This window comes from Trematomus bernacchii, unplaced genomic scaffold, assembly GCF_902827165.1.
Source record: "Trematomus bernacchii unplaced genomic scaffold, fTreBer1.1, whole genome shotgun sequence".
In the NCBI taxonomy this organism is placed as follows: domain Eukaryota; kingdom Metazoa; phylum Chordata; class Actinopteri; order Perciformes; family Nototheniidae; genus Trematomus; species Trematomus bernacchii.
In genome coordinates this window covers 268,312-329,259 of record NW_022987531.1, presented here as the reverse complement: position 1 = coordinate 329,259, position 60,948 = coordinate 268,312, and the positions used below count along the sequence as shown (strand labels likewise).

The following is a 60,948-nucleotide window of genomic DNA, read 5'->3' as shown; positions in this document are numbered from 1 at the left end:
ATTTTTTTTATTGTATTACACGTTCGAAATAAATCAAATCAAATGTGTCTTTGAAGAGGTGCTAGATTACTCAAAAACAACTGTTAGTGTGTTTATGCACCAGGCTGCAAAAGATAAACATGCAATTTGACGAGAGGAATTTCAGTGCATACATTTTTATTTATTGGGCACTGTGGATTGTTCACTGGGGTGAGGCGGGGTCTGCTGTTCCCTCAACCACCAGACAACAGCTCCAGCTGCAGTACCCCGGGAAGCCCTCTTCTGAGTAAAAACCCTGCAACACTCCTCGCCGTCCACTTCCCCGGTAGCCTGTGCCAACGTCCTTATAAAGGTTGTCGCAGTAAAAGCACCTGGAAATTTGGTATTCCTTCCGAAATTCCCTTTTGTGTCCCTCTGAGAAGACATTCCAGTTGACGACACCTGAAGTAGAATGTCATAAGAAAATTACAATTCAGACAGAAAAACAACAAAACCTTCCTTAATTTAGCTGACCTTACTCTTAGTCAGTTAGTTAGTTTTGAAATACTTTCACAGACAGACATAAATTAGGCCTAATTGTTAGATTCTGACACGACAGATTCTAACCTACAGAATAGACCGACATAATAACTGACTAAAACACCTCATGCAATATTACAAAACATGTCAAAATGATGAGACTGTCTGATAAACAGTAAACAGGCAGTCAGCACAGTTAAGATTATTTACAATGAATTCAAATAGTAATACAATGACTATTAAAGAAGCATTTACACTGAAGACAGAACTTATATTAGGCTACTGCTGATTTAATGTAGCGGACAGACAGATCATATTGACATGCTTTTGTCATCCTTTGAAGTTTAATTAATTAGCTGACTATAATTAATGATCAGGGTTGGGAAGTTTACTTTTTTTAAATGTAGGTTACAGATGACTAATTACCCTGTTAAAAATGTAATAAGTAATGTAACTGACTGTGTAACTATTTGTATTGATAATCTAATGTTAATTATGGTTCTTTTATGTTTTTTGTGAGTCACTTTGGATAAAAGCCTCTGCTAAATAACATAACCATAACATACGTTTTCATTAAACAAATAAACAAAAAGGCTAACAGTTGGTTTTGCAGCGAGTCATCATAGGCTAACAGATGACATTTAGCTGTTAACTTTAAACAAACAACATGATTCACATTACTCACACTCTTACTGTAATTAGTGATTAAATCAACAATTAATGTAGGACACCTAGTTGGGCTTGCCAAAATCACACTACAGTTTCATTAAACAAATAATCAAATATGCTAATGAAGCTAATGCTATTAGCATTAGCTTTTGCCGAAAGCTATAGCTAACAAATAATTGTTTTTAGTGCCTTTAATACTGTTAGAAGCTATCATAAGCTAACAGATGTTTGTTTGTATTGCCTTAAGACTATCATAGTTAATGTTAGCTAATCACACTTCATTTCAAGACACCGGAATTGTTATTAATGTTAAACAAATAAAACTTTAAAAGCACTTCACACTACTCACACTCTCTGCGTTGTCGTTCATATTCATGTCTCCTGCTCACTAGGTGGCGATGTTGCAAAACAACTAGGGTCCTGAGAGTGTGGTCCTGAGAGTGTGGTCCTGAGAGTGCAGCCTCCGAGGCTGCAGCTTCATACTACTCCTCCTAGTGGGTCTCATCGTTGTTGCTGATGAGACCCACCACAGTTGTGGATTTGCTGTAGAATGTTTTGTATTGTTCAGAAACTGAGAGAGAATTTTAAAAAAAATGTACAAAAAAAAAAATCCTGAAAATTGAAAGAAAGGGAAATAAACAGGAAGAAGCTCACCTCTATATCCTGCTTATTTAATCTCTCAGACTGATGTTGTTGCTCTTAGCGCTCTGCTGATGTATTGGCCTGAGAAGGGATCTAGCCCATGGTTAAACCATAGTTCACTCCAGCACGTGCACTTTACTCTGCATCAGCCAATAAGCTTGCTGCTCCCTCACAGCGAGTTGGACCCAATTACCCCTCAATACAAACATGTTTGCAATCCTGGCTCCAAAATGGTGTAAAAGAGCCCCCCATTGATATCAGGACAGAAGAAAGTCTATAAATATTCCTTCTAAAACTGAACCCCCCCCCCCCCCCCCCCCCCCCCCCGTTTCACTTGTACCTTAGCCATTAAATTCAACAAAAAAACTGATAGATTGCACTGAAAGAGTTTAGCCCTTTCATATCAAATTGCTTCAAAATCTTCAAATTGCTGCTGATTGGTATAATTAAATGTAATGAGTCAATGACATCCTCCACTGATTTCACCTGCTATATGTTTCTCCGTTTCAAGGATTTGTGTGTATGAAACCTTACAGTCACTATACACAAGACGAGAACTCAGTAGCATCTTCCTAAGTAAAACTACCTGTGTCCAAGTGATCTATGTTCTTTGTATATGGAATTGGCTTACCACTAGGACAGGAGCATAGACGGTAGGCCTACAGGAGGTTGGACCAGGGCCGGTGCTAACCAATTTGCTGCCCTAGGCGAGATTTTTGCTAGCGCAATCTGGTGCACTTTGAGCACACAATTACTTGAGACCTGATCTAGGGGGTACAACTCTAAACACCCATATGAAAAAGATCGTTTTACATTTTAATAATCAAATAAGTATGTGAACATAACCAATAACCTACCATAGCCAATAACAAATAAATGTAACGTATTTTATTTTTCTTGTTCATTCATATCTTATTTTACCTAGTTAACATTTATTTATTTATTTGTGCATATTTTTTTATCTCTCCAGTTTTAAATGATATTTTTGGTTTACTGTCCTATAGTATTGGAATGATTGCAAACCTGTGTATCCCAATAATTATAAGGCGTGCCTTGGAAATATTTGTTTACATAAATTGTGATAAAAATGTTTGAGACCCACTGAGATAACTTAGACTAAAGTTAACTATCTAAACACTCAGAGTCCTTTACCTCCCTGAGCCTCTCAGTCTGACAGGACTCCGGAGAGCTCTCCTCCACCTTGTTGTAGAAACATCTTCTTATATCCGTTAGCGAAGCTAGCACCAGATGCTAATAACAACAAGCCCCGGTACCGGTGCGCCCTCTCTCTCCCTCTCTCTCCCTCTCTCTCCCTCGCTCGCTGGCACTTTGGCTGTGAGCTGCGGGCGCCTGATAAGCCAACATGACATCCCCCACTTTCATCACTTACAGCGCCCATCGTACAGGGCAAATGAAAAGTGTAACCGGGGTGAAAAGGGTGTTACATTTACTTAATTATGAATGTTGTTACATCAAGGACGAAAATTAGGATGAGCGCCAACGATCAAAATTATGTTTTCCCCCCCAGATCTGGCGCCAAAAACTATGCCAAAAACCGGCCCTGGGCTGGACTACTGTTTGGAAGCCTTGAGGTTGGTGTTTTGGCCGTCCCAATCTGTTTTTATGGAACCAGATGTGACACAAGAGGGTGATAACGGAAAGACATTTTCAGTGGACCGAAATGTTATAATTTTACCCAATCTGAAAGATTTATGAGGAAAACAGCGACGACACTGAGAACGGATGGTAAAGCACCGTAAAGCATACCCAGCTTTATCGTTGTAGGGGACAATCATTTACAAAATGAAAACCATTCTTTAGTGAAAGGGTCCAATGGTCCTTCCAGGTGAATGTTTTTTAGGGGTTTGGGATTGGGATTCATCAAAATTGCAACACACTTTAGAAGGGGCAGAAACTGCAAAGTTCTGCAGTGATTGGGCTTTAAAGTTTATGAAGAAGATTCAACTTATTGTCATTACGTAGTACAGGTACTATGTAACGAAACGGTTTCTCTGCATTTGACCCATCCTAGTGTTAGGAGCAGTGGGCTGCCATTATGTATGACGCCCGGGGAGTTATAAGTTGGTGCTATTGCTCTTATCTATAAGATCCCATTCAAACATTTAAAAAAAAAATTCGAATGGGATCCTCCATTACTGTTTGGAATCTTTCTAAACTCATAGAGTTTATTAACAGTGTATTTCAAATTTGGCCTTGAGCTTTCATGCTTTTTGTGGATTCTTGTTGTTGTGTGAAGGCTATGTGTATGTTTTACCATGACACAGGAAGCTTTACAAACAGGGAACTCTACATTGTCTACAATCTGCCCCAAATGTCACATTCGAGATAAAAGGTGTACATATGTTCATATTGAATCACAGCCGTAGCAACATGACCAAGATCATTTGATTTTCCTGATTGAAATGTTCCACAGTCGATAAACAGTACCAATCAAAAGTTTGGACACAACTTCTCATTCAAAGGTTTTTATTCATTTAAACTATTTTCTACATTGTAGATTAATACTGAAGACATCAAAACTATGAAAGACCACATGGAATTATGTAGTTGACAAAACAAATTTAAACAAACCAGAATATGAATTTTATTTTATATTCTTCAAAGTAGCCCCCTTTTGCCTTGATGACAGCTTTGCACTCTTGGCTTCTCTCAGTCAGCTTCATGAGGTCGTCACCTGGAATGGTTTTCCAACCGTCTTGAAGGACTTCCCAGAGTTGCTGAGCACTTGTCTGCTTTTCCTTCACTCTGAGGTCCAACTGATCCCAAACCATCTCAATTACATTACATTACATTTCATTTAGCTGACGCTTTTATCCAAAGCGACTTACAATTACCAATTACAGGGACATTCTCCCTGGAGTAACTAAGGACTAAGTGCCTTACTCAAGGGCACACTAGTGGTGGTGTTCCTGGCGGGATTTGAACTCAAAACCTTCCGATCTTCAGCCCACCTCACTATCCATTAGCCCACCACAATTGGGATGGAGTTGGTGATTGTGGAGGCCAGGTCATCTGACGCAGCACTCCATCACTTTCCTTTTTGTCAAATAGCCCTTACATAGCCTGGAGGTGTGGTTGGGGTCATTGTGTTGTTGAAAAACAAATGATGGTCCCAGTAAGAGCAAACCAGATGGGATGGCATGGCGCTGCAGAATGCTGTGGTAGCCATGCTGGTTAAGTGTGCCTTACATTTAGAATAAATCACCAACAATGACCACAACAGGAGAAGGGGGATGAATACTGGAAACAAATTGGATTGCTATAGACATCTACGATCTTAACAATGTCTTTATTTTCTTTGACCTGACTTTTGTACATTGTGGATTGTACAGTACTATATTATTATTTAGATATGCACTGACTGTGTTCGGCTGCCCCAATCCTCATCTGTAGTATGTTAAAAGTTAAAGTTACTCAAATTAAATGAATAAATCACCAACAGTGTCACCCCCCAACCCCCCCCACGCTTCACGGTGGGAACCACACCTGCAGAAACCATCCGCTCACCTTCTCTGCGTCTCACAAAGACACGGCGGTTGGAACCAAAAATCTCAACAGTGGACTCATCAGACCAAAGTACAGATTCCCACTGTCTAATGTCCATTCTTTGTGTTTCTTGGCCCAAACAATTCTCTTCTTCTTGTTCATCCTCAGTAGTGGACCTTTGCAGCAATTGGACCATGAAGGCCTGATTCACGCAGTCTCCTCTGAACAGTGGATGTTGAGATTGTCTGCTGCTTGAGCTCTGTGATCATTTATGTGGGCTCTAGGCTGAGGTGCTTTCATTTGTGCTTTCTGAGGCTGGTAACTCTGATGTATTTATCCTCTGAGCAGAGGTAACTCTTGCTCTTCCTTTCCCGGGGGGGGGGGGGGGTCCTCATGAGAGCCAGTTTCAGCATAGCGTTTGATGGTTTTTGCGGCTGCACTTGAGGATACATTCAAAGTTCTTAACATTTTCCGGATCGACTGACCTTCATTTCTTAAAGTGATGATGGACGGTCGCTTCTCTTTACTGAGGTGACTGGTTCTTGCCATAATATGGATTACAACAGTAGTCAAATAGGGCTTTCCACTGTGCACTAACCTTACCTCTGCACAACACAACTGATGCTCTCAAACACATTAAGAAGGCAAGTCATTCCACACATTGACTCACAACTGTTCATTGAAAACCACGCAGGACACTACCTCATGAAGCTGATTGAGAGAAGCAAAGGGGGGCTACTTTGAAGAATCGAAAGTATAAATCCTATTCTGGATTGTTCAACACTTTTTAGTTTACTACATCATTCCATATGTGTTCTTTCATAGTTGTGATGTCTTCAGTATTAATCTACAAAGTAGAAACATATTAGAATAAATAAAAACCTTTGAATGAGAAGGTGTCCAAACATTTGTTTGGTACTGTACAGCAACAGGGGAATTAGTGACTGCTCTCTAGCGCCCCATAGTGGACATCTCAGAAGTGACATTTACCTCATGACTTAACAGTTTTTAATGGGATGTTTGGGATGAATCTAACCTGTTACAGTATACACAACTGTTTAATATATTAGTGTGGCCAACTGCGCTTACTGTATATCATTTTAAAAACTCAGTCAGGAAATATCAGATTTTGAAGGAACAAATAACTTTTCATTTACTGTAATTATTGATCATGATTAGGTCTCTGTATTAAATGGGAACAGGGGTGAAAAAACAAGGCACCACATAGTGACCCACGTCAGCTGCTGAAATCCATAAATTAAGAAAACTGCTGCAGGTCTCCCTTGAAAAAGAGATCGATGATCTCAATGGGATTCACCTGGTTAAATAAAGGTTTGAAATGAAAACACGACCGTGAAAACTGAAAAGCATAAATGGAGTTTTCATTGTACATTACAGTGCATAGCAATGAAAAAGTTATGCAAAACCATCTCTTTTTGATACCATCCCATTCTTTTCTTCAATTCTTTTTTAAGCATGAATATATGCATTACAAAAATGTGGCATCAAATTCTTCATAGGGATGATGAATAAAAATGAAATAATGTAACTAATATATAACCCTGTAACTTCTTGCTGATGTTTTACGAGACGTCTGCATCCTGTTTAAGGGGTTAGGCTACGTTTAAGCTGTAAAAGCATACGCATTTTATTGACCAAAGACAAGGGACACCTATTTACAATTATATATATTTCCTACTCCCCACCTTCTACAATTTAACAGAGTTAAAAAAGAAATAAACAACTTTAAAAAGAAATCTCGTTCCATTGTTTTGAGCCATCCTCCCCCATGCTCCAGGGTCCATGTCCATGAAAATGTCCAAAAGTGAAACTCATCCAGTCACACACCAGTATATAATGATAGGAAGTAGATGTACAAAAGGAAAATGGGATATATGAGGAGGGGCTTCTTGGTTTTAAATTCATCTCCGACGAGCAGTGACGCCGCGCTGTACGCAGCCCAGAACACTCCGAACAGCTGAAAGACAGGAGCACACAATACCAGAAATATGACATGTATTCATCAATCTGAGATGTTCCACATAAGTCAGAAAGCAAGAGGTTGTTCAAATCTACATTGGGTTTAACTACAATTTCACATGTCCATTATTGTTAATCATTTATGTTGTTTTGAGTTTTCTCTTTTGAATTATTGTTCACTTTTGTCCTTTGCTGGAAAAAACAAAATACCAATAAAAGAAAATTCAATAATAAAAAAAGTGTTTTACAAACAATAATCATCTTCTTATACCAAAAACAGGTTTTCTTCGGTGCCATTTATCCTCACAGAATTCAGAAAGTACTCAGAACCTTCATTTTGCACGTTTGACTCACTTTGATTAGTGTAGAAACCATCTCAAACCCTCCAATCACCAAAAGTAGAGGAGCGATAACGATGAGAGGCAGAAGAGAATATCCGATCACTCCAAGAACCTGGCCGAAGGAAACCTGCGCAGAAGAACAAAGGGACTCCATGAGAACAGGTCCAGTGATGTCTGACTGAGGAGATGACTGTGTGTCCGCTGCTTACCTCCCCACCCAGAACACGAGCCAGCAGGAAGATAGTTAGTGAGCCAAATATCCAGATGGTGATGATCCAAGACACGACCTGCCAAATAAAAGCTTTGAGAGTTTAGCATCAGCACTGAAAACGTGTTGCTATAACAACTCACTGACATGCATATCATATTATATATATCAACAATAGGTACCAAGGAACAGCTCCACAAATATGACTTTCAATTCAGTATAATGTCTTCAATTTGAAGTTTTCGAAATGTAGTTTAAGAATGAAACAGATGAGCATTCATTAGCTTCTGCTGTATTTGATTCTGAACAGTGAGTGAGGAAATAGCTCTTTTCCACTGCAGGAACTAAACTACCACAGATTGTGTCTTTGTGTCCACTGTCCTCTGCACGCTTTAAGGACGCCTTCCTAAAGGATACATTCGGCACTTCTCAGGAGCTGACACAAATAGAAATGATATTTTCGGGGACTTTCAGATATTGGCTATATTATATTGGCTGATCAGATGTTTTGTTACATCGAAACAAGGATTGGTTGATTACATCTTAAAATAAAAGGTCACCATCATTGTACTACTGGGTTTGTATGGACCAAGAAGACATCACATCGAGAAAAAGTGTTTCACACCCCCACAGGGACAGAACATGGGGAAATGAAAAGATGAAACCGAAAACTGATAGGATCATTGTTCTAGCCTAAGCAGTGCCCTTGATTCAGAAAGAAACAATGTCCCCAATTCTGAAGTACTGTTCTCTTTTTCACATCCATTTTCTTTAACTGCCAAACCGCACATACAAATAGCCTCTTACAGTTCAACTCGCTGTGGGCTCATTATGTATTCCCAGTCGGTAAAATAAAGAGAAAAATATAAAAAGCAGAACATTCATATTATGGAAGGACCAAGGTTACAGGTGTGTCCTGCAGTGGAACAGTGTGGGAAACATACTGAATGTATGAATGGGGATGACACAGGTCTCATCCTTGTGTCCTTCTCACCCTGAACTGTCCGTAGATGGAGATCATGGAGAAGAGCAGCACCACGGCCAGAGGGCCCCAGAAGTCCGGGTTGTCCCTGACCACTTGCCGGTTGAATCCCAGGGACGGCATGGGCATCAGCACACAGCGGATCTTGTAGTAGATGTCCTTCAGGTCGATGTCCAGCTCCTCCCTTCACACAGACACAACAACATTCATCAACAGAGCTGACGTCCAGCTGTTTCTTAATGTAAGATATGTACCTGTCACTTGTCTCTGCGTCTAACATCAGACACTTTTTGGTGTTGATAATAATTGGGATGTGGCATAAAGTAAAACATGCTTTATAAGTGGTTCAGCAGCAGCACCTTTCCTCTGTGACTCACTGTTCAATGACTGTTTCATAGGGCTGGGAGACATCCCCTAAAATCAGTATCAAAACTAATTGTCACCTAACCTCTGTGACGATAATCAAACAATATCTTATTCAATACAACTGTGCACATGACTCTCCATCCTAACAGTGGAGCTGCTCAGTTAAGTAGTGAACAACCCACAGAAAATCATTGAAATGACAGGTAGCGTTAATGAGACGTCTTCAGTAGTAACACTTATCTGTTCGTTAAAACAGGAATATCTCTGTGTTACAGAGGGGACAGACAGTGGAGACTGCTCTGGAGTAACACTGTATCTTTAGGCGCGTTCACACCGCAGTACTTTTCCCACTTTAGTTCCGATATAGTTCCGAAATGCCGCGTTCACACCAAAAAGAGCCGGAACTAAAATGAGTTCATCAGAACCTTTTTTACCCCCTTTTCCGTCCCTGCTAGAGAGCAGGTACTTTCGTGGGAGAAAAAGGTTCCTATGTCTGATTAGCCCAGCGCACAAACGCAGAGAGACTAACTTATGGCAACACAAAAGAAAACATGGGAGCGGTGGAGATGAGGAGGTGTCGGCGTTCTGGTGATTTACTCTGAAGGCTTCAGTAGAAGCTGCTGGGAGTCCCAGCAGCTTCTACTGAAGCCAGTCCCCAACTCCGGGGACTTCCGGCCGGGGACTTTGGGCGGCAGTATACGCCGTGAAGTTGTTTGCTGCCTGCCAGTAAACCCAAAGCAGAAGAAGACGAAGTGACGTCAGCGGCTTCATTTGCCTAATCCTCCCCCAGGGACTTATTCCGGTGTGAACGCGATCTGTACTTAGTTCATGAGAACTAAAGAGTTCTCATGAACTAAGTACTGATGAACCTTTGTGGGAAAAGCACTGCGGTGTGAATGCGCCTATAGAGTTAAAAGCGAATCATCTCAGAGTCGTGCTTTGTTCTTAAGGAGCTGTAAAATCTTTTCTCTGACGAATCATACTGAATATTCACAATTACGTTTATGGCTTACTGCTAACCTGACTCCACTCTGAGAGCTAGCCTAGCTGCCTGTCCTGAACGCAGCACACCTCTCTCAACAATGGCGACTGAACCAAACCGCACTGACTGGTTTGCAGTACAGTTGACTGCAGAGACGCCCTTAGTGTTACCCTTGCTGTTGTAATGTCCTGTACCTGCTGATACCAGTGTTAAATGAAAGACTAATTGTACCTAGAGATGCATGATCATTTGAATTCACTTGGTATACAGGCGGTCCCTGTTACTCTGATGAAGGTTTGTAGCAGCCATTAAAAGACTTGTGTGAGCTACAGCCAGATTCTCAAACACTACCACTGGCTGGGATCAGATGATCCATAACAAAAAGCCTGTACTCAAATTATAAATCTGCATTTAAAAAAGCATAAGTTTAAAAAAGCTAACTCACAGCAGAGGTTTGCTCTCTTCACTCTCATCCTCCTCCACCTCCAGCAGCCAGCCGTAGCCTCGCTGCCTCAGGAAGGTGGTGGCGTACGGGTCTTTACCGTTGTCACTGCCCAGGTTCAGCTTAACGTCCGGAGCACTGATGGTGCCGCTGAGCTCTGTGGAAAACATGTTTGCTTGTTTAAGTGGTGTGGCACAAGGAAAACATTAAGCACTAGGATGTGTGAAGAAATACCGCCGACACAGTATGAATGTTTTGGCATTTCAATTTTTTAATCCATCTTGCGCAAGACCCACTAATATCAGTTTCCCCCCCTTATATTTTCCCTTTTGATAAAATAACTATCTCACTCAGTACTGGAGAAGAAAAAAAACTTCCACCTGAACTAAAGCTGAAACCATCAGGTTATCAATCATAATTAATGTGAGTGTTTGCTGCCGTTACTTGTAAATTGAATATATTTGGGCTTGTACTGTTGCTTGCACAAAGAAAGGCAATTTAAAGACACCATCTCGATTATCTAACAGTATAGTACCATCATTGTACAGCATCTATTCATAAAAAAATTAATAATGTAGTTCTTTCTTTAGTCTCTACTCTCGGTACTCATAAAGAGTCTATTTTATGTTATGTTTGTTTTAGTTACTGTATATTTAATTTGGCCTTACCTCCCCCAGAGGTGGGAGAAGTACTCTTGTACTGAAGTAAAAGTAGAACGTGTAGGAATACTCTGTTACAACTAAAAGTCCTGCATTCAAAATGTTACTCAAGTAAAAATAGAATTGTCCGGCAGTGGCTCAGTCAGTAGGGGCTTGGACTGGGAGCCGTAGGGTTGCCGGTTCAAGTCCCCAAACAGACCTAAATATGGAGTGTGGACTGCTACTTGGAGAGGTCCCAGTTCACCTCCTGGGCCCTGCCGTGGTGCCCTTGAGCAAGGCACCGGACATCCCCCCACTCCCATTGCTCCCCGGACGCTGTATAGCTGCCCACTGCTCCTAGTACTAGACTCCTGGTACTAGGATGGGTTAAAAGCAGAGAACACATGTCACTGTGTGTGCTGTGTGCTCTGCATGTGTGACCGTTAAAGAGGGGTTTCATCCCTCCGATTATATTCTATTCTATTCTAAAAGTATGAGCATCAAAATATAGTTAAAAGTACCAAAAGTAAAAGTAGTAGCAGATTGGTGCATTTCAGAATAATATATATGATATGTTTTATAATGATTGATCATGAAAGTGTTCTCAAAGCTGGTAAAGGTGCAGCTAGTTTGAATGACTTTGTATACTGCAGGGTAGCTTGTGAATTTACTCCAGGTGGAACTTAAGTCGGATTTAACACTTGATTATATTTCACATCATTCATCCACATCTGTAAAGTAACTAAAGGTACTAAATAAATGTAGTGGAGTAAAAGTACACCATTTACATCTGAATTGTAGTGGAGTAGAAGTATAAAGTAGCAACAAAATGATACTTAAGTACAGTACTCGAGTAAATATTCTTAGTTACTTTACACCACTGAACCCCCCACACTACGTCAGGTGGTGGCCAGTGTAAACAAGAGTGGGACTTAAGTTATATTGTGGCCATCTTCGTACTGTGCATGGTCATTGAGCTATATTTGAAGGATAACGTGTGTCTTTAATAGCAACATCACCTGAACAGTGAGATATATCAAATAAAGCTTCCATTGTTTTAATGGTGTTTGTAAGCTAGCTTAGTGAACGACACGTATCAATCGGCTACTCATTCGCATAGCTAAAAGATAGCTCGCACATTTAAATAGTGTGTTAAATATTACAAAAAACAGTGTCTGAATGAATTCGTAGGTTGGTAATTGCGCTATGTTAAAGTTAAACAAATAAAGAAAATAACACAACGTTATAGTGCTGGTGAATAGTTAGCTCTGTTGAGGCCTGCTAGCTGTGGAGCTCTGCTGGTTAGCCTACCTTCAGCCTCTGTCGAAGAGACGAACGTAAAGTCTCCATTGGTGGGAGGAAACTGCATGCTTAATGTTATATTAATGCCACACGCCTTAGGTTAAGAGATATGACATTTAAATAAGAGGTCGGTGAATTATGCCGAGTAGCGTTGTTAACGCTGTCATTGACCCCAGCTCATCAGTGAAGTTAAACTATCGCATTTTGTTTTCGTTCAGTCCCACTTCTCCTCTGCGGTGAAAGCAGGAAGTGCAGAGGAAGCTGGGAAAGTAGACACGTCTTATGATGCATTCAAGTCGTGACACAAAGCTGGAATATGGGCATTTTGTATTAGAAAGTAGACGCGTCTTATGATGCATTTAAAAGCGTTATTGTCATATGCACAGTAGCTACTACAGGGTAGATATGTGGCAATAAAAATCTCAAGTCCCAAGCTTTTCCAACAATGCAACACAATATATAGGACATCAAACACATTTAAAAAACAATAAAAGAGTGCAAGAAGAAACAACGTGGAAATAAAATAGTGCATATATTGCAAGACCAATGTGCAAGTAATGCAGATGAAGTAAACTATACATGTCAGAAAAAATGTAGGCAGTTGTCTAAGTAATGCTGAGAATGTTGTAAGTGACCAAGTAAATGCATGAGTCTATATTCATGTAAATATAATAAGAAACACAAGAACAGAATATAAAATTAAATATTGTACAGTGAAAAAAAAATACTTTCTATATATCCATCTCTCTATCTGCCTGCCTGTCTGTCTGTCTGCCTGCCTGTCTGTCTGTCTGTCTGTCTGTCTGTCTGTCTGTCTGTCTGTCTGTCTGTCTGTCTGTCTGTCTATGATGTCTATCTATGATATCTATCTATCTATCTATCTATCTATCTATCTATCTATCTATCTATCTATCTAGGATTAATAATGTGAAATATAATCAACTCTTAATTCACTTTAGTTACACCTGGTGTAAATTCACAAGCTACCCTGCAGTATACAAAGTAATAAAACCACTTTAATGCATCAATAATTATAAAACATATCATATATATTATTCTGAAATGGGCCAATCTGCACAATGACTATAATACATTTGATTTATATAGCACACTTTAAAAACAACGTCATCTCAAGGTGCTTCACAAAGCTATGACTACTTTTACTTTTGCTACTTTAACTATATTTTGATGCCAATACTTTTGTACTTTTACTTGAGTATCAATATGATTGCAGGACTTGTACTTGTAACAGAGTATTACTACACTCTGGTACTTCTACTTTTACTTAAGGCAAGGCAAGTTTATTTATATAGCACCTTTCAACACAAGGCAATTCAAGGTGCTTTACAAAAATGAAAGACATTCAGACAAAGGCATTTAAAAACAGTCATTAAAAAGAATAAAATAAACATTAAAAGAAAAAATACATGAATAAAAAGTACATTAAAAAGTACAAGTACGTGAATTGAGTTTTTTAAAAGTGAATTGAGTTTTGTTCCAGATATTTGGAGCATAATAACTGAACGCTGCTTTACCATGTTTAGTTCTGACTCTGGGGACAGAAAGCTGACCAGTCCCTGAAGACCTGAGAGATCTGGATGGTTCATAATTTAGCAGTAGGTCAGAAATGTATTTTGGGCCTAAACCATTCAGTGCTTTATAAACCAGCAGCAGTATTTTGAAATCTATTCTTTGACACACAGGAAGCCAGTGTAAAGACTTCAGAACAGGAGTGATGTGATCCACTTTCTTAGTGTCAGTGAGGACTCGAGCAGCGGCGTTCTGAATCAGCCCTTAAGTACAATATATCTAATTAATTTGTCCACCTCTGATGATTATTGTCCATCCAGGCGTTCGCCTGAGAAATCATTAAAATATCAGACAGTTGTTGTTTTGGACGTCATCTTCCTCTTGCGAGCGCCATGCTCATTTGCATGCTTGATATATTCACCAGTGTACCGCATTTTATATATAGACGACAAGACGAGGGTGAGATCACTAGCTCTAACATTACATGCTAAAGGTTGCACATAAGGCCATGTTATTTTATCTCCATCAGGTCATGAACAGAGAGAAACAGCTAGTGTGAGACTTGTAGAATGTAACCAAGAAACAGGTCTTTAGTAACTAGCCTACATAAACATGTTAACGTGAGTAGCCGGATGAAGCGGTTCAGTTTTGGAACGCACCTTTTCTTCCGTTGATCCCTCCCTCTCGGTCCATCCGGCCAATTGCAGCAGCTCATGTACGGAAATCCTTCTTTTGCCGCTAAAACCAAACTCGCTCCAGTTTCTGCCGTTCCAAGCTGCCTGAATGTTTTGATTAAAAATAACTAAAATAAGTAAGTTTTTCATTTACTTCATTACATTCCTTGCTTTTGCATGTTGTCTAGGTCAATGTGTGTCATCTTTGACTGCTTACAGTTCACACGGACAGAGGTTTCAGGCACCGTTGAGACTGTCTACTGTGTTCAGTTAGGATACTTCGTAAGGTTATATATGATCAACTCATCAAGACACTAACTGAACCTGAAAATACTGAAGAGTCCTTTCAAGTCATGTTGTCATAATAGCTAATGATGTAAGAGCAGGAACTAGTACACTGAACTCAAAAGAAAGGATGTCACTTTCCTACGTTACTTGTAAACGTACACTTCCAATGTAACGTTCGCTTGCTTACTAACAAACATACAAAGGTCTTGTTACACAAATGGTATTTATACTTTTTGAGGCGTTATGCTAAATTCTTCGCACATACGTTCCTGGGAGGTAGGTATTTTGTAACCTGAAAACTCAATTTTCAGAACTCAATTCTCTGTTGTTTGTGTTTGCTAGCTTTAGCCCTCTTGTCTTTGATGAACGGCAGCTACGTTACTTTGCTAGGGTTAATCCTCAGATGAGGGAACTGGGTTTACTATACATTAAAGCTGGGCGGGATGCGGTTAAAGGGCTGCAATGGGCAAATGAAGTATCCGTTTTACAAAATAACTAATAATAACTATACATAACTAATCGTTTCCCTTTGAGTGAAACAATAGACCGAATCTGTCTCTGTCAGGAAAAAAAACAATAGATCAGGAGTTGTAATCTGTTAGTAGCTCTGTCTTCAGTGGACTGCACATGTTGCTTAGATTCAAGAGCAAATGAGGTTGCATGTCCTTTGTCCTCTCTCTCTTTATTGCCTATCATCTCTCCACTGATACTTCCAGTCCTAAAGCTGAAGTGCTGGACAGCAAAGGTCACCCAAGGGCCTAGATGGCCAGCACCACTAGGCAGCACATCTACAATGTCCACATACTTGGCATGTGTGAAAACTCCCGTATGCAGCTGTTTTTTGTCGTGAATATAGCTCAATTTCGAACAGTTCTATCAGTATTTCTGACTGTTCTACAGTTTCAGAATCAGCGTGGCTGAAATCACCAGCTGAATATGGGGATCTCTGGCCTGCTGCAGTTCATCAAAGATGCTGGAGAGCCTATCAGCGTGAAAAAATACAAAGGCCAGACCGTGGCAGTGGACACATACTGTTGGCTGCACAAAGGAGCCTTTTCTTGTGCTGAGAAGCTCGCTAAAGGAGAACCAACTGACCAGTAAGCATTTTTATTATTCTAGCTGAAATGAAAAGGAAAGTGTTCATAGCTAGGTAAATATTTTCTTTCTAACGGTTAGTGGGTCTGTTATTACCCAATTATTTTATTTTTCTATATTATCTATATCCTCTTTTTTTCTATTAATGAGTAATATTGTTAGAATGGTTCAATGTTTAGAACTGATATCATAATTTGTATTTATCCAATTCTAGGTATGTGTGGTACTGCATGAAATTTGTGGACATGCTGTTGAACTTCGGTGTCAAACCAGTTTTGGTGTTTGATGGACGCAATCTGCCGTCAAAGCGAGAGGTGGAAAAGGCTAGAAGAGAGTGAGTATTAACCTTTATCGTTCATAAGTGTATGGCTGGGTACATGACACATGCATATTATTGTCTGCGACCTCACAAGTCCTAGTAAAGCCATCAGTCGGCTTCTCTCCTCATCAGAGGTCGTCCCCATGTCCCAAACTGGAACTAAGCGCACGTCAAACTGATCACACATTTTCAACAGTCATAAACACACAGTATGGGTGTGAGCTGTCTTACCTTAAAGGGGGCGGTTTTCTCCACAAAACTATTCACCCCCTACAATCAAATTCAAATATTGATGATCATTTACACCAGTTAAACTCTTTTTGTATTGTAATATGTTGTTGCTATTTTTGGAGCCGGTAGCTCCCTAGATTATGTTCCTAGAGTTAGCTTGTTGCTAACTGCTTGTTGCCCCCATTGTTGTGAAGTCTAGCTGCTGCATGCACATCACTTTTGTACTGTGCATGAGCACTGATGGATAACTGCATGCTTTCAGGCAAGCTCTGGCAAAGGCACATCTCGTTGGAAGCAGAGTTCGGTGATCAGAGAATGTGACACACAGGAATAGGTTAGAGATGGAGAGATACGAAAAGGTTAGCCTTGAAGTTGGCTACTATAAGGCTCAGGCTATGTTAAGGTGGACCAGCCATTCTCATTTCAGTTTAACCAAAAATAGCTTTTGCTTACACAGAATTGTTGTACAATGCGTTAGCAGAGATGGCTAACTGCACGCTTTCAGGCAAGCTCTGGCAAAGGTACAGACTGCAGTACAGAGAGAGAAAGGAGAAGGAGAAGAAGAGGTAGAAAGCAGGCCTGTGTTGCAGTTGCCCAGGCCCAGTGACGTCATGGTTCACAGGCTGAGGTGTTGGGAAGTCAGCCATGGCTTAGCCTCCTTAGGTGACATGGCTTGACCAGGTATCTGGAGCTAACAGCTAATGATTCACTCTGAGCTAACCAGTCACCATCCATGCAGTTTAAGACGCAAAAACAATGTCAAGTCAAACAACGCGGTCATTTTACAATCTTCACTTGTCATCCTGTAGATAATGTTGCTTATCTGTGTATTTACTGTGAGCAGCTACAAACTGGCAGTCGTGGAGTATGCTTATCTGCTTAAAAACTAATAACATATACTGAAGCTAAAGTTGGGAAAGGAGCTACAGCAGAATTGCACCATGAACAGAGAACCCTGTATGAAAGAAAAGAAATGTGACTATAACGGAAACATAACAGAGAATAACTGAGGGCCTGTTTCAAACACAATAATACAGTGGTATGCATACCTGCTAACAAACACGCTCAAACAAAGCTTGGTTTATTAGAAGGAATGCATTCCACAATAGCAACAGAGCAACATTGTTTATGTGTGAAGGTGCAGAGCGGAATGTACCGACCTGTCGACAGATGAGACCAAACAACCCCCCGCAAACAAATAGTTGAACATCAAGGTCCTACACCTCATTGTTATCTTTAACAAGGAAGCTGAGCTCTATCTGGCTGTCCTACTTGTGTCTTTGCTTACAGTGGTGCCACACAATCACTCCCTCCAGACAGTTGCCTTTTATTTTTATTTATGTCGTTGAATTTGTCCAGAAACATAGCCTTAAGTTTTAGGAATAATCAACTTTCTTTAGTTAGTTTTGATTTGGATCGTTGTTTTGTTCAGCAGAATAATCTCCACATATAAACATCCCTTTTCAAATATTTGTTATAGTGTAAATGCAATCGCTAGATGTAAAAAGTTAACGTGAGGCTTAGGAACTACAACACAGTCACATGACTTCACGTCACCACCGCTTAGCTAAAGACAGCTAATTTGTGGTGTTATGACATTGAGTCCCCTTATTTAGCCCCTTGTCAGCTACAAAGACATCAGTCTCTGCTTTCGCTAATAGTACATAAGCAAAAGTAGAGACTGATGTGTTTATGGACTCTCTTATTTGGGTTTCCAACCCTTATGAAGAACCTGTTTTGATCAACAGATCTGAAGTGTGCTTTTAAAGGTCCCATGTCATGGCCATTTCTACTGATCATAATTCCATTGTTGAGGTCTACTAGAATAGATTTACATTGTTCAATGTTCCAAAATCACATTGGTTTCTCATGCAGCATCTCTGTATAGTATGTGTATTCACTCTCTGTCCTAAACGGCTTGTTGGAGCTCCTGCCCCCCCCTCCCTATGAGCCCAGTGGCCGTCAGCGAGACACAGCGAAGCCCAGCCCGAACACACACACACACCCGCAGCCTGGCTGGGAGTTTGTGTGTGTGCTCACACACAAACTCCCAGCCTCGCCGCGTCCTGCCGTCTCAGGGAGGAGAAATCGGCGGAGCTGCAGCTGAGAAAAGATTGAGTGTGTGTGTGTGAGGAAGTCCGCGGATTGGTCCATTTGGGTATGGGCACGTCACTGTACCCAGGAAGAAAACAATGGAAAAAGAGAAATCTCCAACGAGGCGTTCTGGGGCAGCATAGACAGGTCTTTTCTGTGTTAGAGTTTTACTCGCTACAGGGTGTACTTTGAGGGTTTGTAACTCTGCAGACCGTTTACATGCAGAAAAACCTTCATAACACAAGGGGACGGGTGATAACCGGAAAAGTATGACATGGGACCTTTAACACTGACAATGTATTGTGCTAAAGAGATTTAGTGTAAAGCGTTCCAATATTTATTCAGTTCCTTTCTTTTCCCCTTTAGGCGCAGAGAAAGCAACCTTCAGAAAGGCCGGCAGCTGCTACGTGAAGGCAAACTGTCTGAAGCCAGGGACTGTTTCACTCGCTGTGTGAACATCACCCCCCCAATGGCTCATAACCTTATTAAGGTGAGGACTTCCTATCTCTCCTATATAACATACTTATATGAGTGTCTTACTCTGGGGCTGCCCACTGAAGTGGTTCAGAGTCTCCTCGCATTTTTTAAGAGTTTGTCTTTTTTTATATTGTAAAAATATATTGTAGACTGAGGAGTTTAGTGTGGGCCAGCTAAACTGACATTTCCCATGCAGAGGATTAAATAACATCTTTTTGATGTTTGTAGCTAAAATGTAGACAAAATGCTATAAAGCTTGGTCTGCATTGGTTATGTGAGTCTGACAAACATGCAAGCCACTTCTGGCCTGATTGGTTGATTCTTACTTCATATAATCCAAGATCAAGAAGTCAGTCCGTAATAATGTTGAGTGTTTATAAAACTTGTATATCGGTACACAATAATGGTATGAACTAAATATACCACAAGCACTATATGACAGTTCTTAATGCTCTAAACTTCACATATTAAATATTTATCCATTTGAACAAGTCAATGTTAACAGAACATGTAGCAACAATAGGGGAGGGGGCAAACGGGTTACAAGTACATCATAGCAGACTCTCTGAGTTGTGAAACATGCAGTCTATTCAAACATGGCAATAACATACAAGCTCATAAGAGTACACTGAAAAAGATTCATGAATAGAGGTGGAGAAAAGGAACGCTTTGAAAGAAATCCCCCTGAAAAAGAATGGACCAACCAAAAGTATACAAAACAAGTAAAAGTTGCAAAAATATAGAGTAGATTATAAAGACAGTAAACTAGAATCTGTAATATCTCTTCACAAGTATCCATTTCAATTGATTTTCTTTTCTTTTCTTTTTTTTAAATCAATTTGTGACACATGGCCTTCAATAAGTATAATCTTAAAATAAGACCTTCACCAAATGTGGCCTTTTGTACCCCACAAATGCATGCTTTGGTTTCTTCTTTGTGGTCACATACAGCATGTTGTTGCTCCATGTTGGGGAAGTGATGTATGACATTTTTTTTTCAACCAGGTTGCAAGGGCGAGAGGAGTGGACTGTTTGGTGGCTCCATATGAAGCTGATGCTCAGTTAGCTTACCTTACCAAGAATGGCTTGGCCCAGGCTGTCATCACAGAGGACTCTGACCTGCTGGCATTCGGCTGCAAGAAGGTAAGGAGTACAAGACCCAGGGTGCATTTCCAGCTGCATAAGTATGTAGATGCTCAAAAGGAAAGCCCCTTGGTTGGTATGTGGATTAGAATGATCCAGATTATGTTGACGATTTAACATGAGCCTGGCCTTTGTTTTGTTCTTTGAAGCTGGTTTTCAATTCATGTGGAATTGTATTCATATCTAAAAGACCAGACTAATTGTCATTCTGCTGGATCATTCCCCAGACTTCTAACTGTGGACCACATACCCAAACCAAACCCTGGTGTAGTTCAACTCATGATGTGGTTTGTGGTTTGTTTGAGAAGTTGTGAATGCAGTAACCATTCTCTGGTGCGAAACAAAACAAAACAACAGGTCCAAGACAGCTTCAAAGAGGAGGACTCGGTCCGCCAATTGCATGAAATCTACTCAAATGCAGGAGTATGAGCTACCTGGAATTGTTGAGTTGGAAAAAGGTTAACAATGGTGGGCCTAAGAGATATTTTCAGAGCATCCAGAATAACCAGAGGCTTCCTAAACACTTCTCAAATGTGTTATGTAGGAACAGCAAAAAATGACTCGTATAACAAAGACTTCTGCGTGTACATTTCTTTCTAACCAAAAGTTTGTCAACAAAAGAGAATCTAACTAAATGTAGTTTAGGATATTGTGAGCAAAATGAAATACACTTAACATAGGCTTTAAAGCTGCTTTTAAGATATATTAGTGAGGTTGTGTTTTCATAACAGGCTGAATGAGAATAAGCAGGTTATTTGAGCCTATATTGACTCGTTAGCCTGCATAAATAAAGCGAGATGTAGAGAACAGGGCTGTGCTGGTTTTATTGAGATAAGAGCACTGGTATTTTGCCTATTTTCATCATTCAAACCAGTTTCAATTCTGCATGGCAGATAAGATTTCCTATGCTTACTTTGTGTAAGATCAATTCAGTTGGCCAACCAGCACAGATGATATCAGAAGGGCGTTGGCTTCAGTGTTCATCCTGTTTGCAACAAACCATGCATTAGAAAGAAGCAAAAAGAACCTTTTAAGAAATAGCCTCAGATACTCTGCTCACACTATGCCTATGTGAATAGAGTTTGTAAACTGTACCCTGTTATGTTGCATGTCGTCCTTATTGTTCTGTTGGTTTTATGTTACATGTGTAACCAATGTGCTGCAGGTCACCCTTGAAAAAGAGATCTTTTGATCTCAAGGGGCTTTCACCTGGTTAAATAAAGGCTACAAACAAACAAACAATGCCATCCGCTTCTAAATCACTTTCACATCATGCAGGTGATCCTCAAAATGGACAAGCAGGGCAATGGCCTGGAGATCGACCAGGACAACATGGGCCGCTGCCGCTCTCTTGGGAATGTGTTCACCGAGGAGAAGTTTCGCCACATGTGCATCCTCTCTGGGTGCGACTATCTGGCCTCCTTACATGGCATCGGCCTGGGCAAGGCCTGCAAGCTGCTCCGACTGGCCAAAGACCCAGATATCCTCAAGGTACCTCACTTTAAACAAGGACAGGTCAGCATGGATGGCTGCACACCAAACCTGCTTCTAAGTTTAAGTCTATTGATTAAAAGTGGATACAATCTTCCAACGGCTTATGAAAAAAATGGCATCCTAGGTCCAACAGATTTAAAGCGATACTAAATAACATAAAGTTGAATTAAACCAACTTATTGCTTTATTAAAATATTTGGTATTGTTAAAGGTAGGTATTCTTTAAGTAGATTTGTATAACTCGTATAAATGATTCCCCTTAACGAATGTGGCATTACATGTATTTATTGACCTTGGAAATATTAGTAGTTTACACAACTCCCTTCATGCAGGAAGAGATACAACAACATATTTCCTCTTATTTCATTTGTTCTTTCTAAATGTTGTTGATTTGTTCTTGTAATCTAACTTATATGTTATAAATATATATATATATATATAGGACACAAAACACTTGCACAATATAAAGGTTTTACTTTTTTTTTAAGGCATATGGTTTCACAATATTTATATTGAAGGTAATCGATAAAATGTAAACTGTAAAAAATAGAAAGTTCTCTACACAATTCCAGTTTTTTAATTATTCAAATATTCGTCAAAAGTACTAAAGAACAAAGAAAGTGAGTCAGTAGTTGCACAGTAGCACAAAAGGTTTTGCGTCAGTCAAACCATGTAACTGGGTGCAGTGGCAGACATTTTATTGTGAGCTCTTGTTCCCTTCAGGTGATCAGGAAGTTGGGTCAGTACCTGAAGATGAACATCACCGTCCCAGAAGAATACATTGAGGGATTCATCAGAGCCAACAACACCTTCCTCTACCAGCTGGTGTTTGATCCTGTCAAGAGGAAGGTGATTCCCCTCAACCCGTACCCAGAGCACATGGACCCGGCCACCCTCAGCTACGCTGGACTGTATCCTACCGTCATGAATCGCTCCTAACCAAATTACCACTGTAAATAGTGGAAATGATACAGTGTCCAGCTGTTCTATTTTATTTAGAAATGTGGAATTGTAAGTAACTCTCATTCACTTGCACACTATCCATTCCTTGATGATGATGAACTCAGTAATCTAGGAGATGACAAAGGCTCGCAGATGGCCCTGGGAAACCTTGACATCAACACCTTGGAGAGGATAGACGACTTCAGCCCAGACAAACCCATTCAGCAGGTACCAGATCAGCTGTTCTTTTGAAATAAGTGTCATATTTCGTATAGAATAACTCAGCAAATGTCCCTTTTTTAGCTTTCTAAACCCCGCAGTCGCAGCTGGAACAGCTCAGCAGCCCCCACTGGGCCCAGTATCTGGAGTGGAGGCCTAAAGGCAGCATGTGTTGCCCCGCCCCGGCCTGCTGCCTCCCCAGACAGGCCGTCCTCCACCAGGGGGAAGGAAAGAGTCGTCAGCCTGGTCGGTCTGAGGCTTCCCTGCAGAGAGCTGCAGGTGAAGAGACCCAGAGAAGGTGAGCTGTTAACGTGTGATGTGCAGTTTGCTGCATATCCTTTAACACACTGCACCCATTTAAACCTCCCAGTACACACACTACTGCACAACAATCTGAATAATAGTTATGATAGATGATGATCACTGCAAGCTGTGGAACAATGTACTGACAATGCTTCTGAGAGTCCTTAGATAAATAAATATCTATATCCAATCCTTCAAAAAGAATGTGTCTGCGATTAATGTATTTGTTAAGTAAACGGAATCTCTGTGGCAGAAAACAGCAGAACCAAGATAATAGAGCAAAACAAATTAAAGCAGCAGTGTGAAGCCTATTATGACATGTTCACTGTACTGTACCCCTTAAAGACTCTAGTGTATCGGACCAGGATGTGCTGCAGCAATACTCGTCCCCCACTCAGAAGAGATCCAGGTCAGACCAGCTTCCAGAGAAGCCAACAATAACCAGGCCCCGCAACCGATTCGCCACCCTGCTGCAGAGGAGGAACCAGGAGCCTGAGGAGGACGGCCAGGCCACATGCAGCAGGTGACATAATGGAGGCCCCTTTACATCTTGCATTTTAAAGTGTTTTGGGTGATTGGGTTGCTACAAAATAGTGCTTGTCCATATGAAAGGAAGGGTGTAAATACACCAAAAACAAGTCAAAAAGGCAATTGTGTTTTTCAATCTGCATACATCAAGTCCAAACCCGGGCAGTGCCTAACTTTCAGCCCAGCCCATCAGACATGCAGCAATCAGAGAAATGTCCAAAGAGAGGGGGGAAAAGAATCATGGTGCAGCCCTGTGTGGTGTTGCTGCTGAGAGCAAGGAGCAGAGAACAATGGCCTGGTGCACAACTGCACAACACATGATCCATTCTAAATGAATCGTTTTTTTCAATTTAGATATCATGGCTGTTGATGTTAGCACTGGCGAGCGGCAGTCCCATGTACTGTTGCACACCACTGTTGTATTGACACGCATCTAGTGGCACATTATACACACATCCAGGGTTTGAAGTGTTTGTCTTGAAGTATTTGTCTTATGATCATGTTCAGGTGTATATCAGTATGTAGTGTCTCTACTTTAAAGAGTCCTCTCCTGCTGATGTTCAGGTGTATATCAGTATGTAGTGTCTCTACTTTAAAGAGTGCTCTCCTGCTGATGTTCAGGTGTATATCAGTATGTAGTGTCTCTACTTTAAAGAGTCCTCTCCTGCTGATGTTCAGGTGTATATCAGTATGTAGTGTCTCTACTTTAAAGAGTCCTCTCCTGCTGATGATCAGGTGTATATCAGTATGTAGTGTCTCTACTTTAAAGAGTCCTCTCCTGCTGATGTTCAGGTGTATATCAGTATGCAGCATCTCTACTTTAAAGAGTCCTCTCCTGCTGATGTTCAGGTGTATATCAGTATGTAGTGTCTCTACTTTAAAGAGTCCTCTCCTGCTGATGTTCAGGTGTATATCAGTATGTAGTGTCTCTACTTTAAAGAGTGCTCTCCTGCTGATGTTCAGGTGTATATCAGTATGTAGTGTCTCTACTTTAAAGAGTCCTCTCCTGCTGATGTTCAGGTGTATATCAGTATGTAGTGTCTCTACTTTAAAGAGTGCTCTCCTGCTGATGTTCAGGTGTATATCAGTATATAGTGTCTCTACTTTAAAGAGTCCTCTCCTGCTGATGTTCAGGTGTATATCAGTATGTAGTGTCTCTACTTTAAAGAGTCCTCTCCTGCTGATGTTCAGGTGTATATCAGTATGTAGTGTCTTTACTTTAAAGAGTGCTCTCCTGCTGATGTTCAGGTGTATATCAGTATGTAGTGTCTCTACTTTAAAGAGTCCTCTCCTGCTGATGTTCAGGTGTATATCAGTATGTAGTGTCTCTACTTTAAAGAGTGCTCTCCTGCTGATGTTCAGGTGTATATCAGTATGTAGTGTCTCTACTTTAAAGAGTCCTCTCCTGCTGATGTTCAGGTGTATATCAGTATGTAGTGTCTCTACTTTAAAGAGTCCTCTCCTGCTGATGATCAGGTGTATATCAGTATGTAGTGTCTCTACTTTAAAGAGTCCTCTCCTGCTGATGTTCAGGTGTATATCAGTATGCAGCATCTCTACTTTAAAGAGTCCTCTCCTGCTGATGTTCAGGTGTATATCAGTATGTAGTGTCTCTACTTTAAAGAGTCCTCTCCTGCTGATGTTCAGGTGTATATCAGTATGTAGTGTCTCTACTTTAAAGAGTGCTCTCCTGCTGATGTTCAGGTGTATATCAGTATGTAGTGTCTCTACTTTAAAGAGTCCTCTCCTGCTGATGTTCAGGTGTATATCAGTATGTAGTGTCTCTACTTTAAAGAGTGCTCTCCTGCTGATGTTCAGGTGTATATCAGTATATAGTGTCTCTACTTTAAAGAGTCCTCTCCTGCTGATGTTCAGGTGTATATCAGTATGTAGTGTCTCTACTTTAAAGAGTCCTCTCCTGCTGATGTTCAGGTGTATATCAGTATGTAGTGTCTTTACTTTAAAGAGTGCTCTCCTGCTGATGTTCAGGTGTATATCAGTATGTAGTGTCTCTACTTTAAAGAGTCCTCTCCTGCTGATGTTCAGGTGTATATCAGTATGTAGTGTCTCTACTTTAAAGAGTCCTCTCCTGCTGATGTTCAGGTGTATATCAGTATGTAGTGTCTCTACTTTAAAGAGTCCTCTCCTGCTGATGTTCAGGTGTATATCAGTATGTAGTGTCTCTACTTTAAAGAGTCCTCTCCTGCTGATGTTCAGGTGTATATCAGTATGTAGTGTCTCTACTTTAAAGAGTCCTCTCCTGCTGATGTTCAGGTGTATATCAGTATGTAGTGTCTCTACTTTAAAGAGTGCTCTCCTGCTGATGTTCAGGTGTATATCAGTATATAGTGTCTCTACTTTAAAGAGTCCTCTCCTGCTGATGTTCAGGTGTATATCAGTATGTAGTGTCTCTACTTTAAAGAGTCCTCTCCTGCTGATGTTCAGGTGTATATCAGTATGTAGTGTCTTTACTTTAAAGAGTGCTCTCCTGCTGATGTTCAGGTGTATATCAGTATGTAGTGCCTCTACTTTAAAGAGTCCTCTCCTGCTGATGTTCAGGTGTATATCAGTATGTAGTGTCTCTACTTTAAAGAGTCCTCTCCTGCTGATGTTCAGGTGTATATCAGTATGTAGTGTCTCTACTTTAAAGAGTCCTCTCCTGCTGATGTTCAGGTGTATATCAGTATGTAGTGTCTCTACTTTAAAGAGTCCTCTCCTGCTGATGTTCAGGTGTATATCAGTATGTAGTGTCTCTACTTTAAAGAGTCCTCTCCTGCTGATGTTCAGGTGTATATCAGTATGTAGTGTCTCTACTTTAAAGAGTCCTCTCCTGCTGATGTTCAGGTGTATATCAGTATGTAGTGTCTCTACTTTAAAGAGTCATCTCCTGCTGATGTTCAGGTGTATATCAGTATGTAGTGTCTCTACTTTAAAGAGTCCTCTCCTGCTGATGTTCAGGTGTATATCAGTATGTAGTGTATCTACTTTAAAGAGTCCTCTCCTGCTGATGTTCAGGTGTATATCAGTATGTAGTGTCTCTACTTTAAAGAGTGCTCTCCTGCTGATGTTCAGGTGTATATCAGTATGTAGTGTCTCTACTTTAAAGAGTCCTCTCCTGCTGATGTTCAGGTGTATATCAGTATGTAGTGTCTCTACTTTAAAGAGTGCTCTCCTGCTGATGTTCAGGTGTATATCAGTATGTAGTGTCTCTACTTTAAAGAGTCCTCTCCTGCTGATGTTCAGGTGTATATCAGTATGTAGTGTCTCTACTTTAAAGAGTGCTCTCCTGCTGATGTTCAGGTGTATATCAGTATGTAGTGTCTCTACTTTAAAGAGTCCTCTCCTGCTGATGTTCAGGTGTATATCAGTATGTAGTGTCTCTACTTTAAAGAGTTCTCTCCTGCTGATGTTCAGGTGTATATCAGTATGTAGTGTCTCTACTTTAAAGAGTGCTCTCCTGCTGATGTTCAGGTGTATATCAGTATGTAGTGTCTCTACTTTAAAGAGTCCTCTCCTGCTGATGTTCAGGTGTATATCAGTATGTAGTGCCTCTACTTTAAAGAGTCCTCTCCTGCTGATGTTCAGGTGTATATCAGTATGTAGTGTCTCTACTTTAAAGAGTCCTCTCCTGCTGATGTTCAGGTGTATATCAGTATGTAGTGTCTCTACTTTAAAGAGTGCTCTCCTGCTGATGTTCAGGTGTATATCAGTATGTAGTGTCTCTACTTTAAAGAGTCCTCTCCTGCTGATGTTCAGGTGTATATCAGTATGTAGTGTCTCTACTCATGTCTCCATGCTTTAATGTTCAAATAGCTCTTTATGTTTCTCATACTGTCTGTGCTGCAGCACCTCTTTTCACCCTCTGTCTGAAACCAGAGCCCAGTCTGCTCTGATTGGTTAGCTGGCCGGCTCTGTTGTGATTGGTTAGCTTAGAGATATCCCGCCCCTTGTACAATGTGTTGGAGCTCTAGCCAATAGAAGCCTGAGTGTTACGTAGTGATGTCACTATTTTCTGGAAGTAAACGAAGGAGTCCAATGGAGGTGTTTCAGGCAGGAGGTGTGTGGGAGAGAAACTCCCTCTGGAGGGAACTCAGGGATGTTTGCCTTTGCAGACCATTTACATGCACTAAAACATTACAGGGAAGGGAAAACCCCAAAAGCAGAACGGGGCCTCTTCTTATTGTTTTTTTATTTATTTTTACAATTAGGATGTTTTATTTCACCCACCTATTAATCAAAAGATGTATTCTTGTGCCCACATTTATAACTGCAATCTAATGTCCTGATGGGGTTGTGTTTATTCTGTGTAGATTCTTCAGCAGTTGTAGCTCAGCAGCCAGTGTCAGCATGAAGGAGTCTGCTCGGGAGGATCTGCCTCAGGATGTGGAGCCCACAGCTGTGAATCAGGACAGTTCTCCAAACAACCAGACCAATGACAGCGACGATCCTGACATTCCGTCAGTTGACACCCCCAGCCCACCTCCATCGCCTAGCACCACATCTCCCAGTTCAGCCAGTCAGGGACTCAAGCTGTTCCGCTGGTCTGGCAGCTCATGTTCTGCTGATCAGAAAACACCTCAGTCTTCTGCAGGCCTGGCCGCCCTGCAGCAGTTTCACTACAAGAAGGAGAGTTCTTCTTCGTCTACAAAGACACACAGATCCTCTGGAGACACGTCACTCCCTCCTCCTTCTCCCACTGACCCAGACCCAGAGGAAAAGGAGGACCTCCCGGATTCACCCCCTTCTCAAGACAGCGCCTACTTTAGCCAGTCCCAGCCTCACCCCACTTCCTGCCACAAAGAGGAAGTCCTCACCTGCAACCTCTCCTCCTCCTACCAGGAGGAAGCTGTACGTTCATACACATTTCCACTTCCTTTTGAAATGTTTATGCAGTGCTTGTGGTTGGGTCAGCCTTCACACATTCATCATCAGCAGAGTTTCATGGCTCATGAGTGGGTGTGCAGAAAGCTATTCGTGTAGCATCACTTTGTCTTCTTATGCGTCTTTCATTTGCTTCCTCAGGAAATCAACTCAAGTAAAGATTCTGAGTCAGAGCAAAGTCCCGCCCACTCAGCAGAAGCAGATAAGAGACCTGACATGCTCAGACCAAAGGTAGGATTTGCTGGTAATGACGTTACAATAACAAACTGATAATGTCAATCAAGTTCACTTCTCATAGCAGTTTAACAATGTGTTTTTTAGGGATGGGAATGATTATTCGAATATTCTAAATGAGTCTGGTATTCGATTAGGAGTTATGAAAATGTGTATTTAATTAAATATATATACCCTATATGGACAAAAGTATTGGGCCACCTACACATTACACCTACAGGAGCTTTTATGACATCCCATTCCAAACTCTTAGGCATTAATATGAAGTTGGTCCCCCTTTGCAGCTATAACAGCGTCCACTCTTCTGGGAAGGCTTTCTACAAGATTTTGGAGTCTGTCTGTGGGATTTTTTGCCCATTCATCCAGAAGAGTATTTCTGAGGTCAGACACTGATGTGGGACGAGAGGCTGGCTCTCCGTTCTAGTTCATCCCAAAGGTGTTCAATGGGGTAGGGGTCAGGGCTCTGTGCGGGCCAGTCAAGTTCTTTCACACCAAACTCATCTAACCATGCATTCATGGACCTTGCTTTGTGGGGCACAGTCATGCTGGAACAGAAAAGGGCCTTCCCCACACTGTTTCCACAAATTCGGAAGCATAGAATTGTCCAAAATGACTGGTAAGATGAAGCATTAAGAAAAAGAAGGTAACTTTCTCCTGGCATTCACCAAACCCAGACTCGTCCATCAGAGGACAGATAGAGAAGCGTGACTCTTTACTCCACAGAACACGTTTCTGCTGCTCCAGAGTCCAGTGGCGGCACCCCTCCATCCGACGCTTGGTGATGTAAGGCTTGATGCAGCTGCTCGGACATGAAAACCCATGGAGCTCCCACAGTTTGGTCTGATATTAGAGCTGGAACTCTGCAGTTATTGAGTCAGCAGAGCTTTGGCCACTTTTACGCACTATGCTCCTCAGCACCCCCCCCCCCCCCGCGCTCTGTAGCTTTATGAGTTGCTGTGGTTCCTTAGAGTTTCCACTTTGCAATAATACCACTTACAGTTGATCGTGGAATATCTAGGAGAGAAGACATTTCACGAACTGACTTGTTGCAACGGTGGCATCCTATTACAGTACCACGTTCAAATTCAGTGAGCTCATTCCTTCACAAATGTTTGTAAAGGCAGACTGCATGGCTAGGTGCTTGATTGTATACACTTGTGGCAATGGGACTGATGCCCCTTTCACACCAACGCGTTTTCAGGGCCGGCTCGGGGCTAGAGCCTGAAAAGTACCGGTTTTTCCTCTTCACACCGCAGCGGCGCCGCCTCTTAGCTCCAGAATCCGGTTAGTTTCCAGCTCCAAAAAATTGTCGGTCTAGAAGCAAGACTCCGGAGCTAAGAGGCGGCGTCGCTTACGTCTCTCTCACCCCTAGATTCTACCGGGTCCGTCTGCGGCGCGTTACGGGCGCGTTACGGCCGCGTTACGGCTGCGCCGCGGTGCTCACGGCGATCGCGGCCACTCTAGTCAATGGGTGCTATTCCACCACACGCGGCGCGTTACGGCTCAGAAGCGTCCCAGAAGCTTCCCAGAAGCGCCTCGGCGCAGGGCTCCTCTAAAATTAGGATGAATCCTATTTTTGACGCGGCGCAGCCGTAACGTAAGGTCGGGCAGGCAGGAAGTGGAACGGTGAGAGCATATATAGCATATATATATATATATATATATATATATATATATATATATATATACACACACACACACATTTTGCAGACCCTATCCCTCCGTAGTCTTTCAAGTAGGAGGAGAAATGCCAGCGTTCTCCTCTGGTTTACAGGCACTGTGTAAATTATATATATATAGAATAATGATGATGATGAATGCATTTTTTTACCACTAAAATACAGCAACACATCTTTGATTCATGTCGTTTATAACTGGGATATTACAGTTATTATTAACTTTGTCTGTACAACGTAGCCTGTCCAGGAAATATGCCCAAATCAACAAAAACTGCGAACCGGCAGGCAAGACGCTCCGCTTCTGAAATGCTTCTGAAACGCGCCTGGTAGGGTATGACGCCGGAGGAGGCCGGACCAAAACCACGGCGCAGACGGACCCGGTGGAATCTAGGGGTTACGTTGAGGCGTGCAGGAAACTAAACCCACCTCCCCTGAACATGGGTCGACTGAAGAGTCTCGTCATGCCTGCCTACAAGCAGTAGCGCTGAGCAAAGTGACTAGAAGGCAACCACACACTTATAAAAAAAAACACACTTTATAAAGTCAAATCAAATCAAATCAAATCAAGTTTTATTTATAAAGCACATTTAAAAGCGATTTTTGGTCGAGCCAAAGTGCTGTACATGTAATAAAAACACATTACTACAATCACAGTAAAAGACAATAAATTACAACAGATATATATAAAAATAAAACACAAGGAAAAGTCAGGAGTCGTGCTCCGCTCTAACTAGAAGGCCAGAGAGAAGAAGTGTGTTTTTAGTGTAGATTTAAAAACCCCTAGGGTCTGGGCCGACCTCACAAGGAGGGGCAGAGTGTTCCAGAGCCTAGGGCCAGCTGCTGCGAAGGCTCGGTGCCCTCGGGTTTTAAGCCTGGTCTTGGGCACTACCAGCAGCAGCTGGTCAGCAGACCTTAAAGCTCTGGCTGGGGTGTAGCGCTGGAGGAGTTCAGCTATATAGGCCGGAGCCAGCCCATTTAGTGCTTTAAAAACAAATAAAAGGATTTTAAAATCAATTCTGAACCGAACTGGAAGCCAGTGTAATGAGGCCAGAATTGGGGTGATGAGGTCACGCTTTTTGTGGCCAGTCAGCAAACGTGCAGCTGCGTTTTGAACTAGCTGCAGGCGTTTAATTGAGGCCTGGTCCATACCCACATACAGAGCGTTACAATAGTCCAGTCTTGAGGTTACAAAGGCGTTAATAACCCTTTCTAAGTCATTAAAAGATAAATACGACTTGGTTTTGGCCAATAGTCTTATTTAAAATAAGCAGGATTTGACTACAGTGCTGACCTGCTTGTCGAATTTAAAAGTGCTAGTGAAGGTCACTCCAAGGTTCATGACCGAGGGGAGGATGTTTTTTTTGAGAGAGCCCAGAATATCAACCGGAGAGGCTGGAGGTTGGGGTCCAAAAACGATGACCTCAGTCTTGCTCTCGTTGAGGTTGAGAACGTTTTTGCTCAGCCAGGATTTTATCTCTGTTAAGCAGTCCATCAACTGCTGTAGTGAGTGTTTGACATTTGCTTTGAGAGGCAGATATATCTGTACATCGTCGGCGTAGCAGTGGAAGGGAATATTATGTTTTGTGAGAATTGAACCTAGGGGCAGTATGTACAGTAGAAAAAGGATGGGGCCCAGAATCGAGCCTTGGGGAACCCCACAGGTAAGAGGGGCTTTGGCAGAGGAGAAGGCACCTAGCTGTACCGAGAAGCTACGGTCTGTCAGGTAGGACCTACCTAGTCAGGCAACACTAACCAGGCTTCGTGTGATTCTGTTTATTTGTACCTTACTTTGACCATCCGTTCGCTGTTATTGATCATTGTGGAGAGCAGGCAGACGTTTTGTTTTGTATTATCAGCTATCGGATGGAATCAATACATGGGCTGCACAGGTTGTCATGTCCGACTATCACAAGTAGAATCATAATGAAAAATACGCCGGTAAAATGTGCCCTGTATAAAACGGCTTATGCCACAATAGGATAGCAATAGCAAGTAGTCAGTTTAGCTTCGGTTGCTATGCTAACATCACCCATGTTATACCAGAGAAACTTTCATAACAGCGTTGTGATGCCAAACAGCGTCAATTCAGACTGACACACATTCACTTAAGGGGAACTGGGGATATGTATCAGCTGCTTGTGTGACAGTCAGACAGTGAATACTTTAGAGCCGTGTGAGCTAACCCGGAGCTAACGGGAGAATAAACTCCTGTGGAAGAGCAGCAGCACTGCAGCGGTCGGTAAATGCCGCTGAAACACATTAATAAACAATGAACCACGGCACTCTGGAGAAAAGTATAAGGTTGGAGAAGTCGTTATTTAATTTAATCTGGCTTCGTATGATTAAAAGCAACACGATCATCGACCCGACGCAGTCCCCCGTTGTTGTTGTTGTTGTTGTTGTTGTGGTGAGCGCCGTTGGGGAGCAAATCAGCGATGTAAACGGTGACGTCATGACGCAGCAGCGGCAGCACCAGCCGGGCTCTGGGCGGTGTGAACAAAGCGGGAGCTGAAAAGGGAAACCGGAGCTGAACCAGAAAAGCTCTAGCTCGGAGCTAGAATGGGAAAAGCGCTGGTGTGAAAGCCGCATAAATGAAACACCTGAATTCAATGATTAGGAGGAGTGTCCCTATGTATATACCTCCCATTAAAAAATTATATATATATATATATATATATATATATATATATATATAATTTTTTAATGGGAGGTGTGCCTAAGAAGATTACATATTACCAAGTTGATTCATTTAATGTATATGAAGATGCCATTTAAGATATCTGGATCCCCAACACAAACACCTCTGTTTTGTAGCGCAGCCTCTCTTCTCGGAGATCAGAGAAAACCTGTCCGAAATGTATAAGGACGAGCCGCCGATGATACCGCTGCTGGCGTTGTTGACCATGCGCTCCAGGCTGAGGGCACCAGCGCAGCCAGGGTCAGACAGCGAGAACCAGCCCAGCTGCAGCAACGACCGCAGACCCGCATCGTTCCACCCCGTTTGGGGATTACTATTTCACCGCAGACCCAGAATACAATGAAGTAGAACCCTATTTCAGTGAGCCACCACAGCAAAACCGACTACAGTGGTGGAGGAAAAACAAAGAACGATACAAAAAAACTCAGTGTCCTGGCGAAGGAATACCTGGCTATACCCGCAACCTCTGTTCCAGCTGAGAGGGTCTTTTCTACAGTTGGCCTGATTGTTAATTGTCTCCGCACCCGCCTCTCCCCTTTCCTCCATATTAGTTTTTAAAATGGTAGACTGATGATATGAGGACGGATCTTCTTTTTTTTGGTGTGTTTGCTACTTCGATTCTGTTACCTGGATAACTGTTTTTTTTGGGGTTCAATATCCCTCGTGTTAATGTCCCTCTATATTCTAATATTATCTTCCACTCTTGGTCTTTCTACCTCCAGGTTTCAGGTCTATCGCGGCCAAAGTCCAGCAGCCAAAGTCCAGCTGCAAAGGCGCGGACGTTGGGCCCCGCCAGGGCCAGTGGACTGAGGAGAAAGCCTGTGGGTTCTGGGAAAAACACCTCCAATAACGAGAACAACCCGGGTGTGCAGGCCACCATCAGCAACCTGTGGAAGAACTTCAGCTTCAAAAAGTAAAACAGAATTACGCAAGTTACTTTGTAAATAAATACAATATTAAATATATGAGTGTAATCACTGTCTTACATGATTTAGGAAAATTAGTCTTAAAACAAAGTTGCCTAGGAATCGTCATGGCACACATGGAAGTGGAAACACAAAAATGTTAAACAGTCATCTGATAGCATACCATGGACGTATTGCTGCATGAGGCATCCATACCAACTGGATGTCTCATCGTACATCAGAATGTTTTTTCTGGCAGACTGTTTCAACTGAGGCCAACTAAACTGTCTTTAGTAGTTTCTATATTGGTGATTAACAGCTTTGTTATTCAGTTAAGACGAGAGGTTTAACAGTACACAGTTGTTTGGTGAGTTCTGTACAGCGGAGAAGTGTAAACAAACACAGTTGCAAGTATCAAAGACTGCCAAATGAACTTGCTCAGGATTGATGTAACATTTTGCATTCTGGTAACTTTGCTGATGTATTTTCATTTGAAAGTGAGGAACATTTCAAACACTACCCAAAAGACAACAGATCGACTATACAACTGAAAAGCATCTCTTTTGCTGTGAATTAGAATTATAAATTCAATAATATAAAATAAAACATGCATCAGGAGGAGTATTTTTTTAGTTTTGTCCGGTTTTGCTTTAGTTCGAGGCACACCATCCTCTTCTTATACACACCCTCTCATCCTGTTGTAGCAGAGCAGAACTCGTCCGGTGTCTTTAAGCTCTGCATTTAAATCTCGCTCAGCATAGTGACTCTCATGCCAATCAGCTTGTTGTTACCTCCAGCACATGTTGCCTAAGTAGAACAGCAGTTTCCAGGTAGAACCCGTGTTTGTGAACTTTGGTTCTGCACCACGCACCGTGTCATCTGTGGGCACCGGACTGTGAACAACCCTATGTTTGTTGTTGAGTGCAACCTAGTTATTGTATTCTGCTTCTCATTCTACATTCTGGTTTAAAAGCCTGATCTGCACAGATCTGTGTAATCTCATATTTTGATAATTTTCTGTTAAAGTGCAAATGATGCCAAACAGTGACTAAACAGGCCATTTCTTTGACACAACGTATATCTTTGAGCAGAAATCTGAGTACTGTTTGTCATTGTTATTTTAATAATAATAATAACTTTATTTATACAGCACAAAGTCACAAAGTGCTTTACATGGATAAAGAACAGGCCGTTCAGGCGGCAGCAAAGCATGCGGTCAAAATTCCCTAAACCCAGCTAATAAAATATACAGCGTTTCAACAATAGCAGAAATAATACAGAAAAAGAAAGTAAAACAAATAGAACATGGATGTTGAGTAAAACAGAGTGGTGTCATCGTTAGTTCAAAGCTTTAATAAAAAGGTGAGTTTTAAGAAGTGATTTAAAAGATGTCACTGGTTCTGCCAGCCTCTGATTCTCGGGCAGGGAGTTCCAGAGCTGTGGAGCTCTGAAGGATAACGTTCCGTCACCTTTTATTTTTAGCCTTTGGGAACAGCCAGCAGGATGTGAGACTGCGCACATGGCTCGTACGTGCACAACAATTCAGGGAGGTAATCAGGAACCAAACCGTTAAGAGCTTAAAAAGTAATCAGTAAAATCTTAAAATCAATGACAGAACAGACAGGTAGCCAATGAAGAGAGATTAAAACGGGTCATGTGGTCTAGACTTCTGATTTGTTAAAAATCTTGCTGCGGCATTTTGCACAAGTTGAAGGCGCAATATAGATTATTGGCCTAATCCAGAGTTTAAGGAGTTACAGTAATCGAGACGTGAAGAGATAAAAGCGTGGCTGACTGTCTCCAAATCAGACCGGGAGATAACGTCTTGATAAAAACACGATTGAATAACTTTTGTGATTTGCAGATTAAAAGAGAGGTCCCTATCAAACATCACACCAAGGTTTCTGTCTACAGGTTTTATGTTTGAGGACAGGGAGCCCAGATGTATTTACGGAGAAGGGGTAGGTTTAGGATGGCCAAAAATGAGTACTTCTGATTTATTGTCATTTAACTGGAGAAATATTATGGGCCATCCTGCACTTTATTTCATCCAAACAAGATAACAGCTCGTTCACATTGCTTTTATCTCTGCAGTTTCATGGGAAATATATTTGTGTATCATCCGCATAGCAGTGATATAGAATATTGTGTTTTTGTATGATATAATAACGGTCCAAGAATAGAACCCTGGGGAACGCTGCAGTGGAGGCGGCATCCCCAATTGAAACAGAAAATGTTCGATCTGATAGATAGGATTTTAGCCATTTGAGAGCAGTGTCCCTGATGACTACCCATTTTTCAAGACGATCTAATAGGATAACACGATCAACTGTATCGAATGCTGAGCTAAGATCTAAAAGGATTCAAATGTGGCAGAATCTGTTGCAATTAAAAGGTCATTTGTGACTTTGATAAGTGCGGTTTCTGAGGCGTTTAAAAAAAAGTTTTTGATGTTTTAATGTTAAAGACACGGGCAGAGGTAGATGTTGTGAGGAGGCAGTTAAAAGTAGTGGCTTTATGGTCAGATACACATAGACTTGCCTCATACAGATCCACATTTTCAACATTAAAACCAGAAGAAAGTACTAGGTCCAGAGTGTGGCCTTTTACATGAGTGGGTCCACTGATTTCCTGGGTCATATTCAAAGATTTAATTAAATCCAAAATAAAAGAAGGTTACATGAGTTTTACTATTTCTCCACACTGGCTCTTAAATAAGCCTTAAATCTCAGGTAGCATACATTCATATTTCACTATATTATTTATCAGTGTGATGTTTACTTGTGTATAAAATGCTCTGTAATTCCTTCAAACCCTAATGTCACCACTTTAGAATGAGTTGTTATGCTTTGTTCTAAGTTCCTTCTTTTGTCCCACAGAGAGGACATGTAGTAGTCATTGTTACAGCACAGGGACGGTACAGATGAGACAAAAACAACAAAACAGTCATAAATGAGGGGCAAGCACATGTTTACAAATTAAAATAAAAAAAGTACACATTCAAGGTAGGAAAATATTAATGGCAACACACTACACTATGGATTAGACCATTTATTAGGATGCTGTTATTATCAAAGATGATATTCAATCAACATATTTTACTTTATTTTGAACAAAATCTAAAGTGATGTCCACATATCCATCATTACTTAACAGTGTCAAAGGTCATGTCATTCTTGAGTATGTCACTTAAATCTGCATCATCAGGTTTAAAGTTTAAGAGCTGCAGAATGTGCATTTGTAAAACATCCAAATGAACAGTTGCTTCAAGGGATACATATATTTCTCATGAGTGTACACAGTGATTAGTACCTTTCTGATGGCATGCCACTGATACACCCCAATGTGATAAGAACACTTTTAGCTTGCCAGGTTGTGAGAAAACCCCCTGGCAGCATGACGCTTGCTTTCCTTTAATCAGCTCTTTAGTCCAATAGAGTGTGGGTGTGTTTTCAACATGTTCAACCTATTCATCACATTAGAAGGTTTTTTCACCCTGATGCATAAACTCGATTCACATTGTTAAAAACATTGTTAAAAACATTGTCTCTGAAGGAGAGAGGAAGGTGTTAGGTTAGGCTGGACCCACTCCAACTTAGATATATCAAGAAATGTAACCAAGCTGACAATTGTAACGTCCTGACTGTGATTCAGTAACTCTTATCAGTGACATGGCTCATAATGCAACAACTCTGAAACCCCCCTGTTGTGTTTTCCAGAGATAGCCAGAAGAGGACTGCCTGTCAGAAAGGAGAGCCCATGTCTCCTGTCAAACTCAACCTCAGCTGGACATGAACTCTACCCCCAGCTTCTAAAGGAAGCTTTGAGTGTTTTACTAAGAGCAGTGTGTGGAAGAGAATCTTTTATCATCATACCGTGTATGTTAATGATTTTTCATCAACCTATGTTTTGAATGTATAGTTTTAAATAAAGCAACTGTAATCTGATGCAATTGTATATTGTGCATCTTCTTGCTGTTATCTAATCCTGCTTCAACACAAGAGTCAAAGAATGTCACCTGGTAAAAATGTACAATGCATACTTTAGTGTTTACTGAAAATGCCCTACCCACATGCGAGCTAAAGAATGTGGCGATCAATCAATGTTTATTTATATAGCCCAATATCACAAATGTTACATTTGTCTCAGTGGACTTCACAGTTTGTACAGAGTATCAGTATGACAATACGACACCCTCTGTCCTTAGACCCTCACATCGTACAGGGAAACACTTCCAGAGAAACCCCACAGTTTAAAGGAACATGGGAGAAACCTCTGGGAGAGCAACAGAGGAGGGATCCCTCTCCCAGGACGGACAGACGTGCAATAGATGCCGTGTGTAAATCGAAGAGATAATACATTTACAGCATAGGTAGACCAAATGTCTGGAAATGCATGTGTCTATAATAAGAAGAAGAATCCACGAGGATGTCAACAATCCTGTGGGAGCCATCAGGGAAGTAGTATGATGAGTCAGGCAGGACCACAGTGATAGGTTCAGCCACGACTCGAAGTCCAGGACTCAGGATAGAGGATCCAGGACTCAGGATACAGGATCCGGGACTCAGGATCCAGGACGATGAGACTGCTGACTTCCTATGTCTTGTGCATGTGGAGTGTGCCTTCACCTGTTTGCTTTAGCACAGGTTTTGAAGTGTTGAGGTGAACAGAATTAGTTCTCTCAGATTGAGTGTGTGCTTTTGCATGCTTTTTTAGCCTTTTGATTTGCCAGAAATGCTCTCCATGTGTCGACTCCCACTTATCTATGAGTAGTTCAACCTGTTTACTCTTATGATGAGCTGATATAAGACAGTGCTTCTCATACTTGACTTTATGACCACTTAAGTTAAATCTTTTGACTGTCATTTGAATCCAAGGCAGGTTAAAATAAGTGCATGCAAATATGTGGTTCAATTAACATCATCAAGCACTACATTTAGAGCAAATAGGAGATAGTGAAAGTGTTAATTTTGGTTAAATTGGGAACAGATTATTATAGATCGAGACCTTCACCGACCACCATCTGACTGAGACGGTAGCATGTCGATGGCTGAAGCGGAGTGTAGTGGAGAGGCTGGGATGTTTGGATTTACCAATGTAGGATGGGTCCGAGCCCCAGTACCAGATTCAAGCAGCCACTGAGGGGCATAGCTTACAGAAGCTATCCCCTGGTAGCGGACATAAAAATGTAAAGTGATAAAAAAAAAGTGGTGAGAAAAAAAGCAAGATCTGTAACTAACGGTACCTGTGGATTTATTACTTAACTGTGTTCAAGATATAATGATTTTCCTCCTGAATAGTGCCAATGTGTCCACTCGCACAAAATAATTTTCACTACAAAAACCATGAAGCGGTAGCTGGCTAAAGGAACATCTCTGGAGAGCTGAAGTTCTTCTATTAGCTGTTGGCTACTTTCTATGTAATTTCCAGTAAATATCAAAATATGTAAAGTGTTTGCAAGTAGAAGTTTGCAGGAAGATTGCAAGTTCTACTCTCCCAAGGTTCCTCCTGCAGGTCTTGCGCACAGCTGATCGGTATGCGATTTGTTTATTTAGCGTGACAGAAGGGCATGCACACTTACTGTAAGGACAGGGTGTCACTGGCTGAATTATCTGTCATCCTTATGGCTGTTGTTGGAATAATTCTTTGTTCAGCTTGAATTTAAGTTCCCTTAATTTAAATTCATAAAAGGGACTTTGTATGACTCATAAGTCATGCAGAGCATTCAGTGAAGTGGAAATGGTGAGACTGTAAGGCAGACGGCTGTGGTAATACTAAATTGTTCTAATTGTTAACGATTTATTATTAATTTCCATATTCAAATGTCTGTTTTTTGTACGGTTCAAATATACATTTGAATAAAATAACATGTATCCTTATCAGTGGCTTGTCTAAAGAGAAAAAATAAGGGGACCAAGAAGAGAGCCCTGAGGGATCCCAGTAATAAGGCTGCAATGCGGGGCGATGAGTGGAGGAAGAGCCGACTGAAAAACCGAGAGATGATGGATGTCAGGTGAGTGAGCTGAGGGAAGTGATGAGCTCATTTCAGGCAGGTGTGTGTAAAACCGGGAGCCTGGAGAGGAGCCACGCCCCAGCCGACACACTCATAAAGGCCCTTAAAGAAGCAGGGCTGTAGCCAGTGTATGAGGGTGCTCAAATGCTCGGGATATATCTTTCATTCCTTTACTGGCACCAATTCAAGTTAAATGTATGGGTGACTTTAAAACAAGACCATTTCATTTTTGAAAGAAATTGCTATTTTTTCCTTTAACAAATAAAAACGGAACTCATTCATTCCAGCCGTTCTTATTAAGTACACACATTGCAAATGCTTACTTTTGCTCTAGTTCTGATCATTGCCTGATAAAGTGTTGGTTTATTTCCTGTCAATATAAGAACAAGCAGGGGCTTTTTGAATGTAAGGGCATGGTTTAAGGGGTGCTTCAAAATCTAAATGTGAAATTAAGGAGTCATGCTCATAAAATGGAATAATACACTCAAATAAAGAATAAAAATGCTCCATAGGGTTGTCTTGTAAACAATCTGAGGCCACCTCAGTCTCAGGATGCAACAGAGCTTATTACTGTGCTCAAATTGTTCAAACCAACCATAACAGGAGTTGAACTACACCAGACTAAAACCGATTTAATGTTGCAATGAAAAAGCGCCCTTAAAGTCACAAGGTCTCGCTTCAAATTAGCAATCCCTAATGCAGGATTCTGGTTCTGTTCACAAGACAAGGAGCAACATCTGAGTGTCATCTTCTTTGACAACACTTTTAGAAGATGAATGTGTATGGTACGAGTTTTATTACATTAGTCATTCCACAGTGTAGCTCTGAGGCAGAATACCTGAGCTAATCCAGATACCAGGCATTTTTCAGTCTTTAAACCAAGTTAACTTATTGCTCAAGGCAGTGGCCTCACTGACTGCTTTAGCTAGCACATGGATTTCCTAATAAGGACACAATCTACAGCACAATACTTTTAAGGACAGGTGAAGAGTAAATAGCAGCACATTTGAGGTGGTTTTGTCTTAAATCCCAGTTATCTTCTTTGCTATTTTCTTTAATTGAAATTTGGTCTGTCACCATGCTGCATGAACACATGACTTATGGATGTATACATGTGACAATGTCATCTTGAATGACATATAACAATGCAGGAGGCCACAAGTGTAAAACAAAAAACATTTCATGACTGAGTCAAACCAAACCGCTCCTGGATTAATTAATATTTTGTGCAAGATGGTACTTGCTGTGCTTCACCCATCATTGTCTGGCTGTAATTCAAAGAGGAGTGAACATTGTTGCACAATAAGAAGTAATCAAGCCTATGTATGGCTGAGAAGCACTGAAGAGATATGTAACCTGTTCATTGATTATTTCTTAATTATTTCATGTTGGAGGGTTGGTTCATTTAATGTCCTGCTTCATGCCGGTGCAGATATGATGATGGATATATGATTACCCCGTTTCTGGTAGAATGCTTATGGAAGTAGAGGTGCTGCTGGGTAATAAATGCAGAATGCTTGGAATGCCTATTGTACTGAATTACATTGAGCGGATGTAATTTGTTACTGTAGAGGTTATGTGTGTTTTTGACAGTGTAGAAGGTGTAGAGACAGTGAGACGTATGTGCGTCTCTCCGCTGCACAGTGAGGGTAAGAATGCAGTTGGACAGCATTCACTTTTCAACACATGAAATGAGCAGAGATGGTATCAAGACCTGCTTCATGGATCCAAGTAAAAAAATCCAGTATCAATCATGTGCCAATAAGTGCATGATTACACAACACTAACTGACTGAAGCAGACCCCGGGCTATACATGCAACAAACTAAAATGCAAAACACAAAGACATTAATAATCATATAATCATTATAAAGTTTACATTGTTTGGTGAAAACTGACTTGACTCATTTCAGGAAGCACAGAAGTGTTGGAATCTGAGCTGTGTATTTCCGCCCTGCCGGAAAACAAACTGCTTCTCTTTGACTCACATAAGAGGATCTCTTAGCATGTTAGAAAATAGCTTATGACATTCCAAGTTAGTAACTAAATCTCAGTTCTGGGCAGGTTCCAGTCATCTAACATAATTTAAAAAAACGTATAAAATACATTTGTTACATATTGGATGACTGTATTGAGGACTGATACCATATAACGTGTCCACCGGCTGCTTTGCATCACACTGGTTTATAGCTCATCATTTGTGCTGTTTTTTTAAGGCTGCTGCAACTATCATGGTTAAATAGTTTTTTTAATAGGTTTTAAATTGAGATCATCATAGGAATGCATGGCATGGTTTTACCACTGAAAATATGTAACATTCCACCTTGTAATGACACCTTCTATAGATAGACGTTTTCTTACTATCTATTTACCACATCCTCAGAATGAGGAAACAAGTCAAGGTTACCTCGTGTTTTAGTTTTGGTTGGGTGTATATGTACTCTCTACTACTGTAGCCTGAAAATTCAAACAACATACATATAAAATACAATTAATTAACAAAGTTGAATTACCTTTGAAATAACTTAATCAACAGTTCAAAGTCCCACATGTTGTCTTACCAAAACAAGCCCAATGAGAGGCTCCACGTGTTTCAGAGCCTTCAAGGCCTGAGGAAAGTGCTAGAACCTGGTATACTCTATCATTTTGTTTATTAGATTCTCCCAGGTATGGAAGATGATTAGGGCCACATGTAAGAACAAATAAATCAACAATCTATTTTGACTCTAATTTCAGAACTAAAAAAAGACATCACTTTTTGTCAGATCTAAATAAATAAAAATGTACATGTTGCTCGAACCCTCTTCCGTACCCATGCAGTGTCACAGCTCTATAGCTTAATGCTATGTCAGTTTTTATCATTTCAACTTCTCTTATATAATTAATCTTTTGGCTTGCCGTACAGCTCTAAATGCTGCCATGCTTATGAGAGCATGGAGAAGAGTCAGGGCTACAAATCAGAGAGGTAGTCAATGCAAAAAGCTTTGTCATGACATTTGAGAGCAAAACACAGCACCATAGTTGTGGAATCCGCCCACAATAGACTCAGCCTACCACCCAGACCACCCCCCCACCCCCCTCCCAACCCCACCCACCCCTGGAGCAAGCTGCAGCTCAGAACTGATAAAGGTCTAATTTTGCTTTGAACTGAGAAGAAGGACAGCTATGAGGAGAATGCAGTTCACCGGCTGGACGACAAACCCCTCTGCAGTACCTTTAGCCTAGTTAGCTTGACTGACGCAACCATAACATCTGTGCAGTTGAAGCAGTGTATCAGAGGTGTTTCCTGTGTTTACGGGTGCTTCTTTGTTTGGTAGACCCAAGCCTGCTGAGACTCTTCCACAGGTATTCATTAAAAAAGCACAAGTTGGGACCTGAAAAAGAGGCAGGGAATGAAACATGAATCCAGGAGCCATGTTTTTCGCCTTCTCTCTGATTTTACAGAAAGCAGCCGTCGGCTAACAGACGTGTACGAACAGAGACACCTTCAACGCCTCACTGTAGTGCAGGACCTTTTTGGTCGTTTTTACAGTAAAATCAAGGTGGTTACGTATTTCAAAATCCATGATTGTTAGAAAAGAAAATCTGAAATGTATTCCGTGTTGTAGGATAGTATGTTGTTAAATGTGCTAAATGTTCATCCTCTCTTACACATCTAAAACATCAAGGTTAATCAGAGAAATCTCAAACAGGAAATATGGATATCTATGGATGAGCATTGGTGCCATCTAACTTGCTTTTTGGTCTACCAAACACATGTAAAACTGTTTGAACAACCTGCAGTTATGCAACAGATCCTTTTGAGGTTGTTTGTTTGAATTTTGCACTATTCTGATTTTTGGGGTGTTCCCTCTCCTGTAGTGTGTTATATGTTTGTTGTGCATGTAAATGGTCTGCAAAGGCTAACCCCTAGATTCCACCGGGTCCGTCTGCGCCGCGGTTTTGGTCCGGCCTCCTCCGGCGTCATACCCTACCGGGCGCGTTTCAGAAGCATTTCAGAAGCGGAGCGTCTTGCCTGCCGGCTCGCAGTTTTTGTTGATTTGGGCATATTTCCTGGACAGGCTACGTTGTACAGACAAAGTTAATAATAACTGTAATATTCCAGTTATAAACGACATGAATCAAAGATGTGTTGCTGTATTTTAGTGTTAAAAAAATGCATTCATCATCATAATTATTCTATATATATAATTTACACAGTGCCTGTAAACCGGAGGAGAACGCTGGCATTTCTCCTCCTACTTGAAAGACTACGGAGGGATAGGGTCTGCAAAATTAGTTTGTGTGTGTGTATATATATAGGTCTATATAGCTCTGAACGTTCCACTTCCTGCCTGCCCGACCTTACGTTACGGCTGCGCCGCGACAAAAATAGGATTCAATCCTAATTTTAGAAAAGCCCTGCGCCGAGCCGCTTCTGGGACGCTTCTGGGACGCTTCTGAGCCGTAACGCGCCGCGTGTGGTGGAATAGCACCCATTGACTAGAGTGGCCGCGATCACCTTGAGCACCGCGGCGCAGCCGTAACGCGTCCGTAACGCGCCGCAGACGGACCCGGTGGAATCTAGGGGTAACGCACCGCAGACAGACCCGGTGGAATCTAGGGGTAAAGGTGTTCCCCCCAGAGGGAGTTTCTCTCCCCCCCCCTCTGCCTGAAACGCCTCCATTGGACTCCTTTGTTTGCTTCTGGAACATAGTGACATCACTACATAACAGTTGGGCTTCTACTGGCTATAGAACTTCAACACATTGTACGTGATAAGCTAAGGGGCGAGACATCTCTAAGCGGTTGACCAATCATAACAGAGGGCTGTTCAAGCGGTTGACCAGCTAACCAGGGCTGCCCCTCCCTACACGCAGAACACACCTCATCTTATGCGCAAATGCGGCGCAATTATGCGCGCCACGGTTTCCCCGCAGCGAGGCTCTGGTGCTAACAGTTCACGAGCGTGCTCTAAAAATAAAGGTAAATCTTTAATCTAATGTCTATATTCGAAAGTAGACTAGTGGGCATCATGTTTTCAAAGCTCAGTCAAATTGGGTGGAAACCAGATCAGTGTTGTACACTAAGGTAAGAATGTAGCTTCAAACTGACCCACACAACGTGACGGACTGCGAACATTTTCAGACCGATGGCCACACTCAAAGCTGAGAGAGCTTAGTGTGGGAAAAACAAAGACTCAATGGTGCTGTTTATTTAAAAAAATAAAAAGGGTTAAATATGCTAATATTTAGTTTAAGGAAGATGAATTATTGGTAAAATGTGAGACTGGATGTTTTACGAGAGAAGGGGCTTCAACTGAGCTCAAATGCTTCAGACCTGGCTGTGGCAGCAGTTCCAATTGGACAAAAACACACATTTGTAGTCATTTTCAAATCAAAATGAGGGCCCTGTTACGCAGGATACTGCATACTGTTCAACACTAACAGTCACAATGCAGTGGTGGAAAGTAACAAAGTACTTTACTTGGGTATTTCCATTTATTGCAATTTTATACTTCCTAACTTACTACTCCAAAGGCAGATATCGTACTTTTTAATCCACTACCTTTATTTTTTAAACACTTAATAACACATGATGTGCCGATTTGGTATAATGCAGTACTCTAGTACTAATCTACACAGTATTTATAGTATGTACATTTGGTCCACATTGACAAAATACAATACTAAAATGCTTTAAAAACAGGATAATTTAATAACCATAATAATATAATACTGTGAAAGATCACTTCTGCATAACGAGTCATTTTACTTTTAATACTTAAAGTACATTTAGCTGATAATACTTCTGTGCTTTATATTATGTAGAAATGGGCCATTGTGCAGAACAAGTACTTTTACTTTTTGTACTTTAAATACATTTTGATGCTAATACTTTTCTACTTTTACTTGAGTAACATTTAGAAATCAGGACTTTTACTTGTAATGGAGTATTTGAAGACCATAGTATTTGCACTTTTACTTAGTTAAAGGATCTGAGTACTTTTAAAACACTACACAAATGTGATATAATGAAATAAGGTCAATACCTCACAGTCCTTTAAATAAGGAAGCTTCTCTGCAGCGATGCATTCCTCCATCTGACAATCTGCCTGGGGGGCTGGGAGGACAGAAACTGAACCCACAAATTGTTCAAATTCATTCACGTGTCAGAGTCCATGGGCAGACACATGCAAATAGGATTCTTCAATCGACACACCCAAACAGCTACAGCCTGGTGGGGGGGGGGGGGGGGGGGGGGGGGGGGGGGGGGGGGGGGGGCTGAGGATGACCTTTGCCCTCAATACTGCGAAAGTCATTTGTTCTGAATGGCTTTACACATTGCTGTGTATGTGAGAGAGTGGGGAATATCTGGTCATTTTGTGGATTTTTAAACAGCATCCACCCAGCTGGTCGTTTGTCACTGCTGCAGACACACACTTCATTCATTCTTACTCACACACACTCACACACATTCTTAATTTGTGAATGCTTTTTGGTCTTTCCTGAGTCCCATACATTTTTAAGACATGTATAATTTGATGTTAATAACTTGTTTTGGAACAACCTGCAGTTTGGAAACAGTTTCCTTTTGAGTTTGGTTGCTTTAAATTGTCCCTAATATGATTTTGGGTGCTTCTTAGCGGAAGCAATACGATCATTTTCAAGTCAATACAATCATTTCAATTCATATTTGGAGTCAAGTTGTTAGTTTGTTCAGTTTGATCACCCTGTCGGGTGTTCTTTTTCCAATACTGACCGCCTCGCTGCCTATATCCCTTACGTACGTTATAGGCTAAGGGGCGGGACATCTCTAAGCGGTTGACCAATCACAACAGAGCTGGCCAGCTAAGGGTGAAAAGAGGTGCTGCAGCACAGGCAGTATGAGAACAATAAAGAGCTTTTTGAACATTAAAGCATGAAGACATGTAATAGAGACATTAGCCGCATTCACACCAAGTACTTTGCCGTACTCAGTGCCTGCACTTAGTGCCCCGGCACTTATTACCCCAGGGCACTAAGTACAGATCGCGTTCACACCGGAATAAATTCCCTGAGCCGCTGACGTCACTTCGTCTTCTTCTGCTTTGGGTTTACTGGCAGGCCGCAAACAACTTCACGGCGTATACTGCCACCCGGAGTCCCCGGCCGGAGGTCCCCGGAGTTGGGGACTGGCTTCAGTAGAAGCTGCTGGGACTCCCAGCAGCTTCTACTGAAGCCTTCCGAGTAAATCGACTTCCTGTCTGTCTCATCAGTTTTCTGTGACCTCAAGGTGGAGGATGGATTTTATTTCAGACCTCAGACATCAGTTAGCATGTGAGAGTCTTTACTAGCACACTGACTTCCTGAAAAGCTTCTTGAAAAGCCTCTCACATGGTAACTCTCTCCTCCTAAATGCTGAAGTGTAGTTTCTGTGGCTCATCATGAGGCTTTTGTCTCACACTGACCCCACCCTTCTCCTGCCCTGTACACAGTCATCACATTGTATTAATTGGTTGGATGGGTTGGGTGGTGACTCATGCAGCAGAGCTCGGTATGCTCCACACTGAAGACGATATTAAAGCAATATTGTATCAAAATAACTGGTTTGCCACACAACAAAACCACAACGAATTTAGCACAGGGTTTAACCAACACACCCGTGAATGTCACTTCATTAACATCAAAGAGGGTGTATTTCTACCATTGCCATCACATAGAAGGCCAGGTATTGAAACTGAAAAACTGTTGAAAAATGGAATGTATAAAAGACCATAGAAATACAAATCTGATGATTTACTGGCAACAAGAGCACGTCAAATGTATGAGACTGATGCAAAATAAATTATAATCAGGCAAGTTTCATTGAAGTACCAAAGTAAAAACATACATTTTTGAAGAATGTAGGGATCATTTACTGTTGTGTTGGTGGGGGCGGAGCTCTGTAAAACAATAGGTAATACCTTATATGGTCATTATATCCTAAACAGTTTGCAGAAAGAGTAAACATTATTAATAGAAGAATAAACGCAAATGATATTAAGTAAAAGTAGGTTGCTCATTCTGCAGTGTCCCCCATGTTAGTGAATTATTATTATTATTATTAAGCAGTACTGCCGTTATAGGTTTGACGCTGAACTAATCGTAACTATGAACCATCCATCATTTAGTGGTTCAATCTGTATTTAAAAAACTATCCTACATTTTGTATTTAAAAAGCTTTGTATTATTTTTAGCCACAATAAATAATTTCGGAAGCATTTTATTTAAATTGCTGCTTTTCACGATGAGCTGTGGTGTATTCGATTTTTGTACGTGTTATTGGAGCAGTCCTGTAAGCTGTTGATTCACATTCATGTTACTATGGTATGTAGATCAGGGGGTAGGAATATGAAACATGTCTGCTGTTACTGTTGTTAAAAACTAGTGTTGATTGATTTGCAAAGTCTGCACCGCGACAACACGAGCAATAAAAGCAGACATGAATCTCTGCGACTTTACATAATGCACTGAAATGAATCAAAACGCAGTATCGAATCAATAAAAACTAATTGTTTACATTCCCTAAAAATCAAGTGTATAACCGCAAACAATCAATAGCTCTTTGTAATTGGCAAATATCTTAAAAAACACTGCTAAGATCTGTAAAACTACTACAGAGCCTTAGAGAGCAATTCATAAATAAATTGAGGCACAATTCAATGGCCTTAAATAAACAAAATCTTTCCCATGTGTTGGTTCCTTTGTGTACAGGAGTGCATTAACAGAGCCAGCATCGCTCCAGACACTCTGAATACCTCCACTGGAAACCATCCACCTTTTCACCGCCTCCCAATTTCCTCCTTATTTGCCTTTTATGAACAATAACCCTTAACCCTTGCAAAGCAGAGTTGTCAACATGTCTTGATAACTCATCCTAAAAGCTTAAAATGCCTTAATCAGGGGCCAATACTATTCCACTATTTAGCTCATTCCAAGAATGAATCAAAATGTGGGATGGAGTAAGTTAAATTAGGACTGAGAAGAATTATAATCTTTGCTTATGAGATCAAATTTGTGTGCACGAATCATGTCCTCAATATATGTCTTCTTCTCTCTATGGACACAAAAGCTTGTCAGCAGAAACGTCACAATAACCTCAAATCCCACAAAACGTATACGCGCCATTATAACAGCCAAAGTGCCAAAAAATGTTATTAATATGTTTACAACATTGAAGTCAGATGTCAGAGGAAGTGTGTGAGTGAAGTGTAAGTGTGTGTGTCAGGGTTGCTATGTGTTTCTCTTAGTAAACCTGGTTAGTCCTGTTAGAAGGAGTGGTGTGTTTCTCTTTTGAGCTCTCGTCAAGTTTCGGCTGCCAAAAGGCCTGCGAGACGCTCTCTGTGACATACTTTGAATTTGAGGCGTGTGTGTGTGCGTGTGTGGGAGTGTGTGTGTGTGTTGTAAGGGGAAAAGGGGGCACTCACAGAGGCGGTACTGATGCAGCCTAACCTGTTCTGCTGGCTCGCTTAAACTGATGGCATTTAACAGATCCATCCCATCCTGCCTGACAGAGCAGCCGTGACACACGGAGCAGGACACATCGCTTTCTGGGCCAGCAGCACACGGTGAGTCCATCTAACTCTCTTTTAGTTCATGTTATACTAAATGATCATTTTATCTTGACAACTGATAGACTTAAACAGTAAGTAGTGATTGGCTTTTGTAAATAAAGCACAGAAAGCTTGTACAGTATGAATATTAATTTCAGTGCATGTGATGCTGATCGAGGGACAAGAGTTTAGACTTGACTTTATGATTGAACTGAGGTTTGGTGAAAGGATACATACTGGGTTTAAAAAACACTTTATAAATTGTGATTACATAATGTCTTGTAATCATTTCAACAATTTCCTTTTGAATATTGTTTGAAAAAAAAAGTTGATGTTTGAAAAAGTTGCCCCAGTCAAGGTCTCGGGAAAAGTGTTGCATTAAGTGAGGATTTTAAACGAAATGCTAAAACTGTAGATCGAGAATAGTCCGAAGAATGAAAAGTCACGAGTGCTGCTGTCAGTGCGACTCACACCCTGCTGTGAGTCAATGTAGCTGGAATGAATGTTAATGTTGACACCCTCTTTTAGTGGATACACCTAGTGACCATACTCTCTGTTCTTTAATTACATATTTCTGGTTTGGGAAGTCTGCACTGAGCCTAAAGGAACTGAACATTCCTGTTGTTAGTCTGTATTTCTTTTTGTTATTTCTCTGAAATCAAGGTGATTCTAAAAAGTGGTTATAAGATAACACTAGTGGCATGATTGTATATCCTTAAAAGATGCATGAGGTGGAGCTGACATCAAGTTGTGGATTCTTTTGAATGTGTTCTCTCATTGCACAAAGCAAGGTTGTTGATGTTTCAGTGCTAAGTATAAGAACATTGGTAGGGCTGAGTTGTTTGGTCTGTACATTAATGTTGCATCCACACTGATCTGTGTAGAAGGTTTACTAGTAATAGTGTTATTGAACGGTTTGGAGTTTAGGATTAGGGTTAGTAATACTGGGTTTCACAAACCAATATTGCAACATTAAATGTAAAACCTAATCTAAGTACCTAAGTACATTTCATTTGCATGTGAAGATGTTGGGGTGTGGTTGAAGGGAGGGCTGTGTATTTGAGCTGAGTGATGTGGTGTCATTCCGTATGCATCCAAACCAACTGGTTTAGATGCTTACATTCCCCGAACAAACCGCTTGGGATTCCTGAAGTGTGAGGTGATATGGTGTGGGTGTTGTTGTTTCTGTCAGTCAGCTAGAAGATGAAGGAGATGCTAAGAGCATAGGCATAGTGAGAGCTACAGCCAGCTGATGGAACTCTAGTGCTATGTGACTTTCAATGGTGCTGGTCAGAGATTTGAGGTTGTTGTACAGGTGTATTGTGGGTAACATAGAACATGAAAACAAGCCATTAAACTGAATAGGTCAATTGGTTAAAAACTCAAAAGATATGTCTGTTTGAGTTTGAACCTAATCTGCATGTCAACACATTTAAAGTACCTGTTTTTTTAAGAATAAATACTTCAAACCTAAATCAGTTTAAACTGAAAAAAACCCAATACTTTAAACCATCACTTGCAAACATTCACTATCATATCCCTTTCCAATTTGTTAATTAATTGCATATTAGATAGTTTACATATAGCATGAAAACCATGTTGCTTGTTGTACATTTATTTGAAAAAATAAAAGGGGTTTTTGGTTTCGCAGATGGAATTATCATTTGTTTGAATCCTGCATTTCTTCTCTTTATCTTTCATAGAGTACATAGCAAGGTAACATTACTGAGTGAAGTTATATTAACACCAAATAATACCTACAATTGTGGTTTTTTTCTGTTTTACAGGTAACTTTGGTTGGGTTTGGAGTTTCCATGGCTTCTTGTACTTTGGTATACATTCGATGATATGTGTATGTAAATACAACTAAGAAATGATGGTAAGTTTGTCAAATGACAATATAAACCTGCTTAATATTATATGTGATAGCAAATGTCTTTATGACAAAATGACTTTTTTGATGTGCTCAATTTTGACGGACTGTGACAGAAATAGTGCCGATGTGTGAAAATAGTGCAAACCTGTCTCATTTTGTTTACTGTCAACAACTTTTGAACAGAGTGAGGACAGCAAAAGTAGAACATTCTCAGAAAGCCTCGTCCTAGACAACTCTGAGCAAGGAGTTGTCATTACAGGAATCACAGATGACACAGCTGCAAAGAGTGGCCTACGAGCAGGTAAGAGAAAAACAAGTATATATTCTTACTGCAGTTTTGGAAACTACACGAATATCTGCAAAAAAAAAGATTGAAGGAAAATACTGAAACTTGATGGTATTGATGAGTTGTTTCTACTGGTTCCAGGGGATGAGATTGTAGCAGCCACGATACACCTGGACCACCTCAACAAAGATGAAGTGCTAAGATTCCTGCAGGCCCTGGAGCCATATGATGACAACATGAAGGTTCTGACAAAGAAGCAGCTCAGCGCCGGTGCTGACCTTGGCTCCTTGGGATTAGATCTTGATGACCCTTCAAAGGTACACCTCACAAGGGTTGGTCACACCCTGATGAAAAACCAACACTCTCCTCTAGATGTGACATTGTGTTAGGTAGTCAAAGTCATTCTCCACTGAACTACAATTTAAATGCACATTTTTATAATTCATAGTAGCAGCAGCTAGCGACAGGGTTTTTCTTTATTAGCCGAGTGTTAATAAAAACAGTATTAAAGCTTAATATAACTGATAACTGACGCATGAGCTGCTTTCATTGATGTCAACCTTGTTTGTTTTTCACTCCATCACCAACAGATGCTAAACCTAAAGGAAGACCGGTCACTGGATGCAGCAGCTTTTTCCGTTAATGACATGAGGGGAAAGCTAAATGCTTCAAAGGGGTTGGGGGGGGAAATAGGTGGTCCTACTCTCAATGGAGGTCTTCCCAGTTTAGGTCTAAATGAGCCTTCAGCTGATGGTGGTGCCAAGTTCACAATGCCCTCCTTAGGACTGTCTGGACCTGATGTAAATGGGGATCTTGATGGCACCCTCAAAGCACCTGATATCAGTGTCTCAGCTCCAAAGCTCAACACCCCCAATGCCTCGCTGGGCATTGAGAAACCGGAACTCAAGACAGGCAACAAGAAGTACAAGGCACCAAAGTTCACAATGCCACACTTTAATCTGCCTCACCTCAAAACGCCTAAAGCAGAAATGGATGTTTCTGGTGATGTAGATCTCCCTTCTGGAAATGTAGAGACACCAGACCTCAATCTATCAGCCCCAAGATTAGATCTTAATAGTCCAGGTTTGGATCTGAATGGGCCGAAAGTGAATCTCAATGGCCCTGATGTAAACTTAGAAAGCCCAAATGCTGATTTTGAGGCACCCTCAGGCAAAATCAAGTGGCCCCATCTTAAATGGAAAGGTCCCAAGGTTAAAGGACCAGATGCTGACTTAAATGCTGACCTGTCCGCACCTGATGTAAGCCTCAACACGCCAAAGATCGATGCAGATCTAAAGATCCCTGCTTTAGATGTTCAAAGCCCAAATCTTGACATTGATGCCCAACCTGTTCAACCCAAGTGGCCACATTTGAAATGGAAGAAACCTAGAATTAATGACCCAAAGGCTGATCTAGACTTAGATGCAAACCTGAACACACCAAATATTGATGCCTCCCTTCCAAAAGTGGAGGGTGGAATAAATGGCCCAGATGTTGACATCAATTTGCCAAAGGCTGATTTTGGAAGCCCCGATCTAAATCTGAATTCCGGTAAAGCCCAATGGCCTCACCAGAAATGGAAGCTACCCAAACTTAAAGGACCAAAAGCAGACATTGATGCAGACCTAAACACACCAGAATTGAATGTGTCGACGCCAACGATTGATGGTGACCTTAATGCACCAAATGCTGAGCTGAATCTTCCAGGAGCTGACATTAATGGCCCCAATGTAGATTTGCAGGCCCCCAATCTTGACATGGATGCTAAAGACCATCATATTAAATGGCCTCATTTGAAATGGAAGAAACAAAAACTTAATGGCCCCAAAGCTGATATGGACCTGAATGCAGATCTAAGCACCCCAGATGTTGATCTCTCTGTTCCAAAAATTGATGGGGATATTTCCACACCAGATGTTGATCTGAATTTGCCCAGAGCTGATGTTGATGTTACAGCACCAGGTGCTGACCTTGAGGCCCCTCATGGCAAATTTAAATTCCCAACACTCAAAAAGCCCAAGTTCCTGCTTCATGGGCCAAAGGTGAAAGGCCCAGATGTTGACCTTGATGCTAATGTTAAAGCTCCTGACCTGAGTCTTTCTCCTCAGGCATCCCTTGATGGGCCTGATGTTGATCTGAATTTACCCAACGCTGGTGTTGATGTTAATGCACCAAATGTAGGCATTGAGGGTCAATCTTGGAAGGGGAAATTGCCTAAAACTCCAAAGTGGTCCCTCGCAGGTCCTAAGGTTAATGGTCTAGATGCAGATGCTGATATTTCAGCCCCTGATTTGAATCTCACGTCTCCAAAATTTGATGGTGGAATAAATGCCCCAGATGTTAATCTAACTTTACCAAATGCTGACCTGGAGGGCCCCAAGTTAGACATTGATGGTCCAGATGTTGAAGGTCCTTCTGGAAAAGGGAAATGGTTTAACTTCAAGAAACCCAAAGTGGGCACACTGAAGGGTTGGAAGGGTGGAATTGATACTGATATGAAGGTACCAGACACTGACCTCCAGACACCTAAGGTGGATTTGGTTGCACCAGACTTTTCAACCCCAAAAATGGAGGCTGGGATAGACTCACCAGATTTTGACATTCATTTGCCAAAAACTGATCTGAAAGGTCCTGCTGTAGACCTTCAAGCTCCAGAGCTTGATGCCATAGCTGGAAAAATCAGGTTCCCCAAAATAGATTTACCGAAGTTTGGTTCATCAGGGCTGAGGGTAAAAGAACCTGATCTTAATCTTGATGCCAACGTACCTAACCTGAATTTCTCTGCACCCACTGTCAAAGGAGACCTCAGTACTCCAGATCTAGATGTGGGTTCTTCACTTAAGACAGATATTGACCTTTCAGGCCCACAGACCACCATCAGCGTACCAGACCTTTCTACCCCAGATGTTAAAGCTCCCCAGGTGAATCTTAACTTGCCCAAAGCTGATCTTAAGGGACCAAGCATGGATCTACCAAAGGCAGACCGTTATGTACCTGACCTGAACCTGAATGCACCACATATCAGCCTGCCCTCACAAAACATTGATGGAAACCTCTCAGCACCAAAAATAGACACAGGATTGCCAAATGTGGACCTCAACCTGCCCAAAGCAGACCTCAAAGTACCTGATGCACAGTTAAAAACACCAGGTATAGGTTTTGATTCCCATGTGGGTGAATTTAATATGCCTCATTATAACTTGCCAAATGTTGGTCTTCCAAGTCCTGAGGTAAGAGTTCCAAGTATTCAACCTTCAGTGGAGGCTGGAATCGAGGCACCAAAAGTCAACATTGACACTCCTGTGGTGGATATCAAAGGACCCGAAGCTCCAAATGTAGATGCCAATCTTGAACAGTCCAAGTTGTCCAAATTGTTCCAGAATTTTAACTTTTCAGACCACACCAGTGCAGATCTTGAAGTCTCACCTGATGTGAAGGTCAAAGCTCCCACTGTAGAAGGAGGCATCAGTTCACCTAATGGAAATGTCTCTGTTCCTGAAGTGAGGTCAGGCTTCAGCACACCTGAACTGGATACCACAGGGGCTGAAGTTAAAGAGTCTCCAAAGAGTAAGCTTAGATGGCCCTTTAAATGGGGATTAAAGTCTAGTACAAGTACCGATGAAGAGGGAACCGGAACTGACTCTGAGACTGACGTGCCTAATGCAGAGATGGAGATGCCTGTATTCAAAACCCATAGACTGCCCCGGAACAGCATTGATGCTATTGGAGGAATTGATGATACCTTCAACTTATCAAAAGTAGATACTGAGGCAAAGGATTATGTAGTCAGCAAAGGGATCCGCTTGCCAATAGTAAATGCAACATCAAAAGCAGGAGAAAAGGTTGACATCATGGAGAGACTAAAAATGGCAAAAAATAAAACACCATCAGCTAGCATCTCACCGAGCGAAGGGAAGGCTGATATCGATCTGAAGCTAGCTGCCCCAAGTCTGGATATCAGTGCCTCAACAGAAGCAGATTCCTCTTTGATGAGAGGAGGTACCTTCAAAGTAGAAAAGCCAGAGTCTGCACTGGGCCTAGTGACCCCTGAAATTTCCACATCAGATGAAAATGACAAATTGTCATTGAGCCTCTCCAACATGCTTGGCCTTAATATCAAGCATTCAGAGGCTGAATGATTCCTGCCAGGCTATAAGAAAAGCTAGTCCAGAAACTTTGTAAATACATTCAACTTAACCAAATATTTGCCTAGAATTGACCACAGATAATGCAAGCTACATGATCCTTCTTATGTCATAACTTTATGTAGCCTAGTCAAGAAACGTGTGTTTATGAACTATGTGTATATTCCTGTTATTTATATAAGCTTTTTTTTTTTCTAAAGATTGTTGATTTTGAAGTATGTTACTTATTACATGAATGCCTCTGTATTGCACGTGATCACATTGAGCTGTTTCTGAGAAGTGCATTCATCTTTAGATGATAATAGAATTGTGAGTGAATGTATTTGTTATTTGTTTGTTCAATAAAAAAACTCAATATAAATAACTAAGAACACTGTTCCCATGTTCACTATAGTGAATCCCTCACTGCAGAGTTCTTTCCAGGAAGCTTTCTGCTTTCTATTATTTGGAAACTAAGATGTTGTCATAAGAACATCAACTTTTTGAATAAGACAAAACATATTATTCTAGTTAAAACCCAAAAGGTTGGTGTAACTTTATGTATTTACATAATATTTACTTTAATAATGAATAAAGCTTTTAAAGAGTTTGATATGTGTTTATTTCATACTGAAAAAAAAGTACAATAAGAAATCAGTTGTTTCTTTAAAAAAAAGAACAAACTAAATGCCAAAGGCCGTTGATGTTAGCATGAACACTTTCAACTGTTGTTTTAGTTCACACTTTTTACAATTAAAATGTTTGAGAACATTTTTTTGGTTAGACCAAAATAGGATGACATTTATGAAATAATAATTATTGATGCGAGTAATACAACTTTTCAATCGTAGAGAAATCGTTCACATAGCTCCATTCCACCAATGGAATAACGGTAAACGAGACAGAGCCCATACGATTATTTCTCAAAGGTTGTGACATAGATCCTGTTAACAGGGAGTGTTATTTCCAAAGAACAACATCTTTTATACAAAATAAATACTCTGCCATTCCTTCTGAGTCTATGTAGACACATAGTCAGACACACATCAGAGCTTTCAGCCGGGCGAGCCTCTCTTTGAGGCTGAACTTAGGCACAACAGGCTTTGAGCTCAATGCTAACTTCAGCATGCTAACATGCATGTGATGACCTTGCTAACATGCTATCTGTTTAGCAGAGATAATATTGACTTTTATTTATTTATTTGTGTTCACCATCTGAAATTGGTTTGTTAGCATGCTAACCTTTGCTTATAAGCACACAAGCATAATAACTGTGATAATGTTGGGAATGTAAGTTGTATAGGAATTTTAACTTAAAGCAAAGTATGAACAAATTTGATATGATGATATCGCTAAAGAAAGAAATTGGGGATCACCAAGTTTGACCAAATGTGTGGTGCACCCTACAGAGCAACAGACTGATTGGCCATGCTGCTGACACAGCAACACATGTTTCAAAAGCCAAACTGGTCATCAGTAGGCAGTCTTTGAAGTGCTTTACTGTCTGTAAGATCCAGAGATTCCTCATCGCAGCTGACATTCTCCACAGGCACTTAACAGTGTTGGTCACTTTTTTAATCATTCTCAAGATTCTTAAGATCACTTGCTAAAGTTACTAATGATAACAAATATTATAAAGAAGAGGAAATCCCACTGGCTAATGAGCCTGTTGCCAGCGCGAGGGCCAGTCCTTCTCCATCCAGCGCTGCAGCAGCCGCAGCACGTCGATGCGCTGGTACAGGCGGCAGAGCTCCGAGAGCTCCGTGACAGTCTTCTGGTTGTAGCGCAGCAGGAACTCCTGGGTGGGGCTGTGGGACAGGGAGCCCTGGGTCCGGTGCTCCAGCAGGGTCAGTTCATCGTAGCTCATCCCCCAGCGACTAGCAAAGTTCTTCCAGTTTTTGATGGTGCAGTGGTTTGGATCCAGCTTGAGCCGCAGTAGATCCAGGAGGTCTTTGTCGTTCATGAGGTCACTTATCTTGGGAGGGGGGGCCGGGCAGCAGCACTTTTCACAAGGGCTGTGCAGTAACTGCAGCTCTTTGGGGAAGTCTACGCTCAGAGATGGACAAGGAAAATTGAGTTAGAGAAAGTCTTCATTGCAAATGACAAGATTCCAAGGGGCATACTCTGACCCTTCTCCATATCCCCCATGTGTCAATATTGTCAACTTTCACAATAAATATTGTTAATGTTAACATTTGTCAGGTGCAGCCACATCATCACCTTCCTATTCAGAGGCAATGTTTCAAATTGGGCAAGTGGCAGATGCACAAGGTGGGTTATAGTTGTCCTGATTGAAGTTCATATCATTCTGGATTATGTATGATGATTTGGTTGATGTTGTTATTATTCATATATATATATATCAGTATCCTACAATGTAATACCCAAAGGTTTCAGCAATACATTATATGTTGCCCCACTGCAATTTGATTGGCTAATTCCTGAGTAATGATGTCATTATTTGGCATGGTGTAAAGTAACTAAGTACATTTACTCAAGTACTTGAGTAAACTTTACATTTTGAGAGACTTGTACTTACTAGAGTATTTCAATGTTTTGCTACTTTGTACTTCTACTCCACTACAGTTCAGAGGTAAATGGTGTACTTTGACTTGTAACAGAGTATTCCTACACTCTGGTACTTCTACTTTTACTCAAGTACAAAGATCCGAGTACTTCTCCCACCTCTGTCATAGCAGGCATAAGTATTCTTTCAAGCAGTTAACAACTGTGGAATTGCAAAGTCTTTCTTTTGGAGAAAAAGCGTTATGGATCTCCCAGAAATGAGTGACTTGAGTCATGATTTTCCTATTTAATATGAATGTGTGTACCTGGTGAAGTAGATGTTGGGCAGGTGCATTCTTCATCTCCATCTTGAACTGGCTACAACACAAAGAAAGACAAATAATGACTTTGAATGACCTCACATCCAATGTAAAGACAGCTGCAAGTCAAACTCAAACATGGCAACAAAATGAACACAATGAAAACCTTGTACTGTGTCACTGATCATTTATTGGATGGTTTGATAATGCCTAAGTCACATTGGTTATGTTTTCAAATATACGGAAACAGGAGGAAAATCACAGTATTTAACACTTTGCTTAATATGAACTTCTGCCACAGCTACTACATGAAAATGCATAGTTCCTGGTTGTCATAGAAACACAACACGCTTTCCAGCTCGAGTTGTTCAGGATCTAGGCAGACAAACAAAAAGTGACTGTCAAAGAAAGGGATGGAACTGAACTGTATTATATTACAAATGGTTGAACATGTTCCAATGTTTTGACTGTTTCTTACTATTGTTTCATGTTTCATTCATAACAAATGAGGTGAAGCCAAAGACAATGTTCCACATTAGGGACGATTATGTTTCTAAAGCTCTAGACAGATCTTACACGGAACACGGAGCTTGCTGTAACAGTGACACATTTATCCCTCAACACAGTCTGACAGGAAGAATCTGAGGTCGTAACCCTGCTCTATTGCTCAGTATTCTCATTACATACTGTATGGGTTTATATGAAACAAGACAAAAGAAATCTACTCTGGTACTACTCTAACTGTTTAGTACTTAGGTTTAATCGAACAGTTTGTGTGCCACAGCCGACCCAATGGGGGAGAACCTGTCGAGCCAAATGCTGTGCAGTACAAAGCTCAAAGTGCACTATAGTGAAGTTGAACACACTGTGGAACTCCTTAGAAACTCCACAGATCAGCTGTTTTCATGTCACCAGGGGAGGGAGGGTTACTTTACAAATGTAATCCGTTACAATAACTAGTTATTTGTCAAAAATGTAATCAGTAACCAAGATATTTCATGTCAAATGTAGTAACAGTAAAGTTTACAAAGGCTGTTTAAACTTCATACATTAATCAAAAGCATAGACTGTATTCTTGTTGAATAAATCAGGTGCCCACTTGCAAGACATTTTATTCAGTACTTCTACCTGTAATATATCGATCTTTATTTCAAAATGTTTTGTAACACTGTCATCCTGCTAGTAATCTCTATTTAAAAAAAATGTAAGCGTAATCTGACTACTTATTTACTATTGTAATTGTAATTGAGTTACCTTTTCTTTGTATGCTGATTACGTAATCTGGTTAATGGTAATCCGTCACTCTACATTGGGTCTGTTCTGTGTTTCAGAGTTTGCTTGCTGCAGGTGTGTGTTTTGAGCCTCACACTGTGGACCTGATGTGTTTTCATTGACTTCTGCCAGTTAAACATGTCTCAACAGAACACATATTGCACACTGGCGAACATCAAGGCTCCACACACAGAATCAGGACACTCGCCTGGAGGGATGCATTCATTTCTCTGCTGAGGATTGGACAGACTGGAATGATCTAAGTCTCTTCTCTGTTCCCACTGCTAACCTTGTAGTCCAGTTGCCAGGATAGTGAACCCGGGAAGTACCCCAACGTTTAGGGATAGAAATGTATAGTACCGGTCCCCCGCACATAGAAACTGCCGGATGTTAGCACAAGTTGTTATGCTAACATATTATGCTAATTATGTCCGCATATATGTGGACAATAGTTTAAAATGTGGGTGAAATCAAAAACTGAAACTAAGCTTTATTTGACACTTATGTAACATTATTCTGACTTCTGTTACTTTTCTTTTTTAAAGGAAGTTTCTGTGAAAGATGGTACCCTGACAGGTTGTGCATTAAAGGTATTCATACGGACCTGTCGTATTCTGTCTGAGGAGGGGCTCAGGTATCCAGAGGTCATGGAGGTCAGGTGGAGGGTCACAGCATCTGCTGGAGACACATCACTGACATCAGTTTATTC

General features: G+C 41.1%; 4 protein-coding genes across 5 annotated transcripts in view; 2 read left to right on the top strand and 2 right to left on the bottom strand.

Annotated features, from left to right (window-relative positions):
- Positions 1-6,441: 6,441 nt before the first annotated feature.
- yipf4 (Yip1 domain family, member 4) lies at positions 6,442-12,805 on the bottom strand. Its single transcript, XM_034122464.1, has 6 exons — positions 12,567-12,805; positions 10,621-10,774; positions 8,840-9,011; positions 7,847-7,924; positions 7,651-7,764; positions 6,442-7,294 (listed from the first exon to the last, which is right to left on the bottom strand). Exons 1-6 carry the CDS (start codon positions 12,622-12,624, stop codon positions 7,157-7,159), a joined length of 714 nt encoding a protein of 237 aa, XP_033978355.1. The 5' UTR covers positions 12,625-12,805; the 3' UTR covers positions 6,442-7,156.
- A 2,020-nt stretch (positions 12,806-14,825) lies between these two features.
- On the top strand, positions 14,826-38,238 carry exo1 (exonuclease 1). Its single transcript, XM_034122432.1, has 14 exons — positions 14,826-14,898; positions 15,950-16,146; positions 16,359-16,478; positions 19,155-19,278; positions 20,271-20,408; positions 21,687-21,899; positions 22,626-22,813; positions 22,970-23,072; positions 23,148-23,361; positions 23,712-23,889; positions 28,205-28,742; positions 28,917-29,006; positions 34,109-34,299; positions 38,011-38,238. The coding sequence occupies exons 2-14, from the start codon at positions 15,986-15,988 to the stop codon at positions 38,084-38,086; spliced, it is 2,334 nt and encodes a 777-aa protein (XP_033978323.1). The 5' UTR covers positions 14,826-14,898; positions 15,950-15,985; the 3' UTR covers positions 38,087-38,238.
- An 11,533-nt stretch (positions 38,239-49,771) lies between these two features.
- On the top strand, positions 49,772-56,534 carry si:ch211-125o16.4 (neuroblast differentiation-associated protein AHNAK). The gene is made up of 5 exons (XM_034122378.1): positions 49,772-49,871; positions 51,644-51,735; positions 51,916-52,033; positions 52,160-52,335; positions 52,609-56,534. Exons 2-5 carry the CDS (start codon positions 51,730-51,732, stop codon positions 56,155-56,157), a joined length of 3,849 nt encoding a protein of 1,282 aa, XP_033978269.1. The 5' UTR covers positions 49,772-49,871; positions 51,644-51,729; the 3' UTR covers positions 56,158-56,534.
- Positions 56,535-56,740: 206 nt separating this feature from the next.
- Positions 56,741-60,948, bottom strand: part of edaradd (EDAR-associated death domain) — a 13,761-nt gene continuing 9,553 nt past the window's right edge. The window contains exons 4-6 of one of the 2 annotated variants that reach the window (XM_034122465.1): positions 60,844-60,917; positions 58,974-59,025; positions 56,741-58,188 (exon numbers count right to left, since the gene is read on the bottom strand). In XM_034122465.1, the coding sequence (XP_033978356.1) occupies positions 57,800-58,188; positions 58,974-59,025; positions 60,844-60,917 (515 nt within the window). In that variant the 3' untranslated portion in view covers positions 56,741-57,799. The remainder of the gene's footprint in view (positions 58,189-58,973; positions 59,026-60,843; positions 60,918-60,948) is intronic. The other variant, XM_034122467.1, reaches the window with a different exon arrangement.

Excerpts from the sequence above, each read along its gene's own strand:
- yipf4 (XM_034122464.1), bottom strand. The coding sequence starts at position 12,624 with ATGCAGTTTCCTCCCACCAATGGAGACTTTACGTTCGTCTCTTCGACA. Across the intron at positions 10,775-12,566 it reads CTCTTCGACAGAGGCTGAAG|AGCTCAGCGGCACCATCAGT; the intron begins GTAGGCTAACCA and ends TGTTTTCCACAG. Across the intron at positions 7,925-8,839 it reads CCATCTACGGACAGTTCAGG|GTCGTGTCTTGGATCATCAC; the intron begins GTGAGAAGGACA and ends TTTATTTGGCAG.
- exo1 (XM_034122432.1), top strand. The coding sequence starts at position 15,986 with ATGGGGATCTCTGGCCTGCTGCAGTTCATCAAAGATGCTGGAGAGCCT. Across the intron at positions 23,073-23,147 it reads CAGACAAACCCATTCAGCAG|CTTTCTAAACCCCGCAGTCG; the intron begins GTACCAGATCAG and ends TCCCTTTTTTAG. Across the intron at positions 34,300-38,010 it reads AAGAACTTCAGCTTCAAAAA|AGATAGCCAGAAGAGGACTG; the intron begins GTAAAACAGAAT and ends TGTGTTTTCCAG.
- si:ch211-125o16.4 (XM_034122378.1), top strand. Across the intron at positions 52,034-52,159 it reads AAAGAGTGGCCTACGAGCAG|GGGATGAGATTGTAGCAGCC; the intron begins GTAAGAGAAAAA and ends TACTGGTTCCAG. Across the intron at positions 52,336-52,608 it reads ATCTTGATGACCCTTCAAAG|ATGCTAAACCTAAAGGAAGA; the intron begins GTACACCTCACA and ends CATCACCAACAG.